At 40.3% G+C, this 72,089-nt stretch overlaps 1 protein-coding gene and 1 pseudogene across 1 annotated transcript; both read right to left on the reverse strand.

The window, feature by feature from the left end:
• Positions 1-6,307: 6,307 nt before the first annotated feature.
• LOC147620883 (uncharacterized) lies at positions 6,308-9,572 on the reverse strand. The gene is made up of 3 exons (XM_086825364.1): positions 8,336-9,572; positions 7,883-8,264; positions 6,308-7,617 (listed from the first exon to the last, which is right to left on the reverse strand). Exons 1-3 carry the CDS (start codon positions 9,509-9,511, stop codon positions 6,584-6,586), a joined length of 2,592 nt encoding a protein of 863 aa, XP_086681490.1. The 5' UTR covers positions 9,512-9,572; the 3' UTR covers positions 6,308-6,583.
• A 2,194-nt stretch (positions 9,573-11,766) lies between these two features.
• Positions 11,767-16,352, reverse strand: LOC147620884 (7-deoxyloganetin glucosyltransferase-like; annotated as a pseudogene).
• Positions 16,353-72,089: the final 55,737 nt, after the last annotated feature.

Raw genomic sequence — 72,089 nt, forward strand, 5'->3', positions numbered from 1 at the left:
CAAGAAGGCCCATGACACCTTACAAGGATGTGTAGAAGTAGATTGAATGAAGACAGAGCATATGATTTTAGTTTGTCTCATTAGTTCTTGTTTTTGTTATTAACATCGTATTTTTCTTGTTGTTGCCAAAATAATGGAGTGTTTGAGAGACTATGCTTATGCTTCTTAAGAAGCCAAAACCATTTTTGGCTTCTTAAGAAGCATAAGCATAGTCTCTCAAACACTCCATTATTTTGGCAACAACAAGAAAAATACGATGTTAATAACAAAAACAAGAACTAATGAGACAAACTCTAAAATCATTCTAAGTGTTGCAGGGATGTATATGTATGTGACTAGCTCACATATAATTACAGTATAAAAGGTTTATGGTACTACTATGGTGGAGATTGTAGGTTTGCCTGCAAAGCACATAAGTTTTTTGAAAGTACCATTTGGTAAGTTGTTGTAGGAAATCATGTCTAATAGTCTATCCCAAATTGTGAGCAAGAACTGGATAAGAATAACTTCCAAACGTGGAATTTTAGGATATCCAATTTCCTTATGGGAAAGGATATTGGAAGTTTATCACACAGGTGATGAAAAAGCAGTGTTTGTGTGTGCCGTGGGAAGACCTACAATAATGCTCTCCAAAGTCATGGCCTAAGATTTGGACTAATGTCCAAATCTTAGCTCTGCTTTTTGGAGATATAGCCTAACATTCAGAGTAATGTCCAAATGTTTATACCATGGGGGAGGCCCACTATAGTGTTCTTTGAAGTCATGGCTTAACATTTACAGTATTGTCCAAATCTTTCTATTTGATTGAAAAGGACCATAGAAATCCTCTCTATGAAGCCATGGCTCAAGTTTTTATTGACATCCAAATATTTTTGTGCCATTAGGAGGCCCAAGTTTGGACTTACTTTTTGAACTTATGGTCTAAGTTTTGAACTAGTGTCCAAATCTTGACATGCTCTAAGATCTTAGGGAATTCTTTAAACTTTGCTCCAAGAGACAAGGCAAGGACTACATGAGTCCTCTTTGAAGCATGGCCCAAGGTTTGGACTAATGTCCAAAACTTTGTATGCCATGAGAAAGGCCCATAGCAATGATTATGCAAGCCATGGTCTAAGTATCCAAATCCAAGCAATCTCTAATAACCTAGGGAATGATTATTGGAGACATGACCTACGCTTTGGACTAGTTTCCAAATGTTTGTATATTGAGTTTAAATAAAATAGAGCACAATTTTCAAGTATTTGATAGTAGACATAACAAAGTAATGTTGGCTTGTTTATTAACAACAAGTTAGTGAATGCTTACTACATGTAAGAATGACAAAGAAAAAAGGCAATTTTATCCCTACTATAAAGGAAAAATCTACAAAGAGAGAGAAGATTTTTGATGGGGTGAATGATAAAACAACATGGGCACGGTACTTGGATTTCTTCAATGCATGCAGAAGGCAAGTGACTGGATAGGATTCACATTTATGTCCTCTAACCTTTCAATCAAACATTTAAATTGGTTGGTCAAGTTTTGGGACTTCATGAAGGAATTACTGGGAAGGCTGGAGGATGTCCATCTATGTCCATGTGACAGGGAAAAAAACCTACTTGTTGGACCCAACATCATAAGATTATGCATGAACATTAGTGGTGATGATAACATGATTTTTAAGAGGATGGGATGTTGACAATGAGAGTGAGGAACCTAGTCTTACAAGGCTTGTGGAGGCTTTTTGGTAAGGTGTCTTCTACTCTCGAGAAAGAAATAGAAGGGAAGAAAGGCAAGAAGAAAAAAAACAAAGAAGAAAGTGTGGTGAGAACCACAACTATAGATGCTACTATGATAGATTCAGGAGGTACTAGTAAAGCAATAGTACCATTCACAGAGACACTTAAAACAAACTAGCTCAAAAGGGTAGCTCTGGACACTTTGGCTTGGTTCTTGGTTGAGTATGATTGATAATATTACTTTGGATTGCAAACCACCTCAAGACCCCTATAGTCAATCACGTGAATGCACCCCCACACTATGTATACAAGGCTCTTAGTAGAGATCATGTTAAGAAGCTAGCTTTAGATTTTGGACTTAATTCAACGCCACTAGCATCATGTGCAGATCTGATGCTTTTTGATCCAAAAATCAAATTTCCTTTGGAGCAAGTTGATAGAGCTAAAGTTATACATATTTATATTGGATTTTATTTAGGCAAACTCTATATTTGCTACCCTTCGAAAGAGTGTGTTGAGATATCAAAATTGAAAAATTTGAAGTCTCAAAATAGTATGAGACAATCATCATACATCAACATTCTTAAACAGGTTAGAGCCTAATGGATAGCATTTGGAAAGCCACCAAAAGCACAACAAGGATTACCTAAAGGAAGTCAAGAAAGAGAGAAATTGGATGCAAGTCTTCTATCTCTAACTTGTATCTTTATTGTTATTGATTACACTTATTTTTCATAAAATTTATTTTCGAGAATTTACACAAGTGCACAAACTTTTAAGAGTGAAATACAAGCAACTAATAACTATGGATCTGTTTACTTGTGAGATAGGATACCATCTTTTAACACCATATTGGGGAATATGGGAATTTCCCACAAGTTTGGGACACGTGGTCAAAAGTTTGGATTAACCATAACTTGAACACCACTAATCCAAAATGAGCGCTTTATAGCTCTTTAGATTCCATTTTTTAAGTGCTTTCCAACGATAGGTCATATGATAGGGTTTTGAGAAACTTACAAACATGTTATCCATGTCCCCCCTTTTTTAAGTATTCAAAAATGGGAATTGGGAAATTCCCAAATTCACTAATATGGTGTTTTTTGTTGATTTTAACTACATAGTAAATAATTAATAAAATACTTTTAAACTCTGGCCTAAATCTAGGTTCAAATTTTCATGTTTAAATGAAAATTGTTATTTATTGTCTACCCCTAGGTTTAGATTTCATGTGTAAATGATTGTTATTTGATGTCAGACATTTATGGAGACTAGAAAATTAGCCTTGCTGATAGTTTTGCAATAAGTTTTGCTGATAGTTTTTCATAAAATTTATTTTCGAGAATTTACACAAGTGCACAAACTTTTAAGAGTGAAATGCAAGCAACTAATAACTATGGATCTGTTTACTTGTGAGATAGGATACCATCTTTTGTTGATTTTAACTACATAGTAAATAATTAATAAAATACTTTTAAACTCTGGCCTAAATCTAGGTTCAAATTTTCATGTTTAAATGAAAATTGTTATTTATTGTCTACCCCTAGGTTTAGATTTCATGTGTAAATGATTGTTATTTGATGTCAGACATTTATGGAGACTAGAAAATTGGCCTTGCTGATAGTTTTGCAATAAAAGACTCACATATGATAACAAGTGTAGATAATGTTTTTAAATCTTGGATGGCACTTTTGCATGAGTATATATGGAGGGAAACCTTCCAAGACACATCGGTTCACAACCTACCCTAGAATAGTGTACATGTTTGGATGCTTACAAGGTTTGGATAAAGACAACATACGAGTGATTTAGAAAGAAATTTTAGATCATAAAATTATGTTAGTGAAGCCTAAATGTGATCTCGTCGCACCACATTTTGCAACACCCCCCCTTGGTGCCAAATCTTTGGGCTACTCAAGGTGGTTCAATGTCGGTTACAAAATATTTCTTGACTTTTTACTTTGTACATTCCCCTATGTGCTGTGAACAACTTTGGCTCATGTGCTACTTTGGCACTTCCCTCCCTTGATGGTGACTTGACCTATCTTTGAGGCCTAGAGGTCATCTCTTTAAGAGTGAGGTCTCCCCCTTGATAAAGACTTGACCTATCTTTGAGGTCTAGAGGTCTCCTCTAAGAGCAAGGTGACAAATATTTGGCTATTTCTTCTACCTTGGCTACATCATCAGTGCCAGAGGGTAGTTACAAGCACTTTTTATAGGAAGTAGGATTTTTTTCACAACAAAGTGAGAGGATTTTTTATTGTGTGCGCATTTGGCTGCTTACAACTTGATAATTTTTGTTAAGAGATGGGGCGACGTTGAACATGTCGGTGATGATGACTTTAAAATTCTCGTTCATGGCGCCCATGTTGATGAAGCTCCAGATTTTGATGGATAATTCAAGGCCCAAGTTTATGAATACCATGGCAATACATAACTATGTTAGAAATACACGCTTGCTATTTCTCTCCTTATGGCATGTGAAGGGTTTTTTTTTTTTTGAGAACCTTATCACATTTTTATGTGGTCATGTAGCCGTCTGCAAGTGCTGCCACGATGGGAGCTGGCGGTGTCCGCCTACTTCTGTCGCGTACTTTGATTCACCTTTTCTTCCACTATGGGGTGACTCTGCCCGTCGTGATGATGAGGGCCATTTGGATCTCTCTGCTGTCATGCGGTCCTCTTGTGTGCAATATCCACGTGTGGCTCCTCTCACACCAACAACCTAGGCATGCGTCACACATGGCTTAGGGGCAGCCACACTTATTGACCGCCCGTGCCCGATTCACACATCCGCGTACAACCAATCGCTCAATCTTTGAGTCACAAACATCGTCCATTCCAAAGCTTGCCACGTAGCGTTCCAAAAACCACCAATACACTGACACACAGAGGGGCTGCCCATTCTGCCTTTTCGGGAGCGACCAATCATCTTGCAGGAAATGAGTGGATGGGCACCCATTCAAGTATACACCCCGTTTTTGGTATACTTTGGCGATCCATTCAAGTATACACCCCGTTTTTGGTAATACTTTGGCCATAATTATACACCCTGTTTTTGGTAATAGGTATACTTTGGCGATCTATTCAAGTATACACCTTGTTTTTGGTATACTTTGGCGATAAGTATACACCCTGTTTTTGGTGCGATCGTACCTTCAATCCCGTCATATCCCAATGGTGGATACTTACATGGATGCCCACTGTGCAGAAACTCAAAATGATGGGCACAAGGTGAAAGATGACTCGTTAACACAAGAATCCGGGAGTGTTGCATAGGAATAGGAGTGCCTCCTATTCCTATATGATATGCATGGTTTCAAGAGTGCCTACTTCTAGCACATATGTTCAATATTTGTGTTCCAGCACATACGTTCAACCTTTGTGGGCAGGGCTGTGTGTGTGTGGGGGGGAGAGAGAGAGAGGGGTGCCCAATGTGACGCCATCCACGCTTGTCCTGTTGCCAACAGGCCCCACAGCTAGGGCATGCATGGAGTTGGGCTGTGTGTATTGGGCCTTATTCACCGCTGGTGGGAGGTTGGTTGCCCTCCATTCAGTTCACACCACCAAAATGCAAACGACTGGCTGCCCTCCAATAGTAGATATACCCCCATGAAAACTGGCTGGTCAGATCTACCGCCATCCCAACGCTCAGCTTTTTACCAGCTTTTGAAGGTCCCAGCCAATGGCTACTTGATGATTTAAAATAAAGTGCATTTTTTTAAATTAAATGTAGTCCAACAACTCCTTCTCACATGAACCCAAAGTGGCAGTGGCAGCAAGGTCATTGGTGGGCGAAAATTTTTTCCACTGATCAGTCCTAGTGTCCTTGCTAAATGCTCCCAGGCTTGCCTTGTGTTGATGTTGGCGTCTCTCTACCTGCCATGGCGATCATAATAATGAGTTAAAACAACATCCGAACAGCATGCTCATGGGATAGCATGGACAGTCTTCTAGGTACACACACTAGGAGCTTCAATTTGGATGCCTTAGCAAGTGGATCATTGTGGGGGCCAATAGCCCCATATGGTAGAGCTCTAAGCTACCATGGTAGAGCTCTAGGAGGGGACAATACCCCATGGTAGAGCTCTATGCTGCCATCCATGGGACAAGAGTTCGAAACTTGACCCTCCCCTCCTCTCCCCTCCAATCCAACTAAAGGTGGAATAAAGAGTGTGTTGGATAAAATAACGGCAATAAAAAAACAAAAAAGTGGAGCACTGTGCTGAAGAGTACATGAGAAGCTAGATCACCAGCAGCATCCGTCATGCAGGAGATGCCCACACCAACAACAAGGTTAACCTTGGACCACAAGAATGAGCTTCCGGGAACGCCCTACGGGCCACACAAGGAGACGTGGGAGGAGAAAGGCTCTGATAGCAGAGCCAAGCATGCACAGAGCTTGCACAAGAAGACATCATTAAACATAACTGTTGGTGGTAGATTATGTCCAATCGACATAAGCTCCCTATGAACAGATTGGACTTCAGAGGTGAGATATGTTCAATGTGTACCTAATTGACAAGAATAAGCTTTTCTTGTTTGTCGCTTTTTTTCTTTATTAAAAAAAACACAGAACTGGTGCCTTGATGAGTTTTGATTAATATTGATGTCAAAGATTTGGCTACAGGTAAAGTGACACACACACATGGGCGCGCTTCTTGTCTCCTCTTTTGCTTGGCTGCACCTGTACAAAATCTATGGACGTGAACATTTTGAAGGTAATTTCCTCCATAACAAAATATGAGATAGGATCCCTTCCCATCTATACACAAAAGTAAAACTAACATGGTGGCATCGATTTACACCCCCATGAGTGATCGCAAAGCACTGTATACACCTATGTATGACCCCTTGTATGTCCCTTACACCGGGGTTGAAACAAGTTGATTTACAAAGGGGAAAGAATTGACTACTATGCTCCTCTCTGGGTTGGAGAGATCACTGCTTCCTGAATGCTGTACAAACTCAAATGGTGACATGTGTTTGCCATGGCAGCTGCATATTAAGCACGCTTGCTTGCCTTCAGTGATGTACATGACCCCAGATATGGTTTTCCCATTGGGTCCTATACCCGTGGTTGAAACCCATGGTAAATGTGCAATAGATTGGCCTTCAACCTTCCCTTTATTGACTTTTGTGGGTGCTGCTACCTCTGAGCTCTCACTAGCCGTCTCAGGGTTTGCACTGCCTTCACCTTGATCATGTTCTGACATGTCTTCTCCATACCCGGCATGCAAGGCCTCACCACACTGGGGTAGCCTCTCATTACAAAGCTCTCCTTTGCACTGCTCACCGCTATCCCACCGAGGTGATCTATCATGCTGTAGCTCCACATTGCTATTTCGCTGAGGAACTTGCTCCACATTGCTATTTGGCTGAAGGACCAGCTCCACACTGCTATTAGGCTGAAGGACCTCCCCTATAACACTACTAAACCTCACAACCTTTGCCTCCTTTGGTGCTGTGCCAAGAGGCAGGTTCTGCTGTCTTCCAGCAAGGAGCTTTTTGCTGACAAGAGTTGAGCTACCCTTTCTCCTTCCACTGTGCGAGTTGTAAAGTCCCCTGGCAGCAGAGTTCACTTGGGGAGATGATAAAATAGTAGCTTCTTGATGATCCACCTGCATAGGTAAGGGCATGCAATGTGATACTATATCATGATTTGTGATGCTTGTTGAGTTTGCCTTCAGCATTGCTGAAACATTTGGCTGTGTCTTGGGGACTGATGTCCACACATCATAGGCGGCCACGGCGTCAGACATGGACACATGCACGATTGGCACTTCTGCGTCTCGTACAAGTGGAAGAGAGTGCTCTTTTGCCTCTCTTACCACAGGAAGCATCACCCGAGCAAGTTCACACATTGAAGCCTTCCCAGCATCTTCCTCCTCACCACTTCCTGCAGGTGTAAATCAGATATGGATAAGCTGAATGTACTCAACTGGATCCAACATGCATGCATTAAGTGTACTAGAATGGAGGTCATTAAAAACCATGTAGAAAAACCAGATGAATTTTCAAATTTGAGTGTGCTCTACTGCATGCATGAAGAGAGAACCCCTGTATGCAAGCCATGTAAGCTAAAATAATCAGATTAAGAATTTATTAGACGACATGCATATGAAAGTGACCCATGCACGTATTACTGGTTAGATAAATCTCACTGTGAACTGATGGTTGGGCAGCTCCTACAGCGGCTGGAACAAAAGGGAACCAGGGGAAAGGCTTGTTGTCTGGCATGGGGAGCTGATATGGGGCTGAAGCAGAGCTGAAAGAAAGTGAAAAAGCACCATGCAGCTGAGAAGAAGACAATGGAAAAGCAGAAGACGCTTCTCCAACAGGGTGAGGAGGGTACGGTATGAAGCAAGGCAGGGAGAAGCCCCATTCAAGGGGCATGGCATTTGGATATGGTATCGGTAACACTGAGAACGGATGGGGATAAACCGTGGAATCGCTTGGCAGCACCGCGGAAGGATACATAGATCCAACAAGATCCCCATTGCTCACACACCTGCTTCGTGAAGCTTCCACCTCCATACACTCATTCTGCCCCCTGCTTTGCTCATCTCTGTTGTCCCCATACTCCAACTCAATGGAGCTGCTATGGCAGCTTTTACCCTCTTATAGGCATTCCTCTTTTTTGCAAGCATATCATTGATTGCGTTGGGGTTGGTTTCAAGCATGTCTGCTGTGCAAAGCAAGCTTTTTGATGCAGAAGAGGGTATGTGGGTATGGCTAAATGATGGACAGGCGGCTGTTTGGGTATGGCTACATGATGCACATGGGGTTGTTTGGACATGGCTACATGATGCTGTTTGGGCATGGACACATGATGCAGATGGAGCTGTTTGGGCATAAATGCATGATGCACATGAGGCTGTTTGGTTAAGGCCACATGACATATATGGTACTCCTCTTTGAGATGGACAAGTCATCCCTTTCATGCCATGGTCAAGCCCTGATGGCAGGCCGTGCTCAAGCCCACCAAGTAACGCATAACCTTTACTAGCCCTTGGCAAAATCTCCAAACCCACATCAAGTGGTTTTTCTTCAACAACCCTTCCTGGGATTGAAGTTTTCTTGATATCAGGCAACTTCTGCGGTGCTCTTGCTTGATCACGTGTTCCTATATGCTCTCGATCACAATCAAGCCTTTGGATTTCAGTTTGTTCATTACATTGTTGATTATTGGGCAGACTATTGAGTTCATGAAGGGAAGACCCATCTTGAGAGACTACGGTTACCATTGAATTGTTGTGAAGAGAGCTGGACAAGGAGCCTTTGAGGCCCTTGTCTTCTCTCCTGGTTTTCTTCTGCTGCTTCTCTTCAATCAAGCTTTTCCTTCTCTTCCGAGCATCCTGTCTTCTTTTGGCCTGCATTTCCTTCCTCACGAAATCGACAGGTTCTTGTGGGTCTTGAAGTGATGAAGATGGGGCTTCCAAGCCCTTGTCCAAAAGGGACTCTATGCTGGAGATTTGCCTAGAAATAGATATGGGTGCATGCGAAGGTAAACTGCTCAATACTTGGGGGGGAAGGGATTCTTCATAGCATTCTTTCATAGCCATGGGTTGACCATCTGCATGTTTCAAGGTCTTCAAACAGAAGCTCAGATTGCCACTTTGCTCCGTTGATAGCTTAGGTGGAGCAAAGCAGGGGTTATCCAAGTGGGTAATTTTGGGCTTGGAGAAGAGGCCACCAAGGGAGAGATCCAAGGTTAATGGTGGCTCTGTTTCGGCTATGGATTGGGCAGCATTGCTCGTTACGGGCTGGGGCATGTGCAGCAACCTATCCATTATGGGAGGGCAGATGAAGAAGAAGAAGGTTGGGGGGGCGGGGGGAGCAGGCAAACAGCTGCAGGAACCAGAAAGCAATCTGATATGCAAATACTACATGCTTTCCAATGAAATGAAACAAAACGCTTTTCATAATTTTCATTAGTTTTTTTTTCACCATTCTTGATATTTTCGGTAGATGACAGTTCGCACCGGACCCACCACCCCACTGCTAGCTTGGCGCAGTTTGAGCTCCTTGGCGACACGTTGCGCTTTTCTCTCTCTCTCTGTCTCTCTCCACCCCCCTCTCTCTCTCTCTCTGTCTCTCTCTCTGTCTCTCTTTCATCTCATCTCCACACTCCCACCCCATTCTTTCCTCTCTCTCTCTCTCTCTATGTTTTCTTTTATGCATGTGTTCGCATGTCATTATCTCTCTCTCCCCTCCCCCACCCTCTCTCTCTAGAGAGAGGGTAAAAGAGAGAGAGAGAGAGAGAGAGAGAGAGCATGCACAACCCAAGTAAGAGTAAGAGAGGGTAAAAGAGAGAGAGATATACATATAATGACATGCTCGCAATGCAAAGGAATAAGAAAAGCAAACGTAGTAAAAGAGAGATGGTAAGACAAGGGGGGGAGAGAGAGAGAGAGAGAGAGGGCTCCAAGGAGAGGGAAGAAGAGAGAGAGGGTGGGGGAGGGGAGAGAGAGAGAGAGAGAGCATGCACAACCCAAGTAAGAGTAAGAGAGGGTAAAAGAGAGAGAGATATACATATAATGACATGCTCGCAATGCAAAGGAATAAGAAAAGCAAACGTAGTAAAAGAGAGATGGTAAGACAAGGGGGGGAGAGAGAGAGAGAGAGGGCTCCAAGGAGAGGGAAGAAGAGAGAGAGGGTGGGGGAGGGGAGAGAGAGAATATCTCCCACCCTCTCTCTCTCTTTTACCCTCTCTTACTCTTACTTGGGCTGTGCGTGCTCTCTCTCTCTCTCTTACTCTTACTTGGGCTGTGGGTGCTCTCTCTCTCTCTCTCTCTCTCTCTCTCTCTTACTCTTACTTGGGCTGTGCGTGCTCTCTCTCTCTCTCTTACTCTTACTTGGGCTGTGGGTGCTCTCTCTCTCTCTCTCTCTCTCGCTCTCTCTCTCTCTCTCTCTCTCTCTATATATATATATATATATATATATAGAGAGAGAGAGAGAGAGAGAATGCACAACCCAAGTAAGAGTAAGAGAGGGTAAAAGAGATATATATATATATATATATATATCTCCCACCCTCTCTCTCTCTCTAAAAGAGAGAGAGAGAGAGAGAGAGAGAGAGAGAGAGATATATATATATATATATCTCCCACCCTCTCTCTCTCTCTTTTACCCTCTCTTACTCTTACTTGGGCGGTGCGTGCTCTCTCTCTCTTTGTGCTCTCTCTCTCTCTCTCTCTCTCTCTCTCTCTCTCTCTCTCTATATATATATATATATATATATATATATATATATATATGCTAGGAGGCTTCCTCTCCCTTTTCTACCTTGCCTCCCTCCCTTTCTCACTCTCTCACCTCATCTTACTTTCTATATCTTCTCTCTCTCTCTCTCTCTCTCTCTCTCTCTCTCTCTTACCTCATCTCATTGCATGTGAGATCTACGACTGCCTTGATTCAAATGAATAGAAATTTTTAAAGCCCTTTAATATCCATTCAATGGTTTTTCTTAAGTTGTTTCTAATCATCTATTGATTTGCCATATGTCAAAACCATAGTACACCTCTAAGTTTCTTTTGCATAATGTACATGTATTTTTCTATCCATTTTTTAATAAATAGATAATTATATTTAATCAGAACAATATTGGTAATACTATATTACTTCTACCTTTTATCAAGCACTAACATGTGACGATGAAAGTTGAACCTTACAGAGTAAAATAAATATGGAAAGGATGGAATCATAGTTAGAGACATGACAATTAATTTAAACAAGTGCATAGGTAAGCTTCTCTGCCAACTTCACATGTGCCACTGCCATGCGCTCGCCTAAGTCGGTACGAAAATTGGCGACCTTCATAGTCGGGGGCTCATTGCCTTGTTCTTCACCACCACGATCATAGGACCTCTACCGCGCCTAGCCATATGAGAGAGTGATGCAAAAATTGATGTGGAATCGAAGAATAACTTTTCTGCTATATTTGGATAGCCACGTGGTCTTCTCTTGATGCTTGCTTAGGCTACTCAAGGTAAAAATGGGGCATGACTCTCGTCAAAAAACAACTATGGGTGGAGTGCAAGCCTTTTCATATCTTGTACGAGGGCCTCGAGATAGTTATGGGATAATCCTCCTTCCTACATAGCTGGCAAGGCTCTTTTCTTCTGCTGCAGTGGAGTGCAAGCCTTTTCATATCTTGTACGAGGGCCTCGAGATAGTTATGGGATAATCCTCCTTCCTGCATAGCTGGCAAGGCTCTTTTCTTCAGCTGCAGTGGAGTGCAAGCCTTTTCATATCTTGTACGAGGGCCTCGAGATAGTTATGGGATAATCCTAAGGCTCTTTTCTTCAGCTGCAGTGCCCTTGACTTTAACTCTCGCCCCACGTCCACTAGCATGAGCTCCTTGACCGCTTTTTCCACCACACTGCTCTTCACCATCCCACTTTCCTCTTCTAGCTCCAAGCCCATCTTCAACTCGTCCACTAGCAGCCTAGCTTTCAGCCTCTGTTCTGAAAGCTATGGCCAACATATTATGGGCACACCTCCCATGGCAAGGTTTTCTGTTATGGAATTCCACCCACAGTGAGTAAGAAAACCCCCCACTACAGGGTGTGATAAAACATCCACTTGTGGCGCCCATGTGATTATAAGGCCCCTACCTCATGTCCTCTCTTCAAACGCTTCCGGCAACGCATCGGAGACTGAGCCCTCAGCTGCATTAGGACGTAAAACTCATAGAAACGCCTGCCCACTAGCATACAAACCCTCAGCAAGCTTCCCCAACTAATCCACACCCATAGATGCTATGCTTCCAAAGGACACATAGAGGACAGAAGAAGGTAGCATGGTGTCTAACCACTTGAGACAACTCCTATCTTCAGCCCAAAGGCCTAGTGTTCCTTTTGAATCAGAGGAAGCGAAGCCAAGCATGAGTAGCAAAGAGCCGATTGAGTACACGGGAAGCTTCTCGAGATGCTTGCTTTCGAAGTGTAGACAATGTTGACAATGGCATATGCTACTTCATGGATTTCTTTTTCTTGGGCCACTGCAAAGTCGGGTAAGGGTTGAATAGATTGGTACAGATCAAGAGCACGGAGTGGTGGGGGTCCAGATGATGGTGCTCGTTTCCAATGTAGAAGACGAATTTGGGTATGTTGAATTGGGTGGCCACTAGTCTGCAATGATGCAGGAGGCTTTCCGTGTGCAGCCAGCAACTTCTGTTGCAAAGAACTAGCTATGTTGAATTGGGTGGCCACTAGTCTACAATGATGCAGGAGGCTTTCCGCGCAGCCAGCAACTTCTGTTGCAAAGAACTAGCTATGGCCACCCAAAGCATGGAGTGATAACATGGGTGTAAGAGCACCATCCATGAGTAGGGAGAAGGGCAAGATTTCTATGAAAGTTGATTAGCTTGTAAATTTGATTAGCATGAGTTAATTGTGATTAGCTATTCACATTGGCCTATATACCATGGCCTCCTTTTCACACACACTTATTAGTGTCCACCCCCACTTGGCCTTTGTCCCATAAGCCTATGGCCCTCAATTACAATTGGCCCTTTGGCCCAATACACTATACTTGGCCCTTGGCCTCATATGTATAAGTCGTGTCCACAATTATGTGTCCACCGCTTCATTACAAACCATCCCCACCCAAATATGTTTCGTCCTCGAAACATGCTCAAAGGAGAACCATAGCATGGATGGTTTACATAAGCATCAACATGAATCACTTCACACTTCTTTGCTAGAGCTGTCCAAAAGAGCATTATTTGAGCCTTTGAGACCTCCAAAACTTCATCAAATGCTCCCCAACACATTGCCAATCATGGCTAAGAAGTGTATACGTTAATTACATCCATTTGAGCCTCTTTTATGCCTCATAATAGTCAATTACAGCAAGCTGTTTTTTTCTGTTTTTCAAAAAGGTGTTCCATCCCCTCTAACATAGAGACGGGGGCTGCCATGTGGCTTCATCTCTTGAGGTAAACCTTTCCACTCGACAAGGTATTCACGCAAAGTGTGGTTGCGTAACACCTTCTCTCTTTCTCCCAACACCTTCTCGAGTATGTACTCCACCATGCCATCTTCACTCATGGGTGGAAGCTCATCCAATACTTGCACTTCAGGCCCAACATATGCCCTCAAATGTGATACGTGAAAGACATCATGTATTCTTATAGTAGATGAAAGTAGCAATTGATAAGCCACTTCACTAACTCTCCTCAATACTTTGTATGGCCCATAATAACGGTGTGCAAGCTTTGTGTTGGTACTACCTTTGAGAGATCCATATTGAGTCTTAGGTATCCTCAAGAACACAAAGTCTCCTTCTTTGAATTCCAATGGCCTTTGATGTGCATCTTCATAATGCTTCGTCTTCTCTTGAGACTTCTTGATGTTCTCTTTGCATGTTTGCAAAAGAGTTTGCATTCTTTCCACTTCATCCCTTGCATGTGGATTTGCATTCTCTTGCCTGAATGCTACAATCAGTACATGCACCTTATAGCCATACATAGCCTCAAAAGGCGGCATTCCAATACTATTATGATAGGTGCTATTGTAGGCAAACTCCGCCAAATGCAACCAATCATCCCATGCATGTTGTGTTTCATAGCAATAATGTCTCAAGTAAGTCTCAAGCCACTTATTGACCCTTTCGGTTTGACCATCGGTTTCTGGGTGATAGACCGTACTAGGAGTCAACTTAGTGCCCATGCTATCAAACAATGTACGCCAAAATGTGCCCATAAACTTCACATCTCCATCACTCACTATTTGTTGCAGCATACCATGCAACTTGAACACATTTTCCATGAATTGGTGTGCCACCATAGATGCCGAGTGTCTCACTTTTGTTGGTACAAAATGGGCAGCTTTTGTCAATCGGTCAACCACCACATAGATGCTATCCCATCCCCTCTTGGTATAAGGCAAGCCGGTAATGAAATCCATAGAAATATGCGTCCATTTACCCTCTGGAATGGGTAAAGGCTGAAGCAAACCACCGGGCTTGTGTGTGGGATCCTTGTTGAGTTGACAAGGCATATTCTTTGACTTCCCTCCATAGGCCTTTCCAATGGAAACTTTTCCTTATGGCATCATAGGTTTTGAACAAACTCAAATGTCCTGCCATGGGAGTAGAATGCATCTCATCCATGACCTTTTTCTTGAAGGATGAGTGAGGTACAAGGTACGCCCTTTCCTTATAATAGAGGAGACCATTTTGCAATCAAAAATGAGGTAAATCATCACAAACACCATGCTGTAATTTTTGCACTATTTGTGAAGCCTCATCATCAAGCATATATTCCTCTTGAATCTCCTTAACCCAATCATTATGCACTTCTGTGATGGCCAATAGAGAACATGCCCACATTCTAGAGAGTGAATCCGCCACCACATTCTCCTTTCCCCTCGTACATGTGATCTTAAATCATATTATTTAAGGGTAGCTAACCATCTTCTTTGCTTAGGTGAGAGGAAGAATTGAAGAACCCTATGGTCACTTCGCACATAGAATTTTCTTCCATTATGATAGTGATGCCACTTCTTGATTGCATGCAAAATGGCAATCATCTCTTGATCATACACATGCATCTCCATCTCTTTGTCATGAAGTTTGCGGCTTGCATAAGCAATGACTCCATGATCTTGACACAACACCGCACCAATGCCTCTTCCACATGCATCCGCTCTCCAATAGTGAAGGGCATGGAGAAATCCAGGCATACCAAGATACGTGCTGAAGTAAGAATTCTTTTCAGCTCATCAAAACTCTTTTCTGTCGTTGCATCCCAAAATAATTCCTCTTTCTTTAACTTATCCGTCAAAGGAGCCGCTACATGTGTATACCTCTCAATGAACCGGCGATAGAATGATGAGAGACCTAAGAATCCCACCAATCTCACTTGAGTGAGATTGGTGGGAGTAGGCCAATTCTTAACACATTCCACCTTCTTGGGGTCCACCTTTATGCCATCAATGCTCACAATGTGACCAAGGTATTCCACCTCTTTTGCCATGAATGTACGCTTGGTTTCTTTGGCATACAAGTGGTTGGCTCTTAATGCATCAAATACCTCCTTCACATGAACCAAGTGCTCCTCTTCACTCTTACTATACACCAAGATATCTTCACTCTTACTATACACCAAGATATCATCAAAAATCACCAACACAAACTTGAAGAGGAATGGCTATAGCACTTTGTTCATCAATGCTTGAAAGGTGGTCGGTGCATTACATAAACCAAACGGCATTACCATGAAATGATAGAGACCTCTTTCGGTATGAAATGCCGTCTTATGCTCATCCCCACTTTTCATTCTTATTTGGTGGTAGCCAAAGACCATAAGTCAATCTTGGTGAAGAACTTGGCACCCTTCAATTCATCCAAAAGATCATCAATTCTTGGGATTGGGTACCTATTCTTGATGGTAATTTTATTAACATCCCGATAATCAATGCACATTCTAAAATTCCCATCCTTCTTCTTCACTAATAAAACGGGCGATGCAAATGACGATTGACTCGGTTCCACCCAACTAATATCAATGAGCTCTTTAACTTGCTTTGCCACTTCAACCTTTTCCACTTTTGACAACCTATATGGAGGTTTGTTGACCGGCCTTGCATTTGGCTCCAACTCAATTGCATGATCAACCTCCCTCATTGTTGGTGGCAAGCACTTGGGTATATGAAACACATCTTCATACTCTTTAACTTCTTCATTCCCTCATGTGTAGCTTTTCTCTCTTTTTCATCATCCTTACAAAGCTGTAAAACATACATATAGCCACTCTTCTTCAATTTCCTCTTGAGTTGTGTGTTATTGATTGAGGTTAACTTTGAGGTGCCAAAACCATGCAATGTAATGGTCTCCTTCCCATGCATAAACCTCAAAAAGCCTTGCTTCAAATTCATGGAAAAGGTTCCAAGAGTTGATAGCCAATCACACCCCAAAACTATATCAATGGGCCGCATATCAAGCACTAACAATTCAGCTTTTCAGGTGTACTCTTTTGAGAGCATCAATTCCACATTTCTGCAAATCATTGTGCAATCCATGCTATCCCCATTTTCTACTTCAACTTTTCTTTTAATTGCCAATGCATCCGAGTATAATTTTAGATTTCCCAATGATTTGTAGTTCACAAAACTATGTGTGCTACCGCTGTCCACCAACACAAATGCATCTCTTCCCTTGACCTTAGCCTTGAATCTCAATGTGTGTTTCCCTTTTGCAACCAGCATAAGATTCATTGGATATGGAATAAAGAGAAGTATTGCATTCATATGCATTTGTAGCACACAAAGTATGAGGTAAGCCATCATCATAATCATGAAGATCACCAAAAGAGCCACTGGGGTCAAAAGGAAACTCCCCATCCGGATCTAAAGTTGGGGGTAGACCCATTCATATACTTGTTGATTCGGGGAGCACACATAGTTTTGGGAACTCTAAATCAATAAATTCTTTGAAACTATGCCTAATAGAGATGATGAAGCCTCTAAAAGTGGAGGTTGCAAATCGACAACATGAGCTGAGCAAGAGTTGGGTTGCAACAAGGATTTATTTGTCTTCTGATTATGCCTATGATTTGATTGTGTTTGACATGGGTCCCATTCATGTGGTGCTTGAATGCGATTGGTTGCACACTTTGGGCAGGTTCTCAATGGATTTGAAGCACATGAAAATGTGGTTTATGCATGAAGGCAAAGAGCTATGCTTGGATGGAATTTGTAGCCATCTTTAACCTTAGCGTCCATGAAGCAAATGAAGAGAGAGTTGAAGAGTTTATGCCTTGTTTATATGCTATAACTCACTCATCAAGAAGAGGACAATGGGCTGCAAATAAATGATAAAGAGATGGATGCCTTGTTTGCAAGAGTACAAAGATGTGTTTGAGGCACGTAAATGCTTGCCACCTACTAGAGAAGTCGACCATGCCATAGAGCTTGAGAAGGATGCAAAACCAGTCAATAAGCCTCCCTATAGGATTTCAAAGGTTGAGTCGGAAGAGGTGGCAAAGCAAGTGGAAGAGATTTTGGAAATGGAATTCATTCAACCAAGCCAATCATCTTTCGCCTCACCCATTTTGTTGGTGAAGAAGAAGGATAAATCTTATAGAATGTGCATCGACTATAGGGATCTCAATAAGATCACTATAAAGAATCAATATCCCATTCCAAAGATTGATAATTTACTTGATGAATTGAAAGGAGAAAAATATTTCTCCAAAATAGATCAAGTCCGGGTATCATCAAATAAGGATGAAAGATGGTGATGAGTTGAAGACCGCATTCCGGACTAAACGGGGTCTATTTCAATTCATGGTTATGCCTTTTGGATTATCAAATGCCCTGGCCACATTTCAAGCTCTCATGAACAAAGTTTTGAAGCCATTCCTCTACAAATCAGTTTCGATATTCTTTGATGACATACTTGTGTATAGTAAGTCAAGGGAAGAGCACTCGATGCATGTGGAGCAAGTGTTGAAGGTATTGAGAGAGTACACGTTTGCCAAACAAAGAAAGTGCACCTTTATGTCATAAGAAGTGGAATACTTGGGTCACATTGTGAGCAATGATGGTATTAATATGGATCCCAAGAAGGTACAATGTGTGAAAGAGTGGCCTACACCCACCAACACTACTCAACTAAGGGGATTTTTGGGATTATCATCCTTTTATAGGAGGTTCATACGCCATTATGTTCACATGGCAGCCCCACTTACCGACCGATAGGCTTAAGAAGGAAGCATTTTTTTGGGATGCCGTGGCCAATAAGAGCTTTCAAGAGCTCAAGCAAGCACTCATTTCATCTCCAATATTGGTTTGTCCTGATTTTTCTAAGCATTTCACTATACGGGCTGATGTAAGTGGGAGAGGAATTGGTGTCGTGCTATATCAAGAGCATGGGGTAGTTGCTTATGAGAGTAGAAAGCTCACTGAGAAGGAGAGGGAGCTTCATGTTTATGATCAAGAAATGTTAGCCATTTTGCATGCCGTAAAGAAGTGGCATCACTATTTGTATGGTGGGCATTTCAAAGTAAGGACCGATCACCGAGTACTCCAATTTTTCCTCACCCAACAAAACCTTTCTCCCAAGCAAAAGAGATGGCTTGCTACCTTGAAAATTTACGATTTTGAGATCTCTTACATGGTGGGAAAGGACAATGTTTTGGCGGATGCACTTTCTAGGATGTGGGCTTACACTATACATGCTATTTCAGAGGTGCATTATGATTGGATTCATGAGATACAAGAAGAGTATTTGGTGGATGACATGGTTGGTCCAATGTTTCAGAAATTATAGCAAGGTTTATGTGATGAATATCCATATTTTGAGGTGTGCAATGGGTTGATTTGGTACAAGGGAAAGTTCTATTTGGTTCCTCACTCATCCTTCAAGCTGAAAATCCTACAAGAGATGCACTCTCCATGGGTACCACACTCACTCCAAGGTATAGCCTATCATCCGCACAACGGGTGGCCAAATCGAGAGGGTGAACAAGTGGCTCGAAATCTATTTGAGACACTATTGTTATGACACTCAAGCTTCATGGGATAAATGGCTGCACTTAGCTGAATTTTGCCATAACAACACCTATTCACATGAGTATTGGTATGTCTCCATTTAAAGCCATGTATGGGTATAAGGTGCATGTACCTTCCATTGCATTCAATGAGGAAAAGGTGAATCCTTAAGCCAAAGAGGAGATTGAGAAGATGTGTGCAATATTGCAAAGGTGTAAGGATAACATGGCTAAGGCACAAAACTAAATGAAGCAATATGCCAATGAATCAAGGAAGCATGTGGTGTTCAAGGAAGGGGATTATGTATTTTTAAAAGAATCCCTAAGTCAAGGTATGCTTCTTTGAAGGGAGGCACCAATACAAAGCTTTCTCATCGCTTTTATGGACCATACAAGGTGTTGAGAAGAATTGGTGAAGTTGCCTATCAATTGTTGCTACCTTCTACCAGAAGGATCCACAATGTGTTTCATCTGTCACATTTGAAGAAGTATGTGGGACCTCAATTGGAAGTGATTGATGAATTGCCTCCAGTGGATGAAGAGAGAATGATTCAATATGTGGCAGACAAGGTGATTGGAATGAGGGAAAGACACCTTCGTAATAGGTCTATGTTAGTACCTTGTGAAGTGGAGAGGCTTGCATAATGAAGAAGCTTCTTGGCAATCTGAAGGCTTCATGAAAGACAACCTGCAGCTTCTACAAGAAATAAATCATAGGGGATAAAGTGGTACAGCAGTATGGTGTTTTTGGACAACTATTTGCATGGATTGGGATGATGATATGAAGGATGCCATTGCTGTAAATTTAATGTAATGGACAGCCATGGTCATTGGTATACTTCACTACTCATCAATCAAAGTTCAACAAGACTCCGCGGGCTTATGCACATCATAGAGGGTAGTCCATATGTACATCAAATAAGTGGAGAGCTCTATGTGCAGTTCTCTTGTGTGTGAGACATTTTTGGAATTGCAACAAATGTACTTCTGCATTCATGAGGGAAGTCAAGAAGACTCCCAACAGCCCATACATTACTCCATACATGGTTTCGAGGACAAAACCTTTGGGTGGGGATGGTTTGTAATGAAAGGGGCTTGGGTTTGAACATAAGGGGGAGCCCATGGGCATGGATATGGCCGGGCAAGTATGGGTGCCCAATATTAATAAGTGTGAAAAAGTGGACAAGTATATAAGTGAACAAATTGTAATTAGGGCATCTTATCATTTTGACTAATCAAATCATACTTCTTGGAGCTCCATGCTTCTATGGCTCTGATACCACTGCAAAGAACTAGATGTGGCCACTCAAAGCATGGAGTTACAACATGGGTGTAGGAGCACCATCCATGAGTAGGGAGAAGGGCAAGATTGCCATGAAAGCTGATTAGCTTGTAAATTTGATTAGTATGAGTTAATTGTGATTAGCTATTCACATTGGCCTATATACCATGGCCCCCTTTTCACACACACTTATTAGTGTCCACCCCCACCACTTGGCCTTTGGTCCATAAGCCTATGGCCCTCAATTACAATTGGCCCTTTGGCCCAATACACTTGTACTTGGCCCTTGGCCTCATATGAGTTAATTGTGATTAGCTATTCACATTGGCCTATATACCATGGCCCCCTTTTCACACACACTTATTAGTGTCCACCCCCACCACTTGGCCTTTGGTCCATAAGCCTATGGCCCTCAATTACAATTGGCCCTTTGGCCCAATACACTTGTACTTGGCCCTTGGCCTCATATGAGTTAATTGTGATTAGCTATTCACATTGGCCTATATACCATGGCCCCCTTTTCACACACACTTATTAGTGTCCACCCCCACCACTTGGCCTTTGGTCCATAAGCCTATGGCCCTCAATTACAATTGGCCCTTTGGCCCAATACACTTGTACTTGGCCCTTGGCCTCATATGTACAAGTTGTGTCCACAATTATGTGTCCACTGCTTCATTACATCTGCAAGAGTTCCTTGACTTCCAGATGTTGTGCGTGATAGCAAGGCTGGCGCGCTGAGAGCAAAGAGGCCAGAAGCATGGGGGTCATCTCTAGAACTAGCTTGTTGAACCTTGGTCACAAGGACGCCTTTATCTCCCAGCTCTCGCCGCCGCCGATGACACACCCCCGTAAACCACGAGGTTTCACTTTCACCTTTGTGGCGGATTCCTCTACTGTGGAGACTGCAGATGAGAGATTGTCCTCATTTTCTTCTTCTGATGATCATGCAACCGGAACAATAGTGCAAGCAAAAGCAGAACCTGCAAGCGCTTCTCCAGAGGCGTCCTGTGCCCCACGGATGCAAACTTGGATGAAATCAAACACAACCCTTCTGCCGAGGTTCTCACCAAAGGCATATCTTTGATTATGGGTCCAGTAATGAATAACTTTGGCGCAGGAGTTAAGGTGCTCTCAAAAGCCAGAGCGTATTGGCCAACAGCATCGATCGTCTCACCTGAAGTGGTGGCAAGCCCTTTGACGTCGTTTCTGTTGCTGTCGCCATTGTTGGCTATTGATCCAATCCAGTCGCCCTTTAAACCCACTATGGGCAATAGTCGCCCCATTAGTGGGTCCCGCACTAAGGGCGACCATCGCCCTTAGTGGGGGTTGCACAACCTCCCCCCTCTCTAAGCAGACAACCGCCTTCCCTCTCTCTCACACAGTTAACCGCACTCTCTCTTTCTCTTTCTCTCACTCATGCGAAACCCCCCCTTCTCTCTCTCTCTCTCTCTCTCTCTCTCTCTCTCTCTCTCTCACACACACACACACACACACACACACGGACAATTGCCCCCTTTCCCACTTTCTCTCACTCACGTAGACAACACCCCCCCTTCCTCTCTCACGCGGACAACCGCTCTCTCTCATATAGACTTCCCCCCCCTCTCTCTCTATCTTTCAAATGATTATGTTCTAGTGGGAATGCTATATCTTTTTTTAACTTTAAGGCTTCTCAATATGATGTCTTATTCATTTGTGACGCATCTTGGCGTGTGACATCCATATTCAAGTGTACATTTGTTTGGGTGGCTCAACAACTTTAGGAAATATATATGACCCCAACTAATGATGGTAATAATAGTAGCGCAAACAAATAACCTAATGTGAATGGCATGCCTTCACTCATGCATCAATACTTACACCCATTGTCATTGTAGGCAATTCTATTTTACACCACTATTATTGGTGAGGCTCCTTATGTTAAAAAGGGGCCACCCATTATGAGAACAAAACGTTGTTGCTATCATTCAAAGGTAAATAACCTAATATTTCTAAGGTCTTTACTAAATTTCTTGAATGTTCCAATTGAATAATTATTGATTTAACATTAATCACAAACGTTGATCCCTGTTCAGTTAATAAATATGTAATATTAAAAATTTAAAAAGTGTGAAAATAGAAATAAAATTTTCTCTGGTAGGGGCTAGCTTATCGATAGAGCATTACTCCTTTGTGATACGGGTCACGTGAGTTAGAGCTTATGGTTGCTTTCGTGTATATGCACAATGCACATTGCAAACAACAAGGGCTCGTTCTTTCTCGGGGCTAGATCTAAAATTGAAAATATTAAAAAAGGAAGAAACTATACAAAGGCCTTAGAAGCTTATAATAGGACCTGAAATAGGCTAGTAGTTAATTTTAGACCTTAGAGAAAGCTTTTTAATAATGAATTTTTCAATATTATTTCAAGGAGCCAAGAATTAGAATAAAATAAATAAATTTGTAAAGAGGTTTGTTTGAATATACACCTATTTATTTTTGGAGTGGGCCTATATTTTTTTGGGAGCGATGCAATATGCCCCCCACTAGCTCTAGCGCCACAATTTTACTACTAGTTACTTCCTCTCCGATCAACCACCCCATGATCTAATATATATATTGACTTGCTCCTCATCCACTTTATGATTCTTAGGGTTTTTGATCGGTATCCCTTGCTAGCTCTTCAATCCCTGCCATAGCTATTGTCAAGCCTTCTCTCTCTCTCTCTCTCTCTCTCTCTCTCTCTCTCTCTCTCTCTCTCTCTCTCTCTTAGATCTTTTTTGTTGATGATCATAAGCATGCTATCTCACGAAATCCCTAACTGAGCCCCCCCTCTCCCCCTCCCCCCCTCTCTCTCTCTCTCTCTCTCTCTCTCTCACCATTAGGAAATTTTTAGACCCAAAAAGGGCCTCCTAAGGATTCTTAATTTTAAGGGATTAGAGCTTAAAAAGTTGGGCTTAAGGGAGACAAAGGCTATGATGACCCCTATTTTTTGCCTTGCCACATCAGCCATACCCCCCTAGTTTCACTTTTTAAAGGAAATATTCTCATACTCTCTCTCTTACTTTTTGACTTTTCTCATACTTTTTCTCTTACTTTTTGAATTTTTTATCTTTACTCTCTAAAAATTGAATCTTTCTTGTCAGTTTGAAATCTCCTTTCTCATACTTTTTCTCTTACTTTTTGAATTTTTTATCTTTACTCTCTAAAAATTGAATCTTTCTTGTCAGTTTGAAATCTCCTTTCTCATTAACTCCCACCATATCTCCCTTCCACATCAGCAAAACATTCTCGTATTTAGGTGGGCCCCAAAAAGTGAAATTTTTTTATTTTTTATTTTTTTACATTTTGAGGTGGAAAAAACACCACCCAACCAATATGTATGATGAAAATAAATTTTTCCCTCCAAAAAGCTTGTAATTCAAGGGTCATGTCAGAAGCCTGTCAGGAGCCAGTACATCCATAACTAACTGTCAGGTCCCCCCACAACACCATAAACATAACTAACTGTCAGGAACCACTACATCCATGAGATCCCGAAATTGTGGGGACCCCAAAAATTATTATTTTTTAATTTTTCTCATAAACGTAATTTATTGATAAAAAACTCCATGTTAGTATATTTGTATATCAAAAATATCATTTTCTACTTAGAAAAATGAATTTGTGTTAAACCTGCAACAGCAAAGTTTTACAGTCTCTCTCACTCACTCCCCTCTCTCTCTCTCTCTCTCTCTCTCTCTCTCTCTCTCTCTCTCTCTCTCTCTCTCTCTGAGGATCTCTCTGCTTTAGCTTCTTCCTTTGCTTAGCTATGGAGCCTTTGCAAGGTGTGTGTGTAGCCCCTTGTGAAGCTAGAAAACGGAAGGTTGATTTACACATTTGTATTCCTGAAGAGTATGGCAGCTCTAAAAAAACCCATCCTACTGATGCACAATCTGTCCAAGCTCGTAGGATAGCTAAGGAGAAAAATGTAGATCTTTGGGTTGATGGGCATCTCTATCTAGTTGACCCTCCATTAAGAGCAAACCCTCCTTTCCGCAATTTATCATCTTTTATGCAATTTGTTGGTGAAGGAGAGCTTGGCTTGTTAGGATACTGCAGAAGATTGACTACAAGTGGAGCTTGGCAAACCCATATTTTCCAATCTCAATTGCAAGCATCACAATTCAGCCTATTACAATGTCAAAAAGGACTTAAAACATCATCAGATAAAATGAAAGAGATCCTCGCAGAGAATGTGGAGAAGGATGCAAAGATTCAAAGGCTAGAGGAACTTTTCAAACGATTCAAAGCAACGCCAAATGGTGCTCGTGAACGCAAAAGTGTTCACCAAAAGTGTGTTAGGTGCTTGGGGAGAGAGTAAAGTAACACACTATATGGTAAGTTGTACAGTCAAAAAATAAACTGGTGTTTTAACCTTGACTTTTTCTAATTAAATTCTATTGTCATGTGTACAGCACATAGTTTATGTGCATGGTGCGTATTTCATGAACAAGTATGGATCGCTCGACATGTGGAGTACCCAAGGGATGGAGAAATCACATTATAAAGCAAGAGGGGTTTATTTCAAAAATACAAGACATGGAGGCAGAGCTTGTGCAGGAGGAACATGTACAAACTATCTACAAGAGATGTTCAATTGGTTTTATCACACAACCTTTGAAAGGGTATTGGTTAGGGAGCGGGCCCAACAATCTAAGCTTGCGCAAGAGGCACACAAGGCTGCAAAAAGTCATGCTCGGCTTGAATGGTTGCTGTCAGGACTATGGTCCTACGGAAGTCGAACCCTAGCATAAGTTAATAGCTTTCGGAGTCTCGAGAGTATTATTAGTGCTAGCGGGGTTCAGGGGTTAATGGGCGTTAGGGTTTGGTCCATGTGTGTACACATTTAAGTTAGCACGGCTCTTAAGTAAGATGGGCGGCCGGGCTAGGAGGTGTGGACACAGGCCAGGGTTTTGCTATAAAACCCAACGAGAAACCCTAACTCGTCATTATATGTACAAACTATCTACAAGAGATGTTCAATTGGTTTTATCACACAACCTTTGAAAGGGTATTGGTTAGGGAGCGGGCCCAACAATCTAAGCTTGCGCAAGAGGCACACAAGGCTGCAAAAAGTCATGCTCGGCTTGAATGGTTGCTGTCAGGACTATGGTCCTACGGAAGTCGAACCCTAGCATAAGTTAATAGCTTTCGGAGTCTCGAGAGTATTATTAGTGCTAGCGGGGTTCAGGGGTTAATGGGCGTTAGGGTTTGGTCCATGTGTGTACACATTTAAGTTAGCACGGCTCTTAAGTAAGATGGGCGGCCGGGCTAGGAGGTGTGGACACAGGCCAGGGTTTTGCTATAAAACCCAACGAGAAACCCTAACTCGTCATTATATGGTTGGGAGGTGAACCGACTTCCACCCTCTCTTCTTCTCCACGCCGAGGCTATGGCGGCTTGAGGAAGACGCAGCCGTAGCGGAGGCGTTACACTGGTATCAGAGCTAGCGGCGACCGGCGTGACCTGCACGAGAAAAAGAGCTCACCCGTCCGTCGTCCGTACGGCCACCACAGCGGACGCCCAAGGCGGCGACCAAGGCAGACCGGCAGTCCTCGAAGGCGATCGGTGAGCGATCGTTGGCGCGCCGTTGGCGAGCGCGCGAGAATTCTCCCTTACTTGAGTGGCACAAGGGGGAGGCTTCACCATCCAAGGAGTGGGGTTTTGAACCCACAACCTCAAGCTCCAAGGCAAGTGTGCTAGCCACTTCACCTTTTCACTTGTGTTGTTCTTCTCTTCAAAAGAGCTCTACTTATTCTTTCAAGGGAGGACACAAACTACAAGGAAAGTGACACAAACTACAAGGAAAGTGACCTTTTCACCTTCAACTTTCCTTCTTTCAATTTGTGAGAGGAGTTTTCTATGCTCCAAGTTTGGAAGTTTTTGGTGGACGGATCTTCAACGACATGCTACATGCAACACACTTTTTTGCATGCATGTGTTGATTGACGACTCAAGTGGTGATTTCTTCTCGATTTCCGTGCATGCAAGAGGACTTCTTCTACGACGCTTCAATTGGAGTTCACTTTTGAAGGTAATCCGTTCTCTATTTGTAAGCACGTGCATACCATGGCCTCAGCGGAACCGTCTCATGTTCACTTCGATTTTGAGAATGATATGCATGATGTTAGTGAGGCACACCCTTTGGGTGGTGGTGTGGGTGATTCGCGACAGGCCGTTGCGCCTGATCGGGATGACAACATGACCGATGCCGAAGGGGGTGCGAGTCCAATAGATGATTATGGTTTGGTAGACACGGTAGAGTTTGGGCGTCTCACTTCAAGGGTAGTTGCACTTGAGCGCACTATAACAAATGTCAATACCAATCTCACAAACATGAGCACGCTTTTTACTGAATTTATGGCACGTTTTGCAAGTGGATCGGCGGCAAGTGGAGGGCCTATTCCGATAGTTATGCCTCCTCTTGTTCCAAATCCTATAGTAGAATCTATTGCACCATCTGCAACGCAGGAAAGGGCTATGTTGAAAAACGTGAAGCCGCCTGTGTTTAAGGGAGAGGAGCGCGATCGTAACAAGGATGCGGTCCATACATTTTTACACAAGTGGACGGACTTGCATCGCTTACGCCGCACTCCCGCTGCTGTTATGGTCACTGAGACGAGTCTCACACTTGAAGGTAAAGCCTACAAGTGGTGGATGAGTCTACCTATTGAAACTCGCCCTAAGACTTGGGAGGAGTTTGTGACAGCATTTAAAAAGGAGTTCTTACCACAAAACGAGAAAGATCGGAGTTGGACAGCCTGGGACAAGTGCAAGATGGAAGGTCTTACACTTAATCAGTATGTGTCCAAATACCGTGAAGTCATTCTCAAGCTAGATGGTTTGGACGACTTTCAAAAGGTTCGTGGGTTTGTTAGAGGCCTTGATAAAGAATATCAGGCAAAGGTTAAAACCCAATATCCTAAAACTTTGGAAGCGGCTATCCAAAGTGCCCTTATCTTTGATGACACCATGGATAAGAAGGGCATGGATAGACCGGCCAAATTCAATGGCTCGCAATTTAATGCTAATAAGCGTAAACTTGCCAGCAATTCTACTGAAAACACAAAGAAGTCTAAAGGGTCAAGTGGTCCGTTGTCTTCACAAGACTTTGAACGGGCCAAGAAGGAGAAACTATGTTATCATTGCTTAGGTAGTGATCATGAGAAGAAAAATTGTCCACAGTTGCCTCGCAAGAATAAGGATAAGGAGAAGGTCAAGGAGAAGGCTGTACACATGGTGCAAACACTTCCCTTGGATGCTGATCCTAAGTATTCTGCGGTAGAGGTTTCGCACACTGCCGAGATGCATGAGTGTAATCTCACTGCATCTATGTGGCAAGAGACAGTTGGACCACATGATTTGGTCCGTATGCATGGCTCCATTTATGGTCATCGAGTACGTATTCTCATTGATGATGGTGCCACGCACAATTTTTTGAACTATGCATTAGTTAAGAAATTAAAGTTGCCGGAGACAAAGAGTTCTCATCGTTATGTGGTGTCCACCATTCAGGGGGATGATCACGATGTGTGGGATACTCTAGTACGGCAAGTGCCTGTGTTTGTGCAAGAACACACTATGGTTCTTGACTTCCAAGTGATGAATATGTCTCGTGCGGATGTCATCTTAGGACGGGAGTGGTTATATGGGTTAGGGTCATCACTCAAAAGGAGTTATGAACATAATACGTTTACGTTTGAGGCCAATGGTAAGCATGTTTTACTTATTGGGGAACGTGATGTACCCCCAACACCACTCATATGTAATGCCGAACTCTCTTTTTTGGAGCATAGTAATCAAATAGAAGAAGTCTATTTTTGTTATTCTGTGTCTCAAACTAGTGGGTTTGATGTGCATGATGTTTCTTCTTCAAATGAATCTTCCTCAGCGATGCCTTCTTTCTCTTTACCTTCTTCTAAAATCTCTTTAAATAATCTTAAGCAACCAGTTAATGCTTTGTCTTTGCAACAACTGTTACAAGAATTTAAAGATATTTTTCCTAATGAATTACCAGAGGGTTTGCCACCCGAACGAGCTTTGCCTCATCGCATTGATGTCGTTCCGGGCACCAAACCAATTAGTAAGCCGTCGTACAGGCTTAGTGCGACTGAAGCAGCTGAGGTGGAACGTCAGCTTGCTGACTACCTTAGTAAGGGCTTCATTCGCCATAGTGCTTCACCATGGGCATCGCCCATTCTTTTGGTGAAGAAAAAGGATGGATCCATGCGCATGTGTGTGGATTATCGCTCCTTGAATGCGGTAACCATTAAGAACAAATACCCGCTACCTAAGATAGATGAGTTGTTTGATCAACTCAAAGGTGCGAAGTATTTTTCTAAAATTGATTTACGTTCAGGATATCATCAAGTGCGTATTAACGCTGATGATATAACCAAGACTGCGTTCCGAACTCGCTTTGGACACTATGAGTTTTTGGTTATGCCGTTTGGGCTTACTAATGCCCCGGCAACGTTTATGACGCTTATGGATAGCGTACTAAGGCCGTACTTAGGCAAATTTGTCATTGTCTTTCTTGATGACATTTTGGTCTATAGTTCGACTTTAGAAGAGCATTTGGAACACTTACGAAAAGTTTTTCAGTTACTACGCGAGAATGCACTTTACGCGAAAGAAAGTAAGTGTGAATTTCTCAAGGATAGCATACAATACCTAGGTCATGTAATTTCTGCAGACGGAATTGCTATGGATGCTAGTAAGGTTGATGCTATTATGCGATGGCCAACACCTCGAAGTAAGGAAGAACTTCAAATCTTCTTGGGAATGGCAGGATTTTATCGCAAATATGTGAACGGTTATGCAAAGATTGCCGCTCCCATGACTGATCAATTGAAAGGCGCGGCAATTAACTTTCAATGGCGTGAGGAGCAACAACGTAGCTTTGATAAGCTTAAAGTTGCTTTGGCTACAGCTCCCATCTTGGCAATTGTGGATCCTCAAAAACCATTTGTGATTGAAACGGATGCCAGTGCTAAGGCAGTGGGTGCGGTTCTCATTCAAGATGGTCATCCTGTTGCCTATGAGAGCAAGAAGCTCAATCGTGCTCAACAAAACTACTCAGCTTACGAGCATGAGCTCTTTGCCATCATATATGCCTTACGAAAATGGCGACATTACTTATATGGTGCACAATTCGAGCTTGTTTTTGATCACGAAAGCATAAAGTGGTTTATGAACCAAACAGATTTGCAGGGTCGAAAGGCCAGATGGGCTGAGATCCTTCAGGAGTATGATTGCAAACTACGCTATCGCAAAGGACGTTACAATATTGTAGCTGATGCCTTGAGTCGTATGCCGGAGATTAATTCGCTGCTATTCACAGAGTTGAAAAGCGAATTGTTAGAATCTTTACGCGGCAAATGCAAGCAGGATTCAACATACTCAAAGGTGTGGAATCATGTTCAAATGAGGGGTCCCTCTCACTCAAACGGTAGTGTTTCCAGTTCTTCCACACATGGTTCTTCTTTATCACAAGATGAACTACAGCGATGGAAAAACTTTTCCATCGATGATGGATACTTACTCCACAAGGGGAGAGTTTGTGTTCCATTGGACTTAGACACTAGGCGCCAAATTCTTTTTGAGTGTCATGATAGTCCAAGTGCAGGTCATGCGGGCATTCGCAAAACGTATGCTCTCGTAAGAAAGCATTTCTATTGGCCTGGACTTCACAAGGATGTTACTGACTATGTTCTGCAGTGTCAGAAGTGTCAAGTGAACAAAGCAGAACGTCTTAAAGCTGGCGGGTTACTGCATCCATTAGAGATTCCTGACGGAAAGTGGGAAAGTATCTCTATGGATTTTATAACGGGCTTGCCCACAACGAATCGTGGACATGATGCCATTTGGGTAATCGTGGATCGATTAACCAAGCTTTGTCGGTTTGTGCCTACTAAGAAAACAGTTACAACTCCAGAATTGGGACGCCTTTTCGTGGAGAATGTTTACCGACTTTATGGCTTACCATCCAATATTGTCAGTGATCGCGATCGCAAGTTTAACAGCCATTTTTGGCGAGCAGTATTCAGTAAGTTGGGTACTATGTTGAACCTTAGTACAGCTGATCATCCGCAGACAGATGGTCAGACTGAACGGGTTAATCAAGTGCTGGAAGATATGCTTCGGGCATATGTCAGCAAAAAACAATCTGATTGGGAGTCTTATTTGCCTATTCTTGAGTTTGCTTACAATAGTGCAAAGCATGTCTCGACAGGCTTTAGCCCTTTCATGTTGATGTATGGTTTTCAGCCACGTTCACCAGTGTCGGTGGGACTGGCGAATGAGAAAATCAGTCAGGTTAAGGATTTTATCCAAGACCATATGGATATGTTGCGCCTTGCACGATTAAATGTTCGTCAAGCGCAAGATCGTTACAAGAAGTTTGCGGACCAGAAACGTAGGCCACTTCACTTTCAAGAAGGTGATTGGGTGTTTCTGAAGGTACCAGAAAACTCCATCAGTTTAAAAACGGGTCCCGTACCAAAATTGTCACCCCGATTTTGTGGACCGTTTAAGATACTCAAGAAGGTGGGCCCAGTAGCCTATAAACTTGAGTTACCAGCACATTCCAAGGTTCATCCCATCTTTCACGTAAGCCGTTTGAGGAAACGCCTTATGGGTCATGAAAGGCCGGTGGATGATTCTTTCTTGGTAGAATATGTGGAACCCCCAATACTGCCTCATGAACCAGAAAGAGTATTGGATTATCACATGTTACGTACTCGCCACCAAGTTCGGAAACAAGCTCTTATCAAGTGGAAGGACCGTCCAGAGGAAGGCTCCACTTGGGAAAACATTAGTGTGATGAGGAAACGTTTCCCCACTTTTGTTTTCGAGGACGAAAACTCTTTTCGAAGGGGGGAGTAATGTCAGGACTATGGTCCTACGGAAGTCGAACCCTAGCATAAGTTAATAGCTTTCGGAGTCTCGAGAGTATTATTAGTGCTAGCGGGGTTCAGGGGTTAATGGGCGTTAGGGTTTGGTCCATGTGTGTACACATTTAAGTTAGCACGGCTCTTAAGTAAGATGGGTGGCCGGGCTAGGAGGTGTGGACACAGGCCAGGGTTTTGCTATAAAACCCAACGAGAAACCCTAACTCGTCATTATATGGTTGGGAGGTGAACCGACTTCCACCCTCTCTTCTTCTCCACGCCGAGGCTATGGCGGCTTGAGGAAGACGCAGCCGTAGCGGAGGCGTTACAGTTGCAGACCAATGCTCCCCATAGGCATGGTGCTTGCACGAATGAGGAGACAAGGGAGGCGTTGGGTTGTGCACGCACCAGCATAAATCTAGATGTAATAAGGCTAAGAAAATAAGTTTAGTTAGTTTTTTTTTCCCTTAAAAAAAACTATTAATAGTTCCTTTTCTCACTTCATTTTCATTTCACTTTTTTAGAGAGCTTGAGCTCAAGATCTACGTAGACACCCACGTAAGGAAACCAGCATATCACCACGTTAGCATAGTCGTACATGGATATGGCACGCACCAAGAACACCGCACGTGTTACCATGCCTTCACAAAACACAGTGCAAGGCACCCAACGGCCACATACTGGCGACACCACGGAAGAGAGTGACCCCTTGGATTCTAGGACACACCCAATGGGATCACCAGAGTCCAGCCCTCCTCCCACAACAACACCAGCGCACACACATGTAGGCCCTTCTAGTGGGAGCAAGCGTGTGAAGAAGACCCCACAATGCAGCTACCCCCAGAGATCAAGATAGAGAGGCCGATGATGAGCAGTTCGACTGGGTTGGTGAAAACATTCCTACATTGTCCAGCACCATAGGTGGCAAGACCCTACTACTAGGACAGGGTCCCCTACCTACCCGGGAGGAACTTGATACACAGGTACCACAGCAACAGGAGGAGGAGGATTCAGACTATGAGAGAGACCAAGAGGAGGTTCCTACAAGTGCGCGCAAGCGTAGAAAGGTCAAGCTCTTCAAGCCAAGGAAGTCCCAACCTCGCCAACCACTAACATAACACAGAGAGCTCCAAGGAGAAGGATGCGCCAAGGGCATAGGGCTCTACAAGAAATCAAGTTTTATCAGAGAAACACTAAGTTGCTGATAAGAAGAGCTCCTTTCGCTCGCACAGTGAAGGAGATTCTCCAACGATATAGAACAGAGTTCCGTGTGCAGGGGATTGCCCTTGAAGCATTGCAAGAAGCCTCCGAGGCTTACCTTGTTGGGCTTTTTGAAGACACCAACCTCCTTGCAATACATGCAAAGAGGATTACAATATCTGCCAAGGACATGCAACTAGCTCGGCACATTCGAGGCGAGCGAGACACGATCTAGAGATCTTAGATGTTAACCTTTTTTTTGAAGCAACTCTTTTGTTTCAAACCCCCTTTGTAACAAGCCTATCTGGCTTTCATTTATAACTTTCTGATAATTAAAATTTTAAGTTTCTCTTACAATGTCTCGGTGTCATCATGTTTGTTTAACATGGAGTGTCTATCATGTGCCAGTTTGTCACCCAAGGCATCCGAAATGCTCCTGGAGGACTGAGGAAGCTGTGCCAAAACAGTGCGAATTTGGCCTCTGCAAAAACGGCAATGTAGGCTCAAAATTCGCACTATTCTGGCACTTCTCCCCTAGCCACTCAGGATCATTTCTGATGCATTTATAATGAAGTTGAGCACACTAATTGTGAGAAATAATAGTTTATAAGATAAAAACACCTTTAATCATGTGTAAAAATATAGTGTTTATCATCCAATGCATCAAAAATGCTCCTAGAGGACTGGGGAAGCTATGCCAAAACAGTGCGAATTTAGGCTCTACAGCGGCGATGCAGGCTCAAAATTCGCACTGTTCTGGCACTGCTCCCCCAGCCACCACTCAGGATCATTTCTGATGATGCATTTATAATGAAGTTGAGCACACTAAGAGAAACAATAGTTTATAAGATAAAAATAACTTTAATCATGTGTAAAAATATAGTGTTTATCATCCAATGCATCAGAATTACTCCTAGAGGACTGGGGAAGCTATGCCAGGACAGTGCAAACTTAGGCTCTGCAGCGACAGTGTAGGCTCAAAATTCGCAGTGTTCTGGCACTGCTCCCCCAGCCACTCAGGATCATTTCTGATGCATTTATAATGAAGTTGAGCACACTAATTGTGAGAAACAGTAGTTTATAAGATAAAAACACCTTTAATCATGTGTAAAAATATAGTGTTTATCATCCAATGCATCAGAATTGCTCCTGGAGGACTGGGGAAGCTATGCCAGAACAGTGCGAATTTAGGCTCTACAGCGGCAGTGCAGGCTCAAAATTCGCATTGTTCTGGCCCTACTCCCCCAGCCACTCAGGATCATTTCTGATGCATAATGAAGTTGACTACACTAATTATGAGAAACAATAGTTTATAAGATAAAAACAGCTTTAATCATGTGTAAAATTACATTGTTTGTCATCCAATGCATCAGAATTGCTCCTGGAGGACTGGGGAAGCTATGCCAGAACAGTGCGAATTTAGGCTCTGCAGTGGTGGTGCAGGCTCAAAATTCGCACTATTCTGGCACTGCTCCCCCAGCTACTCAGGATCATTTCTGATAAGTTGAATACATTTATAAATGAAGTTGAATACATTTATAATGAAGTTGAATACATTTATAATGAAGTTGAATACATTAATTATAAAAACAGTAATTTATAAAATAAAAATACCTTTCATCATGTATAAAAATACATTATTTGTCATCCAATGTATCAGAATTGCTCCTGGAGGGTTGGGGAAGCTATGCCAGAACAGTGCGAATTCGGGCTCTACAGCAGCGGTGCAGGCTCAAAATTCACACTGTTCTGGCACTGCTCCCCTAGCCACTCAGAATCATTTTTGATGCATTTATAATCAAGTTGAGTACATTGATTATGAGAAACAGTAATTTACAAGATAAAAATACCTTTAATCATGTGTAAAAATACATTATTTGTCATCCAATGCATCAGAATTGCTCCTGAAGGGCTGGGGAAGCTGTGCCAAAACAGTGCGAATTTGGGCTCTACAGCAGCGGTGCAGGCTCAAAATTTGCACTGTTCTGGCACTGCTCCCCCCAGGCTCCCAGGGTCATTTCTGATGCATTCACAAAAACATTGATGGTACAAACTAGAAAAAACAATGATATATTTGATGAAAATAAGTTTGCAAAAATTGTATTATATTCATAATAAGAAGTGATACATCATCTTTACAAAAGCTTTCTTACAATATTGAGCTTCCTTCTCTTGTTATTGGGCAGAGTGTGCTCAAGGAGTGATTGGGCTATTTCTTGAGGATCCTCTATGCCTATGCTTTTGGCTATACCTATACGAGCAAGAAGCTTACCCCTAAATCCTTTTGGCTATACCTATACGAGCAAGAAGCTTACCTCCAGAACCAAAAACATCGAAAGCAAGGGATTTTTTAATCAGAACTATACATTTGGTGCTCTGTGCCATAGAGGCTACACATAGCACCTTAGAGAGGGCTTTTAAAAAGAAGAGGGTGAAGGCAGATTGAGGGGTGTAGTCCCTGTGGATAATGGCGATGCCATCCACAGGAAGTTGACCAAGATAGTGTGCCAATGCAGCATTATGTCCATGGACCTTGGCTTGGTCTCTGCTCTACCGCCGCCTCTCCCAGCAAATGCGTCAATTTCAACCACCCTCTGTAATCAAAGGAAAAATCAAAATATTTTCCTATACATAATTACAAATGTTTCTAGGTTGTAAAAGGTCGATTATTACCTCTTGCTCAATGTCTTCTTTTGCCAAAGTGCTAGTGGGGGCAGAGAGGTCAATCGAGGACTTAGCCTCATCCTTTTTTAGTGCTTTGGTCTCCTCCATTACTCCATTAGCAAGGGTATCCTTTTCAGCCTCTAGCTTGTCTTGTAAGGTTGTGAATTCCTCCTCTGGAACTAGGGCTTGCTCCGCGGTCTCAACCACAGTTTCCTTGACCAAAGCAACTGTCTCTGCGACGATAGATTCTCCAAGGGGTAATATAGCACTATCTAGGTGAGGACCGAGATTGGACGTATCAAGGTCCACCTCACATCGCGTGCATATAATGCCCAAGCATTCATCCATTCTCAAGCCAGCTGCCTTTTCAAGGTCATGAAGAAATAAGTATTCTTCACCTTCCACCACAATGGTGCTCAAGAGATTGATCTCAAGCTCTGGTAGCACCTTGCTCTCCTCATGTGGGGAAGATGGCCCCGCATCTTCTACTACAGTGGGCTGTTCAGCTGCACATTGTGAATCCTCTGGAAAGTGCTCTGATGCAAGCTTCTCTTCTACACCAGCACTCATTTCCTACTGCCTTCACTTCCTTGTCATCCCTCAAATACCCTGCCAACTGCAATGCAGGCATCTCTACCTCCTCATCCGAATCCTCATCGTCTGATGAGGAACGCAAAAGTGGCGAGCCACGAGAGGAACCTAGTTCCTAAATTGCCCTTCCCCAACCTCTTCACCTCCTGTTTATTGAAGGTACAGTAAGCTCCTGCGAGGATGCAGATGTCGATGAAGCATTCAAGGCGCTGGATGTAGGGGCGGCATATTGTTGAATGTACTTAAGCAGCTCAACAGGCACCCATCGATCATTGGGGCAATGGGGAAAGGAGATGGAGTGGGGAGCCAAGTATTGCTCCATGTATGCAATCTACGTCTCATAATGTTGGGACGCAAGGGCGAGCGACTTTTCAAAGTCGTTTCACGAGAGAACATGACAAAGAGCTCGCTCTTGCCCGCCCACGGGGTGGTGGAGAGGAACTCACAGAAGTTGTCAAAGTGGGTAGCCATGTGAATGCGAAGAGAGAGTGTGAGCTCGTGCTTGGTTTCTATCGCATGAAAATGAGAAAGAAGGCACCTTTGGCTATTTATAGTTACCGCTAGACAAAAAAAAATTACAGTATACAAAAATATTAAGATTTCAATTAAATAAAGATTGGTTAAAAAAGAGCCTGCTACAAAATTACAAGCATGTCATCTAATCTAAAATTGTTATAATGTCTTCATTTTTTGCCCCTCTTGTGACATTTACTTCATATTGATCTCCATCTCCTTGTTGACTTAAAAGCTTGTCATTGCCTTCACCTCGATCTTGAAACTCTTGCCCCTCACGTGCATCAAAACAGAGGCTATTTTCCCATATACTCAGTTCATCTTCAAGCTCTTCCACATGCCTACTATGTGTTGGTAGGGCTATGCACCTTGCTGCTGAAAATTCAAGGTTCCCCATTTCCCATGATTCTGAGACCATGGTTCTCCCCTCCTTACGCTTCCCAATCTATAAAAATATAGAAAGTGGCACAATAACCAGAAAGTGTAAGGGTTAATTCTAGACATGTAGTGGAATCAGATATACCTTTCTTCTCACATCAACTTGAAACTTGACTCTTCCACATTGTCAAAGCCCATGATGCTAAAGTGTTGACGCAGGTCTGCTAGGCTCCAATGTTTTCTTGCTGCCACTCGCTCAATCCATCCATTTTGCATCATCACAGCTACCTCAATAGGCATAATTTCTTCTTCTAAGGCTTGAAGTGGGATCCATGTCCCGTGCTTTTGCATCCATCTTTGGTAGTGCAGACGCATGTACAAAATAGAGCGTGCCTTCAAGAACCTAAAAGACACTGTAGAATCTACTACATTGCACTTGTACACATCACCTTGATGTGACCCCTCATTAACCTCTCAACCCTCTCCTAGTAATCCTTGAATGAGGTCAGACCGTACCTCCTTACAAATATAAATTGTTTTTGTTTGGTGCATTGGCATGGAATTGAACATGTGCACAAAAACATGTAAAGGACAAAACCAATTTAGCCCTACTGACCTAGATGCCTTTGAAAACTTGAGTGATGTCTTGATATCACTTACCATCTTAAACTTTAAGCATAAGATGGTCCAAGCATCAAGTTTGGGCCATTCAAGATTGTTAAGAGGGGGGTTTGGGGATCTCTTCTAGCTTGCCAAATAAACCTGGTTTTTTATCTACAAAATATGAGTGAGAAAAGAAAAAGATATTGTTCTGTGTACAAGATCACTTGGGCTTTGAGATACAAACATTGCCTCTCCAATGGATGCATGCATAGCATAGAAAACTCCAGTGAGGCTTTGGAGTGGTTGTTCCTCAACATAATTAGAGGGGAAAATATCTGCAGAGAGACATAACAAAATGGAGAATCATAAGAAAATTTGAAACAAAAAATCCAATATTAGCATGTTGTTAAAGTTGTGTTTATGTTACACTAACAATTTGAAGGAAACCTTGGTCGTTGGCCTTGAATGTACAGGTCTCCAAGGGTATACACATGTTGCACTATGGCAACCAGTCCTTCCTTCTTAGTATGCTTGAAGCCTTGTAGCCGCCCCTTCCAATGATGTAGCGTATTCCCCAGTTGATGCACTCGATGTGGTCCCTTAGAGCTTGGCTGCATGTAGACCCAAGCCGCAACCTTGAATCTTGTTGGAGCCCAAACTCCATTCTCATCTCTTGTGTTATGCAACACAAGCTCTTCCACCTTCTCCCTAGGTCTTCTTACATTACTGGAAGAGGCCATGGTGGTAAGAAAAGAGAAGAAGGGAAAAGAAAAGCTTGTTTTACAACAGAGGAGTGGAGAGGAGAGAAAGTTCAAGGTTTTCAGTGTAGCAATGGAAAGCTTAAAAGAGGGTTAGAGTTTGAGAATAGGCTTCCTGAACCTAGAGTAGACTAAAGAGGGATAGAGTTTCCGCACCAATGGAGAGGGAGGGAGCTTGAGAGAGAGGGAGGGAGAGGGAGATTGAGAGGGAGGGAGCTTGAGAAGGAGGGAGAGCTTGACAGGGATGGAGTTTCCGCAGTAATGGAGAGCTTAGAAAAGGAAGAAAGAGGGAGAGGGAGCTTGACAAGGAGGGAGAGCTTGAGAGGTATGGAGTTTCTATAGCAATGGAGAGCTTAGAAGAGGAAGAAAGAGGTTCAAAATGAGCTTTCCAAACCTAGTGTATGTTGGGGGGAAGTTTGAGAGGGAAAACACACTTTTGGGAAAAAATTAAAAATTTTTAATTTTTAGGGTTTTTCATCTGTGCGATTCTAGGTGGGGGGACCTCTAAGTTTGGGCCCAAGAGGTAGGGGGACAAGAGTAGTAATTAGCCCCATTAGCAAACCAAAGCCTAGGCCCCCTAGGGTCAAAGAAGTCAAAAATGTGCACCCAGCCCTCTTCCTATTAGTCCATTCCTAATCAAAAGTTAATCCAAGAGGCCCTCTTTGGGTCCAAAAAATTCCTAATGCACGCACACGCACACGCATGCACACACACACACACTCACACACGCAGTGATGACTACAAAGCCATGTTATCTCACGAGCTTCTCCCCTTTGCCTGGCTACATGGAGCCTACAGCACATTGATTAACAGCTTTATCGTGCAGATTGGAGCTTAGGAACCCTAACGCTAGTGCTCGCCATTTTGGTTGCTTCCCTTCCCCTCATGTCTCTCTCTCTTTTCCTCTTTGTTCCCCCCTCTCTCTAAATCCCTTCCCCTCTCCTGTCTCTCTCTCTTTTCCTCTTTGTTCCTGTCCTCTCTCTCTAACGCCTCTGCTCTCTTCCTCTTTGTTCCCTCCCTCTCTCTCCTTCTTCTCTCCAACGTTTCATTTTCAAAACCCTAATTTTTTTTGAATTTATATTTTTCTCTCTATTTATATCTACTGCTTTATTTATATCTCCTCTATTTATATCTTTTGCTTTTTTGCTCTATTTATATCTCCTCTTCCTTTACTTATATCTTCTAGGAATCTTTCTTTCTTGTTCACTTTGTTTGCTTTGTCATGGTGTACAACGCAGATTGGAAAGGAATTTGGATAAGAGGTAAGCAACACTAATCATAGAGGTTGCCATCATTGAACATCACTTTCTGTTACAATAACTCATCTCATACTCTTGTATAGACATATACCCTCGTCGATGCTACCTTCACAAGCATAGTTGGAATAAACCATACACAACCTTTCTCGCCTGATTATATCATTAATCCTTGTAATATGATACACTGGGAAAGATGCCCAGATGGGACAACGTGGAGATGTATGGTAGAAACATATAAGTGCTCCAAATTAAGGGTGTTACATTTTTTTATGGAATTAAGAGAAATGTTTTCTTTGCACCACAGATAGATGTCAGTGTGGATTTGACTTTTGGGATAGCCTATTGAAGAGTCATGTAAAAGAATGGCAAGTGATAATAGAGTTTTATGTAGGATGTGGAGACTATGCTATTGTAGCGCTCAAATTAGGCATGAACATTATATGTATTAATCTTGAAGAGGACGTTGTTGAGGGTGTCTTGAGGAAGATTTCGTTGTACAACATAGTGCAATGAACATATTTGTTTGTGAATATTCAAGTGATTGGGTTTAACAATTATTTATCACTATGTCATGTTCTTATTTTTCATATGAAAAAAGAAAGAAATAGGGCGAGAGCAATGCATGTTGGGGATTTGTAATAACATATCATTGATAGTTTCAACGATGTTTGTGCTCAAGATATTGTACAAAGGAATAAAGATTTGACATTTTCTTTATTGTGTGGATGAATAAGGTAGTGTTAAGTTTGTAGACTCAAAGGATGTGTACGTAAAACATGAGTTAAGTGTATTGTGTTGAGAAATGAGAAGGAATAGTGAGAGAGGGAGGATAGAGAGAGTGCGCAAAGAGAAAGATAGAGAGAGAGGGAGGATAGAGAGAGTGCGCAAAGAGAGAGAGAGAGAGAGAGAGAGAGAGAGAGAGAGAGAGTAAAGAGAAGGATAGAGAGAGAGGGAGGATAGAGAGAGTGCGCAAAGAGAAGGATAGAGAGAGAGGGAGGATAGAGAGAGTGCGCAAAGAGAAGGATAGAGAGGATAGAGAGAGTGAGAAAAACATGAGTTAAGTGTACTATGTTAATAAATGAGAAGGAAATAGAGGGAGAGGGAGGGAGGATAGAGAGAGTGCGCAAAGAGAGAGAGAGAGAGAGAGAGAGAGAGAGAGAGAGAGAGAGAGCATAAAGAGAAGGATAGAGAGAGAGAGAGAGAGAGAGAGAGAGAGAGAGAGAGATAGGGAGGATAGAGAGAGAGAGAGAGAGAGAGAGAGAGAGAGAGGGAGGATAGAGAGAGTGTGCAAAGAGAAGGATAGAGTGAGCAAAGAGAAGGACAAAAAGAGAGAGAGAAGGCTATTGAGAGTGAGCAAAGAGATGGATAGGGAGAGAGGGAGGATAAATAGAGTGAACGAAGAGATGGAGAGAGAGGGAGGATAAAGAGAGTGAGAAAAGAGAAGGATAAATAGATAGATAGAGAGAGAGAGAGAGAGAGAGAGAGAGAGAGAGAGAGAGAGAGAGTGAAAAAAGAGAAGGATAGAGAGAGGAAGAGAGAGGAGGATATAGAGAGTGAGCGAAGAGATGGATAGAGAGAGAAAGGAGGATAAGAGGAAAGAGAAGGATAGAAAGAGGGATGGTAGATAGAGAGAGTGAGCAAAGAGACAGATAGAGGGAGAGAGAGAGAGAGAGAGAGAGAGGAGATATTGAGATGAGTGAGACAAGGGAGTGTGAGAATAGCAACATAAAGATGTGAGATGGTTGGAGAGAGCAGAGGAGAGGAAAGAGACAGATATAGAGAGAGAGGGGGGATATTGAGACGAGTGAGACAAGGGAGAGAGAGAATAGCAACGGAAAGGTGTGAGATGGTTGGAGAGATAAATTTATTTTATGATAAAAGAGGAATTCCCATGACATTTGGAATTCAATCATTTAACTAGAAAAAGTGGAATCCTTGGCATATTTGAATTAATGGATATTTTTATTTAAATTTGAAGAGGAATTTTAGATAAATTTAATTTATGCATGAGAAATTTCAAATGATAAAAGAGGAATTCCCATGACATTTGGAATTCAATCATTTAAATGGTAAAAGTGGAATTCTTGGTAAAATTGAAATAATGGATATTTTATTAAAGAAAAGAGGAATTTTAGATAAATTTATTTTATGATAAAAGAGGAATTCCCATGACATTTGGAATTCAATCATTTAAATGTAAAAAGAGGAATTCCCATGATATTTGAGATCCAAGAAATTAAATGGGAAAAGGAGAAATTTTTAGCACAATTCAAATTATGAGTATTTATCAAAAGTGAAATTTTGAGCATTATTGGGAAATATGGGTAGAATTGGGTAGAATTGATTTTTGTAAATTCCATGAATCTTTTACTCAAAAGAAGAATATTGAATATATTTCACTTGAGGAATTTGAGAAAGAATATGAAAATATATGGCGAGAAAAAGTACCTTTAACCAAGCCAAACAATTGGTAGAAATTTAGAAAAGTCCCATCGGTATCAAAAATAGAAAATGTTACTAAATGTGAATAGATGTGATTAAGATGTGAATGAAGAGATGAGAATGAGATGTGTGGATATGTGAGATGGATGTGATGTAAATGGATGTGTGTGAGATCCCAACTGCCCCCTCGGATTCCCGAATGGTAGCAGTGGAAGTAGCTTCCTCTTGCGCGGGGCAGGGTTTCTCACTCGGGGCCTCGCCCTCAAATGTCTGGGCATGAGACTAAGCTAGTGGTCATTCTTGAAACCGAAACCAGGAAAATTTCCCATGCCCGGAAAACGAAAATGATTCCACCATTTATTTTCTTAACGAATTTTTCACGAGGTCAAGATACTGAACTAACCTTCATCTAAATAAACCAGATAGAAGGGAAACTATTACAGACTTAACTTGAAGGGATCAATGCTTTCTTCCTAATTGAATCAGGCATAGCCGTTGATCTATTCATTAGAGAAGTCTTCAAGATTTTATTTAACTACTCGAGTTCTAAGCGTACTCCTATTAATCAATGTTATTATTAAAATTCTACTGATTCCACCCCATCCGGTCCATGGGCTGCCACCGCCCAACCACTGGAATTAGTAGAACGAGACAAGTACTCACCCACCCATAATTGAATGCCTTTCTTAACTTTTGCTTTAGAATACAAATACGCACACACTCCTCTTTAAAATTTAGTTTTAAATTCAGTTAAGCAAAATACTCAATGAATAAAATTCAGTAAAGTAGTAATTGAAATATTACCCTTCTCGAGAAAGTTAGTTCAGGGAGAACCTTTCCAAACTCAAATCCTGAATCAGACTATGACCAAGACTTAATCTCCTTCGTCAGTTTCAAGAAAAGACGATGTGACCAGTTCAGGAAAATTTCACTCAAATCACCCACCGAATCTAAAATCAAGTTAAGACCCTTGATTCTGATCTGAGGATCAAGGTTACAGAATTCAAGAAATTCTGTTGGAATTTTAGACCTGTGTTCTAGAAGTATTGGGATACGGATTTAAGATATACCCATTGTATTCAAAAGAAAATCAAAACTGAAAACTTGCATAGAAACCCTGTTTTCTAAAGGACTGTCTTACACCAGAATGCTGGAGGGAGCATTTGGTATATGTGTTTTTCTAAGGGAAGTTCGGTTGCAACAGCTGGCGGGGAGTGTTCAAAGGACGGCTCACGCGGCAAAAACCTACCCAGGTCTTGACTAGCCTAGGTATGGTGAAAAATGGTGTGCTTCCGGTACGATGGGCGAGGGCTGACGAAGCGGTCTCTGAGTGAAGTGCCAGGACACCTAAGGAGAATCCTGGAGGGTTCTGACTAGGCGATGCACGGGCTCGCGGTGCTTAGGACACCCATGCGTATGTCGTGGAAGATATATATATATATATGTATGCATTTATCTAAAAATTCGACTTCGATAGTTTTTCTGAATTTTCTCATTACCATCCTAGAGAATATGAAACGGTAGAATTTTCTCTCACAGAGTATTTACTTATTCATTTACCAATATTCATGGGATTTAAACATAGGATTAAAGAGAACTCTTATTTTGATATAAAAATTATGTATGCATCTATTTATGCATAAAATCCAACTTCTATGGAAATAATACTTTTATATAAAAGAAAATCCTTTTATGCATCTATTTATGTAAAAAAATCAATTTTGATGATAATAAAAAAAATCTTTTATGCATCATTTTATGCATAAAAATCAATATTGGTGAAAGTAACACTTTTATAATAAAAAAAATCTTTTATGCATCATTTTATGCACAAAAATCAATATTGATGAAAGTAACACTTTAATAATAAAAAATTTTCTTTTATGCATCATTTTACGCATAAAAATCAATATTGGTGAAAGTAACACTTTTATAATAATAAAAAATTCTTTTATGCATCATTTTATGCATAAGGATCAATATTGATGAAAGTAACACTTTTATAATAAAAAACATCATTTCCAATATGCATCTTTCTATGCATAGAATTTAATTCTAATGAAAATCACACTTTTATAATAAAAAAATATCCAATATGCATCTTTCTATGCATAGAATTTAAATCTAATGAAAATCACTCTTTTATAATAAAAAAATAACCAATATGCATCTTTCTATGCATAGAATTTAAATCTAATGAAAAATCACTCTTTTATAATAATAAAAATAACCAATATGCATCTTTCTATGCATAGAATTTAAATCTAATGAAAATCATACTTTTATAATTAAAAAAATATCCAATATGCATCTTTCTATGCATAGAATGAAAATAACACTTTTAGAATACACAAATGGTGGGGATTACTCTTTTTGAATAATAAAAGATAAAACTTATTTCACAAAATTTAAGAAAATTTTACCATAACCTCCTTTGTATGGCTGACTATTTTTTAATTTTTTCTATTCTCAAGTTACTTAAAAATTATCCCAAATGGTTTAAAGCATTCTAAACTAATTAAATTTCACTTTTAAAAGAGAAACAATATGAAAAGTTTAATTCTAACAATTTGATTACTTATCTAGGATAAAGAAAGGTTGAATTTAAGAATGAAGAGAGGGGGAAAGCCTTTCCAATAAGGCATAACATCATTTTTTCATTTTAAAGAAAACAAAAATTAGAAAACCATTAAAAAGAATAAAGAAAAAGTAGGATTTCTAGCTTACTTGAATTTCTATGAGCTTTACTTTGGCTTGATGGTTTGAGGGATCTACTCTTGTTTGCAACAAGAGTGGCCACCAATTCTTTTGAAGAGGAAAAGGTCAAAACTAATGAATTATCAATAAATTCACTATTTTTGGCTCTGAGGGTGGAGTAGAGTAACAGTGCATAAAATACTATTAAGCTTCTACAAAGGGGGAGGCTTCTATTTATAGGAAAAAGCGAGCTTCTAACCAAGCAAACTGATTCTAGAATTTTCCAGATCAGTTTGGTCAATTTTTGACCATTCTTGGGTCAGTTTAGCTTACTTTTTGGAACTAGACTTGAATTAGGAGAGAGGAGAGATGAAATATCTCAATATTTGAGAATTAAAAACTCCACCACACATGTGAAATAGGTGCCTCCTTCATGAGGGGGAATCCCCACACTTAAGGTGTCAAAAATTCATTTTTTTAGTATTTCCTTTAGTCCTTAGTCCACTCTTCATCTTATGTGAGTATTTACTCATTTTTGGGGGGATTTTCTTTATTTCTTTAATTTATCTCCTCCATACATTTGGATGAATCTGATTGGCCCCTCAGAACCTTAATTTAAAATTTTCAGAAAATCTGGACCCTTAGGATAAGGCCTTTTGAACAGATTATAATTTATTTCTAATGCACCTTTTGAAAATCTTTTTGAACTTCTGTTTCGGGGGAATTTATTTTAATAAGAAGATATATTTTCCATCCAAAATATCTAAAATTTGAATAATCTCTCTCTAGAACATTTTCTCTCTCTAAGCCAAAATAGATAAAAACAAGACCTTTTATTATTCTGAAGAGGGAATTGATTACAAGGGAAGATACTGGACATCTTGAGGGGCTGGGGAGGAATCTTACATTCTCTCCCACTTGAAAAATGCGAGATGTCCTCATCTCGCAAACTGGGGGTAATCCCGCAACAGTTCAGCTTCTTTCTCCTAGGTGGTGGCATCTTCAAAAGGATAGAACTTCCATTTAACCAATAATTCTCTCAGAATTCTATTCATGAGAACCTTTTCTCAAACATCAAGGATATCTTCAGGTTGGAGTTCCATCTGCCCTTGGGTTGAAGAAGTTAAGATTTCATCATCAAGCACATGATTCGGGCTTGGTATATACTTTTTTGGCTGACATGAAATACATTATGTACTTTGAGATGAGGAGGCAGAAGAAACTCGTAGGCTAAGACACCTACTTTCTTTGTAATCAGATATGGTCCACAATATCTGGGGGATAACTTCCCAAGAGATAGAGAACTTCTTTTCGGGCGTACTCGAATGAAGACCATATCTGCTTCTTCGAATTTTTTGTCTGTCCTCTTCTTATCTACATACTATTTCTGTCTATCTTGGGCAGCTTTTATATCTTTGCAAATTGACTGCATTTGCTGCTCCATGTTGTCAAGCATCTGTCTGGACATCTCGACCCTAATCAATGGGCCGGACCAAGTTAATGGAGTTAAGCAATCTTGTCCATACAGAGCTTTGAAAGGGTTCATCCCAATACTTCGGTGATAAGAAGCATTGTAGGCGAACTCGACTAGGTGGTGCAGATAGCTTAGCCACTTCTTGGGTTCCCTGCCATAGCATGACCGAAGTATATCTTCGGTTACTTGGTTCACCCTTTCAGTTTGACCATCGGTCTTGGGGTGGTACGTTGTGCTAAGATCCAAGAAAGTTCCTACTGCTTCGAAAAATGTAGTCTAGAATCTTGACGTGAATTTGGGGTCTCGATCACTTACTATTCTTCTGGATAGGCCATGCAATCTAAAGATTTCCTTGAGGAACACTTTGGCCACATCCACTGCAGTGTAGGTTTCTTTTATTGGAATCAGATGGGCAACTTTGGTTAGTCTATCAACTACCATGAAGATGGAGTTGTAACCTGATTGCACTAAAGGTAATCCAGTAATAAAATCCATACTGATACATTCCCACTTCATCTGGGGGGATGTCTAATGGATGTAACTTCCCAGGCATTTTTACTCTGGCCTTGACTTTCTGACAGGTCAGACATTGACGTACATGATTAAGCACATCCTTTTTTAGACCAAGCCAAAAGAAGCTTTTCTTCACAGACATGTAGGTTTTGATGAAACCTGGATGTCCTGCAATAAGGCTATCATGGGCTTCATTCAGAATTTGTCCCTTAGTTCCCTCATCATTGGGAATGCATAGCCTACGATTATAATACTTAATTCCATCATCCAGGCTGTACCGTTGAACTCAGTTCAACTCCTGTGGAGTTTTGCTTTCCTACATAAGTAGGGTAGCAATAGGGCCAAAGAATCTATCCTACATGATCTTCTTTCTTGCTTCAATAATCAAAGGATTTGACACTACAGTAATTGATTGCAAGCAAGGAGGCTTTTCTGCTGAGGGGCATCTGCTACCACATTTTCTTTGCCTGGGTAATACTTGATTTCAAAATCAAAATCCTGCAGGGTCTGCATCCACCTTCTTTGGCGCATGTTGAGATCCTTCTGAGTGAAGATCCACTTTAAGCTCTGATGATCTGTCATCAAAGTGAATCTTTAAACTAGTAGGTAATGTCTCCACAACTTTAGGGCATATACTACTGGAAGTAGTTCCAGGGCGTGGGGACAACATAATTTCTCTCATGCGTTCTGAGTTTTCGGGATTCATAGGCCACTCCATGACCTTCCTACATGAGTGCACCTCCTAGGGTAAAACCACTGGCATCAGTTACTAGGGTAGAGAGAAATCTAGCAACTTCAGAACGGGATTGGTTACCAAGGCGGTCTTCAGCTTATCAAAAGCACTCTGGCACCTGGCAGACCATTGAAACAGGGTATTCTTCTTGAGAAGATTAGTCAGGGGGCAAGCTATGAGAGCATGCTTTGGTATAAAAATTCTATACCAACCAGTCAATCCCAAGAATCCTCTAACTTCTTTCACTGTCTTTGGTTCAGACCAATCTATGATTGCTTGGACTTTAGCGAAGTCTGGAGAAATTCCATCTTTGGATACCAGAAAGCCCAAGTATTCAACATGGTCGGCAGAGAAAGTGCAGTTGCTCTTTTTTGCAAAGAGTTGGTGCTTCCTTAGAATCTCAAGAACTTTTCTGACATGAGCTTCATGGTCAGCTACATTCTTTGAGTAAATCAGAATATCATCAAAGAAAACAAGAACAAAATCATCCAAGTATTCTCTGAGAATGTCCTGCATTAAGCGATTGAATGTAGCTGAGAATGTCCTGCATTAAGCGATTAAATGTAGCTGGGCATTTGTCAATCCAAACGGCATGACAATGAATTCATAATGCCCATACCGAGTATTGATGGCTGTCTTTGGGATATCTTGCTCAGTAATCATGATCTGATAATACCCTTATCTTGCTCATTAATCCTGATCTGATAATACCCTAATTTGAGATCTATCTTTGTGAAGATCTGGGCTCCACTTAACCTGTCTAGAAGCTCATCAATTCTGGGGATAGGATACTTATTCTTAACTGTCATCTGATTGAGGCCTCTGTAGTCCACACAGAGTCTTAGCGTTCCATCTTTCTTTTTCTGAAAGAGAACTGGCGTACCCCAAGGTGAAACACTGGGTCTTACAAACCCTTGTTCTAACAGCTATCTAAGCTATTCCTTGAGTTTGATGGCTTCAGGAACTGGCATTTTATACGTGCACAGGGCCACTGGCGGGGGGTCAATTCTATCTCATGATCTACTTCCCAAATTGGAGGCATCTCTGTTAACTCTGCTGGGAATAAATCATCATAATCACTTAACCATTCATGTTCTTTAGCTTTTAACTTTGTGTCTACTGGATTCATTTTGACAACATAAATGAGCTGCTTCTTTCTAAGTCCTTTTAGTAACTTAGAAGCCTTTACTAACTGTAGACTTGGGGATCTTGAAATTTCAGTTCCTTGAACTTTATTTCCGTGAAGGTCACGAAAGGAAATGGTTCCATTATGACAGTGAATGTCAGCTTGATTTTTGTGGAGCCAATCCATTCCAAGAATCCCGTCGAAAACTCCCAAAGGTATAACTATGAACTGACAGTCAATTAAATTCCCATCTAGATTGAACTGAATACGATCTGTCTCAAGGTGAGTGAAAAGAATCTTCCCACTGGCCAATTCAACTTGCATAGGTTTCCTTGATTTCTGTTCTAAGACTAGCTTACGCAAGCATCCTGGGGAAATGAAAGAATGAGTACTGCCTGAATCAATCAAAAGCTTAAAGGCCTTACCCTGATACTTAGCTAGAGTATGAATGACGGAGAATTGGCGATTTGGCCCTTGGTTTTCAATTGTTACATAAATCTATCCTCTTTCCTCTTTCACTACTTTTGCTATTGTGACTGCTCTGGCTGCTGTTGCAGTCTGAGGCGGAACTCTTTCTCTTTGGTTGTCCCAGTTCTGGGAAGGAGTTCTAAGGCTACTCTGGACAGAGGTAGATGGTTGATGAGCTGGAGTTCTCCTGGGATTGCCCTGATTTTGATGAGATGGACCCTGATTTGACTGATAGGAAGGGGCTGGTCTCTGCACTCTCGGTCCTTGACTTCCATGTCCCCTTGACATATGGCAGGAGTCGGGCAGTCTTTCAGCTAGTGACCAAAACCCTGACATCCAAAACACCGGTTCTCACTTCTGAGCTCATCCCTCTGAATCCTTGAAAGAGGTGGGGCTCCTGAGAAAGTGTTATGTGGAAAGGGTCTTCCTTCACTTCTAAATCTCCCAGTATCCTGATTCTGGTTTGGGCCTTGCTGCCTCTTTGGGGGAGGAAAGTTTGAAGTACTTCTCGGGGTTTGGAATCTTTTAAAGTTAGAGGGTGCAGGCTTCAGCGGGACCTTAACTACAAAGGCTTTGGCAAAGTCCTTTGCCATTCTTACAGCTTCGGCCATTGAGACAGGTTTGGCATTCTTCACTAAGGTGTCCAATGGCTCGTTCATTCCTCGAATGAATCTGGCCACCATCAGCTGCTCTTCATCCAATTGCGGGGAATATTTGAGGAGAAGGGCAAAAGCTTGATGGTACTCTTCAATTGTACGGCTATCCTGCTTTAGTTCCAAGAACTCATTCATTTTAGTTTCAAGAAAGCCCAGAGGACAAAACCTCTTTCTTAGGTAAGCTTTAAGATCGGTCCAAGTCTGGGTATTCCGATCGAGACGGTTAGTCTCGTAGTGATTCCTCCAAGCGACCCTGGCCGTTTCCACAATCTTTAACCTGGCGAGAGCCATCTTGCTTCTCTCATTGTAGCCAGTTACATCAAAGTATTCTTCCATAGCCTCAATCCACTTCTCTCATTGTAGCCAGTTATATCAAAGTATTCTTCCATAGCCTCAATCCACTTCTCCACTACTTCACCTAACTGCTCCCCTTCACCCTTGAAGGGACCAGGCTGGGATCTGTGCAGGGCTTTTCAAACATCCGGATCTAACTCTTCGTCATCGGCGGTTAGAGGATCCGGTTGCCTTGCACAGGCCGTGCACCTCATGATTCTGACAAAACGAGATTTTTGTCAACTTAGCTTTGACAACAGATTTATGATTATTTAATTTTTTACGATTTATTCTTTAAACAGATAATTATTTCATCATACTTCATGAAACAAGATTTACTCTGATAATTTTATTAACCACAAGATTTACTCTGATAATTTTATTAACCATATTCCAATCATGAAAACAATTTGGATTATTTTTTTTTACAAAACATCGTTTATTATAAAAAGTTTTCGATATATACATAGATCATCACGGCTCCCAAAATCACTGCCTTAATCGCGTACGCATAAAGAAGCGAAACTACGAAGGAGACATACCATGGTACACACGATTCATTACAGAAAGAGGTGCTGTAATTCTATTTCTAGGGATAAAGCAGCTAAGAAGCCTAAAAACTCGGCATGAAATTTTGAAGTTCCTGGGTGAATGATCAAAGAGTTGTACATGCTGAACAAGCCCTAGCCTTATCAGAATCATGGCTAAGGAAATATTTTGCCTGAGCCTCTGACGCTGACTGGTATTAACATTAATACATCGTCCTCCAAAGAACCACATATACCGACGTCGCTCAATAGGATCAGGAAAGTAAAGACTCTCAAAATGACGTGCGAGTCTCACTCTGCTTACTCGGGTCATAGCAGAGTTAATGAGGTTCTCGAATGCAAAGGCTATCATATCCTGACTATGGGAGAGTTCAGGAATGCCAGATAGATTCGGGGTAACCATCTATAAATTTCCAATTCAATTTGAGTTTTCAATTTTTGAAGTTCATTCAACATAATATTAACAAGTGAAAACATTATTTCCCAGATTTACTTTAAAATTTTAAGCAATTTTTGATGTTGTTACGTAAATTTACAACAGTGCTCTGATACCAACTGTGAGATCCCAACTGCCCCCTCGACGCACCGGATTCTCGGATGGTAGCAGCGGAAGTAGCTTCCTCTTGCGCGGGGCAGGGTTTCTCACTTAGGGCCTCGCCCTCGAATGTCCGGGCACGAGACACAGCTGGTGGTCATTCCGAAAACCAAAACCGGGAAAATTTTCCATGCCCAAAAAACGGAAACAATTCCACCATTTATTTTCTTAATGAATTTCTCACACGAGGTCAAGATACTGAACTTACCTTCATCTGAATAAACTAGATAGAAGGGAAACTATTACAGACTTAACTTGAAGGGATCAACGCTTTTTTCCTAATTGAATCAGGCACACCCGTTGATCTATTCATTAGAGAAGTCTTCAGGCTTTTATTTAACTACTCGAGTTCTAAGCGTACTCCTATTAATCAATTTTATTATTAAAACTCTACTGATTTCATCCGGCCCATGGGTTAGCCACCTCCCAACCACTGGAATTAGTAGAACCATACAAGTACTCACCCACCCATAACTGAATGCCTTTCTTAACTTTTGCTTTAGAATACAGATACGCACACACTCCTCTTTAAACTTTAACTTTTAAAAACAATCCATTGATAAACAATTATTGGTTACAGATGTCATAACTCAAAATTTCCATTCAATCCTTGTTTCTCACAAAACAATATCACTCTGGACTCTCCGTTGAGACGAGCAGGTCAGCAACAACGAGATCCAGTAACAGATTATAATAATTTTCTCGTCATCATACATATATATATATATATATCTTCCACGACATACGCATGGGTGTCCTAAGCACCGCGAGCCTGTGCATTGCCTGGTCAGAACCCTCCAGGATCCTCCTTAGGTGTCCTGGCACTTCACTCAGGGAGCGCTTCGTCGGCCCTCGCCCATCGTACCGGAAGCACACCATTTTTCACCATACCCAGGCTGGTCAAGACCTGGGCAGGTTTTTACCGCGTGAGCCGTCCTTTGAACACTCCCCGCAGCTGTTGCAATCGAACTTCCCTTAGAAAAACACATATACCAAATGCTCCCTCCAGCATTCTGGCATAAGATAGTCCTTTAAGAAAACAGGGTTTCTATGCAAGTTTTCAGTTTTGATTTTCTTTTGAATACAATGGGTATATCTTAAATCCGTATCCCAATACTTCTAGATCACAGGTCTAAAATTCCAACAGAATTTCCTGAACTCTGTAACCTTGATCCTCAGATTAGAATCAAGGGTCTTAACTTGATTTCAAATTTGGTGGTGGGTGATTTGAGTGAAATTTTCCTGAACTGGTCACATCGTCTTTTCTTGAAGCTGACGAAGGAGATTAAGTCTTGGTCATAGTCTGATTCAGGGTTTGAGTCTGGAAAGGTTCTCCCTGAACTAACTTTCTCGAAGGGTAATATTTCAATTACTACTTTACTGAATTTTATTCATTGAGTATTTTGCTTAACTGAATTTAAAACTAATGAATTCCTATGAGGAATAAATTAATCATTTATCTAAAATTTTGACTTCGATAGTTTTTCTGAATTTTCTCATTACCATCCTAGAGAATATGAAACGGTAGAATTTTCTCTCACAAAGTATTTACTTATTCATTTAACCAATATTCATAGGATTTAAACATAAGATTAAAGAGAACTCTTATTTTGATATAAAAATTATGTATGCATCTATTTATGCATAAAATCCAACTTCTATGGATTAATACTTTTATATAAAGTACATCCTTTTATGCATCTATTTATGTAAAAAAATCAATTTTGATGAAGTAACACTTTTATAATAAAAAAATTCTTTTATGCATCATTTTATGCATAAAAATCAATGTTGGTGAAAGTAACACTTTTATAATAAAAAAATACTTTTATGCATCATTTTATGCATAAAAATTAATATTGATGAAAGTAACACTTTTATAATTAAAAAAATTCTTTTATGCATCATTTTATGCATAAAAATCAATATTGGTGAAAGTAACACTTTTATAATAATAAAAAATTCTTTTATGCATCATTTTATGCATAAGAATCAATATTGATGAAAGTAACACTTTTATAATAAAAAAATATCCAATATGCATCTTTCTATGCATAGAATTTAAATCTAATAAAAATCACTCTTTTATAATAAAAAAAATAACCAATATGCATTTTTCTATGCATAGAATTTAAATCTAATGAAAATCACTCTTTTATAATAAAAAAATAACCAATATGCATCTTTCTATGCATAGAATTTAAATCTAATGAAAATCACTCTTTTATAATAATAAAAATATCCAATATACATCTTTCTATGCATAGAATGAAAATAACACTTTTAGAATACACAAATGGTGGGGATTACTCTTTTTGAATAATAAAAGATAAAACTTATTTCACAAAATTTAAGAAAATTTCGCCATAACCTCCTTTGTATGGCTGACTATTTTTCAATTTTTTCTATCCTCAAGTTACTTAAAAATTATCCCAAATGGTTTAAAGCATTCTAAACTAATCAAATTCCACTTTTAAAAGAGAAACAATATGAAAAGTTTAATTCTAACAATTTGATTACTTATCTAGGATAAAGAAAGGCTGAATTTAAGAATGAAGAGAGGGGGAAAGCCTTTCCAACAAAGCATAACATCATTTTTTCATTTTAAAGAAAATAAAAATTAGAAAACCATTAAAAGGAATAAAGAAAAAGTAGGATTTCTAGCTTACTTGAATTTCTGTGAGCTTTCCTTTGGCTTGATGGTTTGAGGGACCTACTCTTGTTTGCAACAAGAGTGGCCACCAATTCTTTTGAAGAGGGAAAGGTCAAAAACTAATGAATTATCAATAAATTCACTGTTTTTGGCTCTGGGGTGGAGTAGAGTAACAGTGCATAAAATAATATTAAGCTTCTACAAAGGGGGAGGCTTCTATTTATAGGAAAAAGTGAGCTTCTAACCAAGCAAACTGATTCTAGAATTTTCCAGATCAGTTTGGTCAATTTTTGACCATTTTTAGGTCAGTTTAGCTTACTTTTTGGAACTAGACTTAAATTAGGAGAGAGGAGAGATAAAAATATCTCAATATTTGAGAATTTAAAACTCCACCACACATGTGAAATAGGCGCCTCCTTCATGAGGGGGAATCCCCACACTTGAGGTGTCAAAAATTCATTTTTTTTAGTATTTCCTTTAGTCCTTAGTCCACTCTTCATCTTATGTGAGTATTTACTCATTTTTGGGGGGGTTTTCTTTATTTCTTCAATTTATCTCCTCCATACATTTGGATGAATCTAATTGGCCCCTCAGAACCTTAGTTTAAAATTTTCAGAAAATCTGGACCCTTAGGATAAGGCCTTTTGAACAGATTATAATTTATTTCTAATGCACCTTCTGAAAATCTTTTTGAACTTCCATTTCGGGGGAATTTATTTTAATAAGAAGAGATATTTTTCCATCCAAAAATATCTAAAATCTGAATAACCTCTCTCTAGAATATTTTCTCTCTCTAAGCCAAAATAGGTAAAAACAAGACCTTTTATTATTCTGAAGAGGGAATTGATTACAAGGGAAGATATTGGACATCTTGAGGGGCTGGGGAGGAATCTTACAATGTGGATGTGGATGTGAATGAAGAGATGAGAATGAGATGGGAGGATAGGTGATAGGATATGATGTGATGTAAATGAATATGGATATGGATGTGATAAGATGTGGTGTGATGCAAATGAATGTGGATATGGATGTGATAAAATGTGGTATGATGCAAATAAATGTGGATGTGGATGTGATAAGATGTGATATGATGTAGATGGATATGGATGTGAATGTGATGAGATGTGGATGAAATGTGATGTGAATATATGTGGATGTGAATGTGAATGTATGGATGGATGTGGATAGACGTGCATGAGAATGACTAGATGGATGTGGATGAATGAGATGGAATGTGTATGGATGTGAAGAGATATGGATGGATGTGGTGTAATGTGGATGGAATGAATGAGATATGATGTGGATGTGATGTGAAGAGATATGGATGTGGATGTGATGTAATGTGGATGGAATGAATGAGATATGATGTGGATGTGATGTAAATAGATGTGAATGGATGAGATGTGATGTGAATGGATGTGATGTGATGTGAAATAGATGTGAGATGGATGTGATGTGGTGTGATGTGAATCAGGATAGATGTGATGTGATGTGAATTGGGATAGATGTGATGGATGAGATGTGATGTGAATGGTGTGATGTAATGTGATGTGGATATGGGTAGATGAGAATGGATGAGATGTGATGAGGAGATAGATGTGGATAGATGTGATGGGATGTAATATAATGTGATTGGATGAGAATGGATGAAGGATGATGGGAATACATATGATTGAATGTGGATTAAGCAATGTGAATTGATGTAGAAGAATGTGGAATAACGAGAAATGATGTGGAACAATGTGGAAAGATGAGAGTTCATTAGAAACTGTATTTATGACCTATTTTTAAAGGACTATTTTATGTCAAGAATGCTGGGGAAGAATTTTGACCATCTTGTGAATGAGGCCGTGGAGACCTAAGTGATAAAGTTACAACAGCTGACGGAGAGTCAATAGAGGATGTCTCGCGTAGCAAGGTCGGCTGATGTCTTGACCAGCCTCGGTTCAATTTAAGTGGTGAGCTTCTGGTACGGTGGATGAGGGACCAAGGAAGCAAGGAAGCGGCCTATGAGTGAAGCACTAGGTGACCTACGAAGGATCCTAGAGGGTGCTGACCATACGATGCTCGGGCTCTGGGTCACTGAAGATACCCACGTGTGTGTCGAGGAAGAAAATGGAACAAGGTGTAAAGAGTTGTTTTCTGAACTCGGGCATGGATCTGGTTGATTGACCTTGCTAGTCCTCATCAACGGATGAGTACATGGCTCTTTTATATGGATCTGTTGGTTGATCTTGCTGATCTTCAACAGAGAGTCCATCTGGATTTTTATAAGTGAATAAATTTCAGGGTACTATGAGCTAGGAACTATTGAAAAGGCCCCTAAGTGGACAGATGGTGAGCGTTCTGGTTGCCAATGATGCCATAGGTACACCGATGAAAGAATGATTGGAAATTAGAATTCAACCAGATATTTTGGAGGATTATGATCAGTGATACTATGGTTTCATTAAAATATTATTTTAAAGATAGCCAAATCCGTGAAACATGCAATTTCATATTGGGTGTGTAAGTGGTGTGACTATCTTGAAGTTTGCATGAAGTGCCAACTAGGGGGCCTGGTACCCGGGACCAAACATAACCAAATTCCTAAATGGATCCTATCACTACAGTGGTTAGGCGGTTGGCTAACCCATGGGACTAGATGAGGTTAGGCTGGACTAATGGATCCCTAAAATGAGACTCAATTCTGTTATGGTACGATAGATGAAGCAAATCCTGGATAGTCTTGTTCTATGGAAAAGAATCCACGGCTGTGCCTCTCGATATGAGGAAAAAAGCGTTGGTCTCTATGATCCAAGTGCAAGTTTCTTCCTTGATCTGACCATGTGACTTACGAGTTCGGTCGGATCAGTTTGGTTAGTTAAGGCTCTTGACTACGTTAGAATAAAAATATCCTGGAGGAATCGCCCGTGCTTTTTGGACGAGGGAAGTTTTTTCGGGTTCGGTTTTGGAAAAACTGAGGGATTAGTCTCTTGTCTGGATATCCGTGGGCGAGGCCCCGAGTGAGAGGCTCTGCCCTGCATAAGAAGTGCTACTTCCGCTGCTAGCACCCCCGAATTCGTTGCGCGGAGGGCGCAGGGATCTTTCAAGAAACCACCCTTCTTCTTCCCAAACCACTTTCATGAATCTTAATCCTCATGGTAATCCAACCGTATGGATGCAATCAACACATTGGGGTTTTTTTTTTGTTCACAGACGCGCAACGCGAGTTGGTTTTTCCCAACCATGAAAGAAACATCTTCTTTTATTTGTTAAAAATCTTAAGCTTTAACCTTTGAAAATATTTAAATCTTATTATAATTATAAGCTTTAAAAAGCTTACAATCTTTCAAAACCTCCTATCTCTTATAAGGTTTCAAGATTTATATTTTCCTTAGCTCCACAAGCCTTCATAGCCTACAAAAAAAAAAAAGGAGAAAAAGAGACACAACTTTACAAAGCTAAAATTCAGCAAGTTGTCAACTTCATGGTGGTTCTTCTTCGGCATTTCACGACTCTTTTGACGAGTATTTGCTTGGATTATTTCAGCCCTATGCTAGTTATCTTCTACATTGGATTTGTTTCTTGGGAAATATTTTCGAGCTTTTGAAGATTTCCGGAACCATGGCGTTTTGTTGATTATTCACATCAACAAAATTCTTTTTGTTACTTATCTTTCGAAAGCTCTACCTTGAATATTTTGCCAAATTCCTATATTCAAGCATCATCGGCTTTAAAGATTATGTTTTCATCCTCTCAAAGTGGCACAAAAAGCTTATTTCCAACAAACGAGAATCATATAAGCTTGTTACTTTTGCAATTTTTAAATTATTGCTTCTCAAATTATTTTGTTAAAAAAAGGTACTAAACTTCGATGATGAAGAAGAAGACTTCTACTTTGACAGCTCTGACTCTTAAGGTAATAAATTTGTTTCATTTCATTATTTTTACAAGATTTTACTTAAGGTTTTTTTAAAATTTCAAGGAGAGTTTTTATGCATCAAAAGTAGAACTTTTTGAGAAGGAGCTGGCCCTTCTATCTTGAACTATGCTTTATGAATTTTTCATTATGTATTAGTCTTGTGGTATGGGACACATGATTAATCTTGTGTGAAGGATTTTGATGCATACTTATCTCTAGATTTATGTGGGATAATTTCTGGTGGTATGGAACACTAGAATTTATTGCACATAGAAGTCCTTGTGATACAATTTTTGTGTCATAATTAGAGAAGCTACTAGAATTTGTATATGGTAAGACATTGATCTCCTTTGCTCGCAATAAGTAAACATGCAAATTGAGGCAGTTGCTTATCCAGGTAGGAGGGATGTTACATAATGTCCACCCTTTTAGGTGAATGGGGATGCCTGGACGCTAGTGTGCCATCCTAGTGAATTAGTAGTGTGGGTGACCCCACATTAATTACTGATTACCTAGAGTTATTGGTATAGCTTGAGACCATGCTTGACAGGTGTATGTTGTTGAGGTGTAACCAGTAGTGCCATGCTTGACGACTATATATGGTCAAAGTGAAACAAGTGGACTATGCTAGACAAACTGCACACGGTTGAAGTGTAACAAATGGTTTATGCAATCGATGTACCATGCTAATTGAAGTGTAACAAGTGGTAAAACACGCCATGCTAGATGATGTGTATAATGATACTCTCATTGTAGTGAAACAAGTGGTGATTGCATGTTGTGTTTGTGCCTATCAACATTTCATATTGGGATTGATTGTGGATATGCCAATTAATTGGAACAACTAATGTGTTTACATTTCTGAAATAGGTGATGAGCGCAATGCGCCTGTCGCACATGGAGGATCTTGTCTATATCGTCTTAAAATATTTTTATTTTATATGAGTCATTTTTTTTGCCACATTCCGAATGATTGTACATATTATTTATGCACGCTATTGCATGGTGTTGCTACATTACTAGCACATATGTTAGAAGAGTGTTAGTGTGAACAAGCTCTAGTGTGCTTAGTGTGTGAACAAGCTCTAGTGCTTGAGATATTTTTGTAAAAGTGGAAAATCAAGACCTAATTTGTATGCACAACTATTATTAGCTCCCTGGGCTATACATTGAATACAATTCTCAAAATACTCATGTCGTGGAAGTGGGAGCTACACGCATGATGCACCTAATAGTGTGTTGATGGTGATGTCTACTCTATCTCATGTTTTATTTTATACTCAATCTTGTCAATTTGATTCATGTCTATGGTTTATTCCTTGATGTATTTGTGAGTCCAATTAATCTCCTTAAGAAGTACATGTGGTCCCATGACACTTCCCTTGCACTTGCATCCATCGCTTTAACCTTTGGACAAACTCCTTGGACAGAGACATGTTTTAGACCTAAACTCTAGGTGGCACCCAAAGGCCTGCATAGAAATGGACCTAAATCAAGCTCTTCAAAAAACCCTAATTATTAACATGGGGAGAGAAGACTTATTCTTAAGCAACCCATCGTTATAGGAATTTGCCTAATGTATGTTTTCATTGTAACAAGCAAGGTCACTATATAAAGAACTATCTGGCTAAAAATCCTCCATTTGTTCATGCCCATGGTAATTAGGTCCGTGCTTCTTTTGACATACTAGGGAATAATGATGGGTATCACCAGGGGTGAGAGTCAAAGGGTTATCCCGAACAGACCTCTGTCACATGGCAAGAATCCTAACCGATTTGCTCCCCTGCAAGTTGATCTCATTGACCCCTCCTAGGAGGTGGCTCAGGATCATACTCAGGTGGAGGACAAGTTTGTTCCAAGTACTCAAAAGGTACATTTAATGTCTGACACTCTAGAGAGAGAGGTTGATAATGTGGATTTTCAAGAAGGTCCTCGCCACCCCAGCAGAAGAAAGACTCCCAAGCCCCTCCCTCTTATCTAGGAAGCATGTCTTGATGAAAAAGAACCATCATGCAGAAGTAAACATGTTAAAGCCTAGCAGTTCAACACCTTTTTAGGAGATGAAAGACATCTCAATCTCGAAAAAGAGAATCTCGAAAGTAGGAGTAAGCATCAACTCTCCTATTCCTCTAGAAAAAGTTCCCTCAGGTAGAACCCCAAAAACCAAAAGAAATGATGGTTATAAATTTTTTATCTTTTAACTCCAAGGGGCTCACAGATCCCAACAAAGTCATTATGATTACAAATTGGTTATATAAGGAAAAGATCTACCTTGACTATTTGTGCTTCCAAGAGGTTAAGGACACTCGGTTGCATTTAATGCCCAACCTAGAGAAGATATCAAAGGACCATATATGGCACATCATGGATATTCCCATGGAACAGGTTGCACTACCTTGGGGATTTATCAAAGATGGTCCAAATCCATTATTGGAAAGTTGGTTGACCATGGGTAGTCGTCAAGATCCAAACTGAGTCACAATGGTATATAGTGTCCCTCTATGCCTCTCATCCAACTAGTTCAAGACCTAACTTATGGAGATTTCTTGTCTGCCTAGATTATCTCATCATTATGGGTGGGGATTTCAATATGGATCTCTTTGTTACAGGAATTATATTTAAGCTCTCTAAAAATATTTTCCTACCATCTTAAATAATTTGGGGATGCCCGGATTATTTTTATGTCATGTCTAACAATGTTAATATCGTGGGTGACACACTAAAAATATTAATACATTGACATATTGGCGTATGCTTGGGGCTCCAGTGTTCGTTGTAGTTAGGTTCGTATGGCAGGGTAAATCCTGGGGTACTACGAGGCTGGCGAATACATGTGTGGTAATGGTTTGTGCTTAAATTTTTATTATAAAAGCGTCATTCTTATAAAAATTAATTTTTATGCATAAAGAAATTCTTTTTATTTTAAAAGTGCTATTCCTATTAAATTTGATTTTAAGCATAAAAGGATTTTTTTTATAAAAGTGTTATTCCCACTGAAGTTGATTTTATGCATAAATAGATGCATAAAGAATTTTTATATCAAAATTAGAATTCTCTTAAATTCTATGTTTAAATCCTATGAGTATTTGATAAATGAATAATTAAATACTCTAAGAGAGAAATTTCTATCGTTTTATATTCACACGGATTCTAAAAAGAGAATTCAGGAAATCTATCGAGATCAAAATATTCAGATAAATGATTAATCTATTCCTCATTGGAATTCGTAACTAATTTAGAAACAGTTAAGTGAATATTCAAAGAAAGAAATTCAGTAAAATAGTAACTGAATTATCAAACCTTTTCGAGAAAGATAGATACGAAAAAATCTTATCCGACTCGAACCTTGAATCAGACTATGACCAAGACCAAACTCTTTTGTCTCAGTTTCAAGGAAAGAAGTTGTGACCAATTTCGAAAAATACACTCAAAACTCCCGCCAAATCTGAAACTAAGTTTGAGACCCTTCGAATTGATATGTGGATCAAGGTTATAGAATTCGAGGAATTCTAGTATGAAATTCAGAATTTCGATCAAGAAGTTTTGGGGATATTGATTCAAGAAATAATCCTTATATTCAAAAGAAAATCAAACTGAAAACTTGCATAGGAATGAGATGTGATGTCATGGGAATCGGGATGTAAATGAATGATATGGGATGTGAATGGATGTGAATGTGTATGTGAAGAATGGATATGGATGTGTATGTGAAGAATGGATGTGAATGTGTCTGTGAAGAATGGATATGGATGTGTATGTGAAAATGGATGTGAATGTGTATGTGAAGAATGGATGTGGATGTGTATGTGAAGAATGGATGTGAATGTGTATGTGAAAATGGATGTGAATGTGTATGTGAAGAATGGATATGGATGTGTATGTGAAGAATGGATGTGAATGAGTATGTGAAAGAATGGATGTGGATGTATGTGAAAGAATGGATGTGGATGTGTATGTGAATATATGTGGATGTGAAGTGATAGATATGAATGTATGGATAGATATGAGTAGTCGTACATGTGAACGATTGGATGGATGTGGATGAATGAGATGAGATGTGTATGAATGAGATATGATGTGGATAGAAGTGATGTGATATAATGTGGATAGAATGTATGTGATGGGATGGTTATGGTGAGAATGAATGTGGTGGACATGAATGAATGACTGTGATGGATATGAATGAATGTGATGTGATGGATGTAAATAGATGTGATGTGATGTGAATCGGGATGTGAATGAATGAGATGTGATGTCATGTGAATTGGGATGTGAGTGAATGAGATGTGATGTAAATTGGGATAGATGTGATATGTGATATGAATGAATATGATGTGATGAGATGTGGATATGGGTAGATGCGAGTGGATGAGATCTGATGCGGATAAATGAGGAAAGATGTGATGAGATGGAAAATGATGTGATTGGATGAGAATGGAAATACATATGAAATGGATGTGGATTAAATAATGTGGATTGATGTGGAACAATGTCGAAAGACAAGAGTTCGTTATAGAAAACTGTATTTTTGACCTGTTTTTAAATGATTGTTTTATGTCAAGATTGTTGGGGAAGCATTTTGATCGTCTTGTGAATGAGGTCGTGGAGACCTAACTGATAAAGTTGCAACAGCTGACGGCGGAGAGTCAATGGAGGACGTCTTGCGTAGCAAGGTCGGCTGAGGTCTTGACCAGCCTCGGTTCGATTTAAATGGTGAGCTTCCGGTACGGTGGATGAGGGACCAAGGAAGCGGCCTATGAGTGAAGCGCTAGGTGACCTGCGAAGGATCCTAAAGGGTGCTGACCATACGGTGCTCGGGCTCTGGGTCGTCAAAGATACCCACATGTGCATCGTGGAAGATATTGGAGCAAGGAGTAAGAGTTGTTTTCTGAATTCGGGCATGGATCTGGTTGATTGACCTTGCTGGTCCTCAACAGATGAGTCCATGGCTCTTTTATATGGATCCGTTGGTTGATCTTGCTGATCTTCAACGGAGATTCCATTTTGATTTTTATAAGTGAATATATTGCCGGGTACTATGAGCTAGGAACTATCAAAAAGGCCCCTGAGTGGACAGGTGGTGAGCGTTCTGGTTGCCAATGATGCCATAGGTACACCGATGAAGGAAAAATTGGAAATTAGGATTCAACCGGATATTTTGGAGGATTATGATCTGTGATACTATAGTTTCATTAAAAGATTGTTTTAAAGACAGCTGAATCTGTGAAAAAGGCAATTTCATATTGGGTGTGTGAGTGGTCTGACTAGTTTTAAGTTTGTATGAATATCCGGCTAGGGGGTCTGGGAACTCTTTTCCTCCCTGGTACCCAGGACAAAACCTAACCAAATTCTTAAATGGATCCCATCACTACAGTGGTTGGGCGATTGGTTAACCCACGGGACTGGATGGGGTTAGGTTGGTGGACTAATGGATCCCTAAAATGGTTAACCCACTGGACTTAGGCTAGACTGATGGATCCAAGTGCAAGTCTTTTCCTTGATCTTACTATGGGACTTACAGGTTCAGTCAGATCAATTCAGTTAATTAAGGCTCTTGACTACGTTAGAGTAAAAATATCCTGGAGGAATCGCCCGTGCTTTTCGGGCGAGGGAAGTTTTTTCAGGTTCGGCTTTGGAAGAACCAAGGGATTAGTCTCTTGTCCGGATATACGTGGGCGAGGCCCCGAGTGAGGGACCTTGCCCCACGCAAGAAGTGCTACTTTCACTTCAGGGTGTAAGCATGTTAACGTTTTCCTTCAGGGTGTAAGCATGTTAACGTTTACTAAATAGCATGTCCATGGACATTGCTTGCTAGCATATGCTATTTGCCTTTCTATTTATTTAACAAGGTACCTTTTGAAAAAAGAGTTTTTTTTTAACAAGACATTTTTTAATACAATTTAAAAAAGAACCCTCAACAGCTACTCCCACGTCTTCCCTCCCACTCTCCCTCTCTGTAACAAACACCTGCAGAAAGTCCTCTCTCTCTCTCTCTCTCTCTCTCTCTCTCTCTCTCTCTCTCTCTCTCTCTCTCTCTCTCTCTCCCCCCCCCAAACGTGGACATTATAGGCAAGATTACAGGGCTGATTGTTGAGGACAATAGAGGTGCATTCTGAGTAGTGATGGAAGAAGTAGTGATGGAAGGGCTGATTTGTTGATATACGCAAATGTTTTGGTGGACACACACACTCAGAACGCCCTGTCTCATTCTCTCTCTCTCTCTCTCTCTCTCTCTCTCTCTCTCTCTCTCTCTCTCTCTCTCTCTCTCTCTCTCTCTCTCTCTCTCTCTCTCTCCCAAACGTGGACATTAGAGGCAAGATTATAGGGTTGATTGTTGAGGACAACAGAGGTGCATTCCCAGTAGTGATGGAAGAAGGTAAATTTTTGTATTATGATTGCAATGTTCATGGAAGAAGATGGTACATGCTACATTTTTGTATCATTACCTACCGAGTCACTTGACTGGATTGTAAAGCTCACTTTCACTAATTGTAGGATTTCAAAGACATGAAGATTCAATCAATCATATCCTTTGGGAGAAACAACTTGAATCACGTGCCATCATCAGGGAGTATGAGGCCAAAAAGAAGAGAGAACAATGGGAATGGAGCAAGCACAAGAGCGAGACTAACTTGATGGAGATTGATGAATCAATAAAGCAGTGAATTGTCTTTGAGACAGTAAAGTTCTTCAATGATAGGACCCAAAGCATGGAAAAGAAACTAAAGTGTGAAATCTTCAATCGAATTCTACAACACCCTGCAGTGCTAAGATTATGAGATCAATCATCTAGAGAGGAGCTGCAAGTGCAAGCAGCTCTAGTAGCTAGTGTGCACAACACATTGGCGATTGTTAAGCAGCCAACAAACAAAGAAGAGTTGTTCTTAAAGAAAAATACTTTGACCATGCTGATGAACTCAACTGAAGACATGCCCATTTCTAAGGTGGCAAGGGTTTTGCAGGTTTCCAAGCCATCCTTGTATTAAGATATAGGCCTTGGAGCCTTAGTGAACAAGGGTGTAGAAGGTGTGTGGGTGTGAATGGTCCTAAGGGAGCCACCTAACCCTAGGCCACTAGCAAGTCTATTTAAAGGCACATGCCAAAGGCATCTGTATGGAGCATGAAGCTTAGTTGTATTTTGAGCAACTTAATAAGCAAGATCTTTTCTTGTATTTTGTGAGTCTCTCTCCTCCACATATTTGATCTAGCATGAGCACCATGAAATTTTAACATGGTATCTAGAGCTTGGCAAGATTAGGTCCTTTTTGTGGTGTAGAATAGGTCAACTTTATTCTCTTTTTCTTTGTGGAGCTGAACCTCCTACCAGTGGAGCAGCTCTAGTAGTTTGTGGAGGCAAGAACTCGGCGTGCTCTCAACTAGGAAAGTGTAGAAGAGGTCCGGGCACTCAGGAAGGTACAGCTAATTAGACGATTTCTCTTCTCCTGGCCACGGCATTGCACCTGGTTCAAAGACAGCGCCCGTTGCTGCAGCGCAGTATTTCGTATAGCCATAGGCCGTGTGTAGGCAATTGTAGGCTAAGGGGGCTTAGGGCTTTTGAAGCCCATTGTCTCAAGAGTCTACAGTCAGGATCTCAGCCCTAATGGCGACCTGATGTGCACGCTTCAGCAAATAAACCAGGCTGCCCTGTGAGGAAGCCATGGAAGCTTGCATAAAAGCTTCACAATAATGTTTTCTTTCACTAATCTCCTCTTCTTAGCTTCAAATCTCTTAAGTGCTTCTTGAAGTGTTTTGCTCCAGATTCTCTAATGTTGTGGGCATACACCATGGGGTATTCATAAGCCTCATTGCCATCAAGCTTCATCAACATCTTCAAGTGCACAAAGCTTCTCAAAGTGTGCTTATAAGCACTAATAGTGTTGCTTAACACTGATAATGGTCATAACCATCAAAGGAGGAGGTCTTTAATACTAAGGAGGCTCTTCTTCATCAATATTGGAGGCCGAGCACACACCATAAGTGCCACATTATAAGTCTTCATCTCATCAACCCACTTCTATGCTTACCTTGGCAAGCTTCCAAGGAGAAATGGTGCAACCATAAACCATTGTCTTCATCCCATAAGCCAAAGAGGTTGAAGTTTTTGGTTTTTCATCAACAAACTCAGTTCCTTGAGTGGTTTAAAGTTAGGCACATGTAAACTAAGTGCTCATCTTTAATGATTTTGTGTATCACCCTTGAGGCTCTTGTTTGTAAGAGGCATAGGCATGTCATAAGCCATATGCTCTCATTTCCCAAGCCCAAGGCATGTTATTCCGTTGCATATTCAACATTCTCATCTTCTAAGATGAGTTTTAAGGTTGAGCATAGCATCACTAAGTGCTCTACCTTGTTGTTTGTCATGTTTTCAAGCATCTCTTGGCATTGTCTTTGTAAGAGGCATAGGCAACATTATGAGCCATGCCCTCACCTTCTTGAGCCAAGAATGATGTACCTTATTGGTTTGAGTATTTACCTCAACCACTTACTCATTTTCATTAAGCTTGTACCTTCAAACCCTAATGGGTATCATGTAACCAACATGCACAAAAGCTTTTGTTGTAATCAAAAGCTTTTGTTGTAATCAAAAGCTTTTGTTGTAATCAAGGAGTAGACACTGCCCTTGACCAATCTATAAGGCAAGTGGTAAGACCCTCCCTTTTCCTTTCCCATATAAATCTACCTCATAACCATTACTCTAAAGAAGGCCCTCATTGCCGATGGAGGAGGTATGGTATGCAAAAAAGCATCAAGCATGTTGAAGGAACATCTATGTGCAAACCACTTAAGCAAGGGTGTCAGTCTTGTTTTGATCATTGTGTGAGAATGGTCAAGGTGGAAAGCATGTGGAAGCAATGGCATGTATGTCCAAAGCATGTTAACTACAAGAGGTCAAGCAAGCACAAAGAGTGGGGTGCACCATCATTAAGCTGTACATCTTCATCGACATCAAATAAAGACTTAGATGGCATCATTGTATTAGCCTCTAAGCCTCTAAAAACATAGTTGTAAGTCCTAGATAACCACACCACCATGAACATTCTTGTAAGCCTAATGTTATAAAGGCATTTTTTTTTCCTTTCCATATGTCCAATACCACCCATTCCAAGCACATTTTTTCATGGCTAGTATTGAGGGGGGGTATTAAGATATAGGCCTTGGAGCCTTAGTGAACAAGGGTGTAGAAGGTGTGTGGGTGTGAATGGTCCTAAGGGAGCCACCTAACCCTAGGCCACTAGCAAGTCTATTTAAAGGCACATGCCAAAGGCATTTGTATGGAGCATGAAGCTTAGTTGTATTTTGAGCAACTTAATAAGCAAGATCTTTTCTTGTATTTTGTGAGTCGCTCTCCTCCACATATTTGATCTAGCATCATGAGCACCACGAAATTTCAACACCTTGTACAAGAAGGCAAGGTCTCGTGTCCAAGCCACTTCAGAAGATGGTAATGGCTTATTCTCATTGGCGGCATGTTGGAAGCATCAACGTGGTAGTACCATAACTAAAGAATTGAAAGAACTAGTTTACTCATTTTAGGAATCTGAGTCACGTGTTTCTCCCAATAAGAAGGATGTTTGTAGAAAAAGATTAGGAAAGAAAAGTTACATCAAACACCCAGTCCATCTACTCGATGAGCCGCAGGTATATTATGTTTAATTGTTCTAGTTTCAAGTGTTAACCAACTTACTAATTCATTTTATGGGCACATTCTTTGCCTAATTAGCATATTTATCATCTGTTGAGATTAGCCTAAATGATACTAACTAACTGGCATAAAAAGTTCATATATGCTAGGTAGCATATTTCTCATGCTAGCTAGCATATCTATCATTTTAAGTAGTATATCTATCATGCTAAGTAATATATCTATCATGCTAAATAGTATATCTTTCATGAAAAGTAACATATCTTTCATGTTAAGTAGCATATATTTCAATTTAGTTAGCATTTCTTTCATACTAAGTAGCATATTGTACATGCTAGTTAGCATATTTATTACTATAAGTAACATATTTTTCATGCTAAGTAGCATGAAAATCATGATGTTAGCATATCTTGCATCCTAAGTAGCATATCTTTCATGCTAATTAGCATATATTGCATGCTAGTTAGCATATATTTCTTGTGAAGTAGCACATCTATTTGATCTTGCTAGTTTCAAGTCATGCTAAGTAATGTATCTTTTATGATAAGTAGCATATCATACATGCTAGTTAGAATATTTTTCACTCTGAGTAACATATCTTTCATGCTAATTAGCATATATTGCATGTTAGTTAGCATTTCTTTCCTGCTTCAGGTCATGCTAAGTAGCATATCTATCGTGCTATTAGCATATCTTTCAACCCAAGTGGCACATGTTTCATGCTAAGTAATGTGAGTTGTAGGTTTTTTTATTTGTAGGTTGAGTTGTTTCGTAGATTCAAAGCTTCTCATCCAGAATGCAAAATTCAATTGCATTCATTTTAGTATTTAAAGCCTTTCTTTGTTCGTCGAGTGAAGGACAGATATACATGTTGCTATGAATATCACGTGCAGATGTCTTTCTTGAAAGATAAAATCAATCACATGCGCTCTCAAAAGTTTGGTCTCCATGGGTGTGGATGTCCATGCAGTTTGTGAGATTTATGCTAGAGATGGTACCAACAAAACATGCTCATCTATAGGGCATACCTTCAATGGTGTCACACAGTTGTGGGAGTTAATAGTCTGCCCGAAGCAAGAAGATGAGTCCTTCCATAATAGAAAGTGCTTGATGGGGCAATGCAAAAACTGTGGTGTGAAGAATTTGGCATGCTGCCCTTTGGAGAGACAAGAAAGGGAGGGAATTCTATGATTGTAAAGGTATTTGCATTTGTGGAGACTATGGACAAAGAAGGAAATTGTTTTCAATGCAAATCAAGCTTTCTATAAGAATTCTAATGATTGATCACAAAAAAGTTAATCTTTATGCTTAATTAGGATGCTTTTTATGTATATATCTCTCTCCCAAAAGAATAGTCATTCCTATGACTAATTCTTTAGCAAATGAATGCTTCTTTTTGATAAATTCTTAATTCAAAATCAATCTCTAAGCTTGTTAAGCTAGAGGTTAAGAAAATGGCTTTTTATGCTTTTATATTAATAAATTTATGGTAAATTTATGATTTAATTCCATAAATTAGATTTTAAGTCTAAGGATAGTATTCTATCATAATTGTATTACAAAGTCTTATTCTTTCTAGAAATATTAAAAATTATCAATAATAGAGCAAAGCTATAGCAAAATTTTTAGAAATTAATACATAACTCATTTTTATGCATAATGTGAAAAGAGGACTTCCTACCATATTCTAGGATTGGACATCCTATGCTAAAAGAATGATTTTCATCAAATTCATGGGAAACTAATTTTTAGTATTTATGCATAAATAATTAATTAAAGAAAAGAGAAATTTTTGGTAATTTTATTTTTATGCAAAAAGAGGAATTCCCATGATAATGGAGATCCATGTAATTAAATGGAAAAAGAGAAATTTTGGTATATTAAAATAATGAATATTTTTATTTAAAGATGAATTTTAGATAAATTTATTTTATGTATGAGAAAATTTAAATGATAAAAGAGGAATTCCCATGACATTTGGAATTCAATCATTTAAATGGTAAAAGTGGAATTCTTGGAATATTTGAATTAATGGATATTTTTATTTAAATTTAAAGAGGAATTTTAGATAAATTTATTTTATGCATGAGAAATTTTTAAATGATAAAAGAGGAATTCCCATGACATTTGGAATTCAATCATTTAAATGGTAAAAGTGGAATTCTTGACATATTTGAAATAATGGATATTTTTATTAAAGAAAAGAGAAATTTTAGATAAATTTATTTTATGATAAAAGAGGAATTCCCATGACATTTGGAATTCAATCAATTAAATGCAAAAAGAGAAAATTCCATGATATTTGAGATCCAAGAAATTAAATGGAAAAAGAGAAATTTTTAGCATAATTCAAATTATGAGTATTTATCAAAAGTGAAATTTTGAGCATTATTAATTTTATTGGTAATATGGGTAGAATTGATTTTTGTAATCCCATGAATCTTTTACTCAAAAGAAGAATATTGAATATATTTCACTTGAAAAATTTGAGAAAGAATATGAAAATATCCGTCGAGAAAAAGTACTTTTAACTAAGCCAAGCAATTGGCACAAATTTAGAAAAAGTCCCATCATCGGTATCGAAAAAGAAAAAGCTACTAAATGTGATTACGATGTGAAAGATGTGAATGCGGTATGATAGCATGTGATAAGATGTGAGTGGATGTGATAAGATGTGAATGGATGTGAAGAGATGTGGATGGGATGTGATGTGATGTAAATGGATGTGGATGGGATGTGATGTGATGTAAATGGATGTAGATGTGGATGTGAAGAGATGTGGATGGGATGTGATGTGATGTAAATGGATGTGGATGTGAAGAGATGTAATGTGATGTAAATGGATGTGGATGTGATGAGATGTGGATGAGATGTAATGTGATGTAAATGGATGTGGATGTGATGAGATGTGGATGGGATGTGATGTGATGTAAATGGATGTGGATGTGGATGTGAAGAGATGTGGATGGGATGTGATGTGATGTAAATAGATGTGGATGTGAATGTGATGAGATGAGATTGAGATGTGATGATATGTGAAAGGATGTGATGTGATGTAAATGGATGAGAATGAGATGTGGACGTGATGTAATGTGGATGGGATGTATGTGATGTGATGTGGATGTAATGAATGAGATGGATATGAATAGATGCGATGAAATGTGAATGGATGACATGTAATGTGATGTAAATAGATGTGAATGGATGTGAATGTGATGTGATGTAAATAGATGTGAATGGATGTGAATGTGATGTGATGTAAATAGATGTGAATGGATGAGATGTGATGTGATGTAAATAGATGTAAATAGATGTGATGTGATGTAAATAGATGTGAATGGATGAGATGTGATGTGATGTAAATAGATGTGAATGGATGAGATGTAAATAGATATGAATGGATAAGATGTGATGTGAATCGATGTGATGTGATGTGAAATGGATGTGATGTGATGTGATGTGAATCGGGATTGATGTGAATGAATGAGATGTGATGTGATGTGAATCGGGATAGATGTGAATGGATGAGATGTGATGTGATGTGAATCGGGATAGATGTGAATGGATGAGATGTGATGTGAATGGATGTGATGTGATGTGAATCAGGATAGATGTGAATGGATGAGATGCAATGTGAATGGATGTGATGTGATGTGATATGGATATGGGTAGATATGAATAGATGAGATGTGATGAGATGTAGTATGATGTGACTAGATGAGAATGGATGAAGGACGATGGGGATACATATAATTGGATGTGGATTAAGCAATGTGAATTGATGTAGAAGAATGTGGAATAACAAGAAATGATGTGGAACAATGTGGAAAGATGAGAGTTCATTAGAAACTGTATTTATGACCTGTTTTTAAATGACTATTTTATGTCAAGAATGCTGGGGAAGCATTTTGACCATCTTGTGAATGAGGTCATGGAGACCTAAGTGATAAAGTTGCAATAGCTGACGGAGAGTCAACGGAGGACGTCTCGCGTGGCAAGGTCGACCGAGGTCTTGACCAGCCTCGCTTCTCTTTAAATGGTGAGCTTCCAGTACGGTGGATGATGAGGGACCAAGGAAGCGGCCTATGAGTGAAGCGCTAGGTGACCTGCGAAGGATCCTAGAGGGTGCTGACCATACGGTGCTTGGGCTCTGGGTCGCCGAAGATACCCATGCGTGCGTCGAGGAAGAAAATGGAACAAGAAGTTAGAGTTGTTTTCTGAACTCGGGCATGGATCTAGTTGATTGTCCTTGCTGGTCCTCAACGGATGAGTCCATGGCTTTATATGGATCTGTTGGTTGATCTTGCTGATCTTCAACGGAGAGTCCATCTGGATTTTTATAAGTGAATATATTTTCGGGTACTATGAGCTAGGAACTATTGAAAAGGCCCCTAAGTGAACAAGTGGTGGAGCGTTCTGGTTGCCAATGATGCCATTGGTACACCGATGAAAGAATGATTGGAAATTAGAATTCAACCTAGATAATTTGGAGGATTTTGATCAATGATACTATGGTTTCATTAAAAGATTGTTTTAAAGACAGCTGAATCTGTGAAACGTGCAATTTCATATTGGGTGTGTAAGTGGTGTGATTATCTTGAAGTTTGCTTGAAGCGCCGGCTAGGGGGCCTGGGAACTCTTTTCCCTGGTACCCGGAACAAAACATAACCAAATTCCTAGATGGATCCTATCACTACAATGGTGTTGAAATATACAAGTGAATAGGGTGTGTGTGGGAACAAGCTCTTGGATAGAGGCTGTAAAAGAGAAGATGTAATTGTGAAAGAACCTGTGAAAAGGTGAGAAGAATCTACTGGGAGAGAATAAAGGGTAGCATGAGAGAATTTAGGAGTGTGGAGATATTCTGGGAGATATTCTGGGAAAAGAGAAGAGGTGGAGAGAATCAGGCAAAAGGTGGAGAT

The sequence above is a fragment of the Cibotium barometz genome, chromosome 31 (assembly GCF_041138505.1).
Source record: "Cibotium barometz isolate CiBa-2024 chromosome 31, ASM4113850v1, whole genome shotgun sequence".
Classification (NCBI taxonomy): domain Eukaryota; kingdom Viridiplantae; phylum Streptophyta; class Polypodiopsida; order Cyatheales; family Cibotiaceae; genus Cibotium; species Cibotium barometz.

Excerpts from the sequence above, each read along its gene's own strand:
- LOC147620883 (XM_086825364.1), bottom strand. The coding sequence starts at position 9,511 with ATGGATAGGTTGCTGCACATGCCCCAGCCCGTAACGAGCAATGCTGCC. Across the intron at positions 8,265-8,335 it reads AGAGGAATGCCTATAAGAGG|AATGAGTGTATGGAGGTGGA; the intron begins GTAAAAGCTGCC and ends AGCAGGGGGCAG. Across the intron at positions 7,618-7,882 it reads TGCCCAACCATCAGTTCACA|GAAGTGGTGAGGAGGAAGAT; the intron begins GTGAGATTTATC and ends TTACACCTGCAG.